The sequence below is a fragment of the Adiantum capillus-veneris genome, chromosome 19, assembly GCF_014529385.1.
Source record: "Adiantum capillus-veneris isolate H3 chromosome 19, ASM1452938v2, whole genome shotgun sequence".
NCBI classification, from domain to species: Eukaryota; Viridiplantae; Streptophyta; class Polypodiopsida; order Polypodiales; family Pteridaceae; genus Adiantum; species Adiantum capillus-veneris.
In genome coordinates, this window is record NC_140949.1 from 8,565,926 (window position 1) to 8,638,014 (window position 72,089).

The 72,089-nt window shown below is 40.8% G+C and overlaps 1 protein-coding gene and 2 pseudogenes across 1 annotated transcript; all 3 read right to left on the bottom strand.

Annotated features, from left to right (window-relative positions):
• Positions 1-24,794: 24,794 nt before the first annotated feature.
• LOC147433527 (protein EXORDIUM-like 2) lies at positions 24,795-26,727 on the bottom strand. Its single transcript, XM_086489737.1, has one exon. The coding sequence runs from the start codon at positions 26,067-26,069 to the stop codon at positions 25,098-25,100; it is 972 nt and encodes a 323-aa protein (XP_086345863.1). The 5' UTR covers positions 26,070-26,727; the 3' UTR covers positions 24,795-25,097.
• An 8,681-nt stretch (positions 26,728-35,408) lies between these two features.
• Positions 35,409-36,424, bottom strand: LOC147433528 (uncharacterized; annotated as a pseudogene).
• Positions 36,425-37,558: 1,134 nt separating this feature from the next.
• LOC147433529 (uncharacterized) lies at positions 37,559-38,223 on the bottom strand (annotated as a pseudogene).
• Positions 38,224-72,089: the final 33,866 nt, after the last annotated feature.

Consider the following 72,089-nt stretch of genomic DNA (forward strand, 5'->3'; position numbering starts at 1 on the left):
AAATTTTTAAGTTTTGCAAGAAAATTATGACTATTGTAAATAATCACGATTATTTACTTTTGCTCTATTTTTGCTTGGAAATTGTATCATCACCTCACCTATCATGCGTACACACCTATTACATGCCATAAATCAAGTATGAGCCAAAATGAGCACCTACAACTTGGAAAATTGCCAAAAAAACACAAAGAAGTCTTTGCAAGCCAAATTTTGAGTTAGGGACCACTTTTTTTTATCCAAATCACCTCATATCACATACACAGAGTCTATGCAATGCCTAGAACCTATTTGTACCAAAAAATGTTGATTTTGGTAGAAAAGTTAATAATCCGATTATTTACTTTCTAGCCAAAATGGGGGAATTTTGATATTTTTCCATCATACATCCAAAGTACATGATGTGCTAAGCCCACTAGCCAAGTTTGAAGCAATTTGAAGCTCAAAATCTCAAATTTTCATTATATCCATTGTTTTAGAGACCTAAAGCCAAAATCTGGTACCATTTTCACCCTATGCATCCAAATGAGCCCATATTTCACTAAGAGTATGTACTTGGTATATACTTCACGCCTGTGATGCCAAGTTTGCAAAATGTTGAAAAAAATACTCAACTATAAATAATCGCGATTATTTACTTTGGTTGCAAATTTTTGTGTGAACTTTACAATTTTGTTCCTTGCATGTTTTTATGCATCTATGCTTGTTCAAAAATTGATTTGAAGCAAATTGGACCAAAATTGTCAACATTTCAAACTAAAGGACACTTCAGAGAAAAATCTATCAAATCTGCTAACTTTGACACTCTATTCACTGAACAGGAGCCATGCAAGTAGCAGAGAGGGCCAAGAAAAAGCTCAACCAGAAAGAAAAGTTGCAAGAACTACCAACATACCAACTGGACCCAGATTCAGTCAAAACTGCCAAGGCAACCTATCTCTCAAAGGGACAGCTTGAGGAGCATCACACCACAGTGTTCAATGTCAGATTCAAGAGCGAGGAGGGACATCAGGTAGAGTTGCAACTCCTACCAAAAGAAGTGTATGATATCGTCGCAAATCCCGAAACCAAAGATGCCAACCGACTTCTAGGACTCAGAGATTTTTACAAACAAGAGCCATGCAGAGTGGACTTCAAAAAAGCTTACGAGCTTTTGTCCATGATCAATGAAGATGGAACTGCGCAGATTTTTGTCCCACAAGGGAACAAAGTTGAAGTGGTGATCACCAAGAACATAGTGGCAGAGGCACTCAGATTGCCCATAGAAGGAACGAAAATGAGGGCAAGGGATAGGAAGACAGCCGGAACTTTCACAAAAGAAACCGCTGCGGCCACCTTTGCGGACCTTATTCACAAGCAGGTGGAAGAGCCAGCCAGGTTATACCACCAATACTTCCATTTCCTGGCTAAGAGGCCACCAAGGTATACCACACCCAATCATGCGGTTGCCACCACCTTCATGCAAGTTCTGAAGTCAACGACCAGGCAACAGGTGGACCATGCACAATATGTCTTGACCACTTTGAAAGCAATAAAGAAAGAAGGAAAGATTAAATACCTGGGGTGCACCAGAGGTGTTGACAAGGATTGCATACCATGCCATCGGCATGGGGCCGACAACCTACCACCTGCCCCAAACCAAAACACTTGGATAGTGTCAGCTCAACCATCTTCTCGAGCTACAAGATCGGCCAAGAGATCCTACAAATCTAATGAAGAGTCTGTTGAAAGCTCCCCTGGAAGGCACAGCAGACAGTGAAATCTCGGATAATGAAGAAAAGAGAGCACGAAGGGAGGAAATGAAGAGAAAATCCATGGCAGCACACCAAGAAGAGCCTGCGCAAAAGCAAGCCCGGTTTGAAAGACAGAAACACGCATACCAACACAGTCGCCAAGCCCAACGAAAGGACCCGAAAAAGTGGGTGCCTAGTGGGCTTAATAGACTTAGAACCAAGCATCACACCAGGAAGCAGGCCGAAGAACCCACTGAAGTATTGGAACGAATGTACCAAGAAGCAGAAGCTTTAAAGCTGAAAGAAGCCGAAGAAGTGGTGAGAAAAGTGAAAGAGGCGTAAGAATAGCAACAAAGAGCAGAGGAAACCACTGCACAAGGAGAAGCACAACATGTCCAAGGTGATGTGTCTCCCCGCATCTCTTCTCTTGTTTCTGAACAACAAGATCAATGAATGCCAAGCCCACCATCATCACCCGTTAAAGACACAACAAATGAGCCAACGAAAGAAGCGGAAGCTGAACAGGAAAAAGCAGTTGAAGCTACACAAGAAGCTGAACAGCAAGAAGCAGCGGAAACAGCACAACGAGCAGATGTCTCTACTCAAGAGAAGCGAAGAGAGAAAGAGCCAGAGACAAAAAAGGCAGCCACTCCTGCACCAGAAGAGGACTCCGCAAAAGTTGAGCACACAAGAGAACAAGAGGCCGAGGAAACACCCTCTACCTCAACACAGCAAGATAAGGTTGTTATACAACTCTCTACCTCAAAAGGAAAAGATCAGCTGACACAAGGGCAACAACAGAAACGAGAGGCCATGACACAGTCAGAGGTAAAAGAATCTGCAGAAACATAAAGGCAATTAACACAAAGTGAAGACTGGAAATGGAATGATGAATTCATCCTGCAAGTGAACAAATATGCTAAGCAAATGCAAGAGATGATGGAAAGGCTTCGCTCAGCAGCACTTGGCCGTAGCACAAGGGACAAAGAGTTAGAGATGGTGATCAAAGAACTCCAAGGGGAGTTAGAAAACAGGCTTAATGTCATCACCAATCTCTAGAGGTGAGTGCCGGAGTTAAAAGAGGAAGCTGAACAACATCAGCTCGCAAGAGACAAGCAACAGAAAGAAATGGAAGAATTGGGTGAGCTGCTTACCAAACTGTCAGATGCATGCATCTCTATATTACTTAGAACAAAGAATCAATGATCAGGCAATATTCTTGCAGCAAATACGAGAAAATCCAACCGTCGCCTCGATCGAGGGAACAGATGAGGTCTACAAGGCGTTATAAAAGAAAAATAAAGACCTCGAGTTGGAGCTGAAATTAGAGCAGTCTCAACGCAGAGACCTGGCCTTGATGCGGGTCTAAAGAGAAGACGAGCTGCTAAAGGAGATAGTTGAACTCAAACAAGTCGACCAGTCTACTGAGAGCGGGAAGGATAGAAACGCAAGAAGAGGTAGGCATTTTGGAGCCAACTCAGATATAAATCCCCTCAGCATCATTTGTTGACATTGAGACACAGGTCATAGTAGAGCTGAGTGGCAAGGAAGAATTTCAGGTACCCATCACAAAAGAAGACACAGTGCCCATGGTCCAGCTCTCAAATGTTGAAGAAGATGCACTGAAAGAAAAAGTTACACAAGAGGTAGATGAGCAGTGGAAGGCATCAATGGATTGGGAGCTAAGAGTACTTCATTCTGTCAATGTCACACAACTCACTCCCAATCAAATAAATTCGCAATGGCACCAACAATCCCTGCCCTACCCTCTGATTAAAGTTGAGTTGCTACAAGTAAAAGAAAGACTTTACACAGACATGCAAGTCGAGGTTGAGCTGGCTGAACAAGAACCCAAGGTACTTGATTCTGTTCACGAGAGCACCTGCGACCCTGCAAAAGGATCCCACTTTCTATCTTGTACCAAGAGTAAAGACCTGGATAGCACATGAGGCACTACTAAAGAAGTGGCCAACTTGACTGAATTACCCCAGATTGCCTGGTCCAAAAAGGGACCAGCGACGACTGAAGAATACATGGTGAAAACCCTAAAGGGAGCCATGTCATTCTTTAGAATTTTAGCATATTTGTCATGTGCTATGCTATACAAAATCTGTCGAATTCTGCTCACCTGCATCGAAGTCTTCAATGAGCCAGAGCAAGCAGGCACCCCTTGGATGTTATTCCTTGAGGGAAACAAAGGTTTATGCTATGATCTCAGTGGCCAACCTTCCGAAGAAGTCCTCTATGGCTTCTATGCCAGATGTATGTTTCCACCTTCTCACAATATGCTGGTATTCGATGAAGCATTCTACACGAGATTTTCACTTGGTGGCCGAATGAAGATATTTGCACCAGTGATCAACAATCTGACCTCAAGGTCTGTAGGCTACTCAACACTGGAGCTAAAAAACAGAGTAACTATGCAGTTCTTGCAAGTTCCAGATAAGGAACAAAAAATCAAATATCAAAAGGCTCTAACAGCACTTAAAGACCGCCTCACCAGCCGCCAGACTACTTCAGCCCATAAATTTGTGTCAAGGGACGACACAGGCGAGAAGGGGTGAATGTTACCAGCAAGCTAACGCAGATACCACGGATATCATTTTTCAGAGTTCTCATTGTAAAAGAAATTAAAATTTTGATAAATCGGGAATATTGCAACTCCTATTTTCTCGGATAAACCTTGTAATTGATGAGCCGGGACTACAAGCTTCCAGATTGTATCAACTTGTTATTACCCATCTTGGTAGAACTCCCAGATTATTAGTTTTGACCACCAAAAACCTTGGCTAAGGTATAAAAGGCAATTTTTGTAAGTTCTTATTAAGTTTTGGATAATGAAATACACAGCGTGAGCTAACGACGCTCACTCCTCTCCTTCTAGTGCTTACTACTCCCTCCCCCGTTGTCCCATTGCAGTTGCATTTGTTGCATTGCAATCGCAGGTAAGAGCTCTACGCATTGACGTAAACACATAACGGTATTTTGTAGCTTTTGGCATCGCCGACCCGCGGCCTAATTTCATCATAACTAGGAATTTACACTTTTAAATTAAAAACTAAGCATAGACGGGATATTGGGGCATCATTGCTAAGCATTTAGATGCATTTTGGGTCGAAAACAATTAGGTCAAAAATCCATTGTTGTAAATAATCTCGATTTTGGCACTTGACCTAAAGTGGGATTTGAGACCATAAGCATGTGTGCTTAGGTCTTATAAACATGTCCTAGAAGTTTCATTATGTTTGGATGTCATTTGATGCTGCAACGGATGGATTTGTTTGCCGATGAGCAATTGGTTTTTAGTGATTTCTATCACTTGAGTGTAGCTTGAGTTAGATGCGAGTTGTTAGTTGTTTTTCGAGAGATTCATAACCTCTTGTAGCCTCTATGCACTAGTCGAGTCAACTTCATCCCATGGATTGACAATTTAATCGTGGTTCTCGCTAATACTGCAGTAAGATAGGATAGTGAGGTTAGACACGCATCCCATAGTTGTAGCCCATAGCCAGCCAATTAAGAATTGAGACCTTTCTCTCCATCCGCCACCACCATTGCATGCTTTTTCATTGCACCTCATCAGCTTACAATTGGCAATTTAAAAATCGAGATGTATTTTCATACCATAACTCATTAATGGTTCCAATATTAGTGCACCTACACCTGCTCTTACTTCACAAGTGAGATTTGAGAGAGAGAGAGAGAGAGTACTAACAAGCACGTATGTTTTATGTGTATAGGCTACAAGTTGTAGGTATACGTAAGGTATTAAAATGTATGTTTTATGTGTATAGGCTACAAGTTGTAGGTGCAGGTAAGGTATTAAAATGTAGGTGATAGTCTCTCTCTCTCTCTCTCTCTCTCTCTCTCTCTCTCTCTCTCATGGAAATGGCCTATGAACTTTGAGTAGCGGAATTAAGAGGATTAAAGTGAGCATTTTTGTAAGATTACTTTGAGAACATAGAGGGTGAACTTAATTGATGGTAGCAACATAAACATAGTACTTAATTAACTTGGCATGAACAGTACTTTGCAAGAGAGAGAGTATCAGAGAACATGACAATAGTTGAGGACCAGATTTACTTGGAGCCGGTCCCCCCTCCAAAAGGCGTTTGTATTATAGATTCTCCCATCAAGAGAGACTTGGTACAATATAATCTTTGTGTTCCTTGTGACCTTGGTGATGCTATGAAGATGGAAATCTTCATGCATCACGAGCATAACATAAACTTTGCAAAAAACATTAACTATCACAAGCCTCAGTCCCAAGGCCTCAAACAATTACAAAGGTGGAGAGAGCTAGCGGGGAATGAGGATAGGGAAGAGGAAGAAGAATCATCCATAGGAGAAATAAATAGCTCCTCACTTATCATCACTCTTATTGCTTAGCATAGCATAGCATAATAGCATAGTAATGAAGATGAAGAAGATGGCAAGCTTAAGCATTGAAGCATGTCTCTTGGTTGTATTTGCATTCCATAGCCAAGAGTGTTGGTGTAGGCTCTCCACTTCTCAACAAGCTTGGAGAAGGAGATGGAGCTCTAGTTGGACTTTGCACTCTACACAATGAGAGAAGGTGTGTGTGTGTGTGTGTGTGTGTGTGTGTGTGTGTGTGTGTGTGTGTGTGTGTGTGTGTGTGTGTGTGTGTGTGTGTGTGTGTCGGGGGGAGATTATACCCCTTCTCATGCTCGGTCTCTCTCTCTCTCTCTCTCTCTCTCTCTCTCTCTCTCTCTCTCTCTCTCTCTCTCTCTCTCATATTATTTAATTATTTCATTTGGACAAGTGTCCTCTTTTTTCTTTTTGAGAGAAAAAACTTAATTATTTATTTTTATGCATCTAAATTCTCATTGGACCCCTTTAAAGCCTATCCTATAGGATTCAAGCACATCATGAGGGCCCAAATGGAGAAAATCTTAACATGTGTCTTTTATGCTTCTTAAGTCATTTGGTTTGAATTGAACACTTCAAGCACTTAGCCAATTAAGCATGGAAACCATTTATGCCTCTTGAGAGTTTATCTTTGAATTGAGCACTTCAAGAACCTTAGTCATTTAAGCATGAGAATCACCTCAAGCTTGGGCAAGGTTCCCACAAATACTTTAAGCACTTTAGTTAGCAAGCCAAGAAGCACCTCATGCTTGGGTTTGATTCCTACCTCAAGGTCAACCCTAGATTGCCTAAGGTCAAAGGAATTTTTACACTAATGTTTGGAGGTCTTTATTGAAGCTAATCATAAGGTATTTTAAGCTCCATTAGATGCACGTTGCTCTTTGATAGACTACCTTCTTTTGGAACCTATTGAGACGTAACCATCTCTCCTCTTGGTCCCTTGTTGAGGTAAATCTAGAAGCACTTATTGCACATTGCTCTTTGGTAGACCGTCTCCTTTTGGACCCTATTGAGATGCAACCATTTCTGCTTTTGGTCCCCTATGAGATAGATCTAGAAGCACATATCTATATACTAACTCTTGTTCCCCTTTTATCTTCCCATATTAAATGATTAGTTTAATATGAGAAAATCATTTGGTAAAGTTAGATATTATTTTTTATGACATTACCTCTCTCTTGAAATCATAGTTTCCCTCGACTATGAAGTAGAAAAGATAAAGCCGAGTCATTAGTCCATGTTTCTTAGCGGGTAGAGGATCCCTTTTTACCCTATGACATCATTCTAGAATGGATGACTAATCCATTTGGTGCTCGAGAGATTTAGTTGCCGCAAGCATGTTTGCTCTTTAGTCCATATCATACTTTCAAAGTAGAGTGACAATTTCTACTTGGTGTTTGGGAGACGTCGTCAGTACAAACATGATCCTAAGCATGCATACTTCTTAAATTTTGTGCACAAAATAAAAGAAAGAGAATGACTCTTATAAGACAAAAACATTATTAATTTAAAATGCATTTTCATTTGCTTACTCTAATGTAGCATTATAAGCATTGACGAGGTTCATATTATCCTTCAGCTAGGTTCTTTGCATCCCTCTAGCATCTTTAAAAGGATAATCCTTAAACTTAACAAGATATCATTGGATAATCTTACTGTTTCTTAGTACCTTGTCTTCGTGTCAAAGAATTGATTCAGGCTGCAACACCTCTTCTTGATCTTCGATCTCTAGTGGGTCCTCAATTATTGGTTCGTTTTGTGGCTCTCCTTTGTAAGGCTTGAGTAGGCTCTCATGGTTAGAATTGTGAATGAGCCAATGGTTGGGAAACTTTAACTAATAAGCCATCTCATTGATTGTCTTAAGAATTTTTTTTAAAAAGGACCATAGTATCTTTTTGCTAGTTTAGTATAATACTCTTGGTGGCCCAAACCGTAGAAGATTGTAAGGCATCTGTTATGCAGAAAATGACACTAAAAAAAATTCTACACAAAATGACAAAATTGCTTGTGCAGACCTAACTGTAGTGGAAACGGAGGCCGAAATGAGCCTGAATCAGAAATTTGAGCAGACCTGCGAGCACTCACCAAACCTCATTGTAATCGGAGAAAGTGAGTAGGCGTGTGTTGGAGTAGCTGGCGACTAAGCCCGGGAGGATGCAACCTACTCTGATACAAATTGTTGGAATTAGGGTTGCAAAGAAACACACACAACTTGGAGAAGACGAAGGAAGCTCAAGGCACACAGTATAGAGTGTATTACTTAGTGTGCAATGGAAAGATAGATAGCCCCAGAGTGATGGGCATATATACAATGCATGGAAAAAAAAACCTCCTAAAGAGGGAAAAAATGCCCCGGGGGTCGTAGTGTGTTCACACACATCACTACCACATGTATATGGTATCAGAGGTTGTAATATTGGTTCTAATGACAACATCTTTTTTAACATTTAAAATGAGATCTCTTGAGGTTCAACCCATATAAAAGGTACACTCTTCTTTGTTAGATGAGTAAGAGGTAAACAAACATTTGCCAAATATTTAACATATCTAGCATGCCATTTCACCTATCCATCAAACCTCCTAACTTCCTTCACATTTTTTGGAGCTTTTTCTCCCTTAATAACTTTAATCTTCTTCTCATCAATGGACATCCCGTCATGAGAAACCACATGACCTAAAAGAACTCCATTTCTGACAACAATGACACTCTTAAAAAGATTAAGGCACATTCTGAATTTTGTACACCTTTCAAAACATAACTTCAAATGCTGTAGATGAAGTTCTTTCTTTCCAAATATTGAAAATCATCCACAAAAACTCTCATGAAATCTTGCAAATAAGGTTCAATGTCTTGTATACTGTAAAATTGAATGATGGTGGTCCATTTTTGACTTCAAAATTCATAACTATAGATGCAAAAGCACCGCACTTTGTGATAAAAGCGGTTTTGCGTTGATCCTTTTTAGCCACCTAAATCTGATTGTACCCTAAAAAACCATCCAAAAAGCTATACATTTCTTTCCCTGCTACAACATCCAATATGGCATCACAAAATGGCATTGGAAAAGGATCTGTAATAGTGGCTGCATTCAAATTTTTGTAATCAACACAAACTTTGATTTTTCCATTTTTCTTAGGCACCACAATGATTGGTGACAACCATGTAACCTCAGGAATTGGTTTGATAAACCCAATAGCTAATAGCATATCAATCTCTTGCTTTACCTGTTCTGCAAAGTTTGTATTCATTCTGTACCTCTGTTGCAAAATCAGAACTGCATCCTCCTTTAGATTAATGTGATGCTGATGTAAACCAGGATCTACACCTTTCACTTCAGAATAGTCCCATGCAAAAACATCTTTGTACTCCTTCAACAACTGAAACAACTCATGCAAAAAATCCCCATCTATATCAATAGTGACCTTGACAATTTTGGGTTCCTCTTCTGTACCCAAATTGAGATCTTTTAGCTCATCTTGCTTGACCCTAGCTGATCCTCCAAATCTTTTATTGTAAATCTTTTCAATCAACTCTCTTGCTTCCTTTTCCTCTATTTGTAAGGCTTCCTTTGGATTAGGATTTGAATATCATCTGCACCAACTCTGATCCCTCTATTATTTGCCCAAGTAATAAGTCGGAATCTACCTATCCTTCCTCTTCCTCTACAGGATACCTTCAACATCAACTTCAAATACTAGTATAATGGTTGGATTTTCTTTTAAAAATGCTTCTTCTTCATCATTCTCCACTTCTTCTACCAAGTTAACTGTTTGAGCATACAATGGTCTTTCCTTAAAAGGAATATTATTTCTCCCCGACATAGGAGTTGCAATTTCCTACTTCCCTTTCTTTATGACAACTTCAATCTCACCCCAACCCTACTTGACTATAGCCAATCTGAACCAAGGCCTCCCCAACAACATATCATAGGAGGTATCACCTCTCTCCATCTTCATCACAACAAAATTCTTGCAATATAAATAGATTGTTGTCTCAATACTCTTGAAGGTTGAACTCTCCTCTGATCTACCATCTTCACCTGAAATGGTGATGGCTACAATTCTCCCAAGTTCATTTTATAATACACAGACTCGGCCAGAATGTTGACTCCAAATCCTCCATCCAATAATAGTTCATCAAACAAAGTGCTGTGAAATACCACTTTTATAATAGGAACTACAAAGTCGACATTTGCTGGATCAACTTTGTTCACTACTGGCTCAAGTATGCTATTTGTATGAATTGGACACTCCCTTGATAGCAATCTATTCAATAATTTTTCTTTGAAGATTGGAACCATACATAATAACTAATCCAAAGACATCTGCAATGGAGAATTTATTAATACTTCAACCCAATCCTTGTCATCTTTTTTTGTTAAGGGTTTCCCATAGTGCTGTTGTTGCAATTGATTCCCCTAAACATCTGAAGTACTATCATCCACATTCTGATTCTTTTGGTCCTTCTACACCTGTTTTTGAACCTAGTCTCTGATTCCTTTTTGTTCCTTCCAATCATTAGGACCTTTAGCCTTACATCTATCTCTTTGTTCTCCCCACATTGATTACAATCACAAGCCCAATCATCACAATGCTCTTGATATTGAAACTCCATATTCTCACCAAGGAACACATCTGATGTTTGTTGCTCATCAATGTCAATTATGATGACATTTTCTTGAGCTGGTGGTTGATGTTGGTGTTGTTGCTGTGGGTTAGCCTGCTGATTATCTTGGTTTTAGGGTACAACCGGCATACCTCTTTCCTCTCTATGCTTGACCCACAAAGCACAATTCATACCAACCCAATGATCCAACCCAATGATCAGGTGCTGAAAAATACACACATGGCATTATGCCTAGTGGTCTTCTCTGATTATTATCTGGTTTTCTCCAAGGTGGTCTTGGAGGTCTCTACAATGGTGGCCTCCCACTAAATGGAGCCATTTGATTTGTTTAAGCATCGTTTCTCCCTCTGCCTGCTTGTGGAGTTGATCTACTCCTATTATTAGGGTTGCACCAACACTGGGTTGTTTTATGGCCTTCCCTTTCACAAATCTGATGGTACTGCTTTTCCTTTCGAGCTACAACAGAATATCCTATTTTCTTCAATTGACTAATCAATTTTTTTTTAAAAAAAATCCTTTTTCTTCCTACCTCTCTACTTCTTTGAAGTTCTTCTGTTTTCCTTTACTGCTTTCAGCCTCACTATCAGAGGATACCTTAGAATCACTATCCTCATCAGTTTCAGACTCAACATCTGACTCTGCTTATGATTCAAAGCTATGCTTGCTCCTAGATTTTGACCTGGTCATACCAAGTCTTTTTTCAACCCTTACTGCAGTTGTGACCAAATTGTTGAAGCCACCCACAATGTCTATGCTAGCCACAACATTCTTCAATCCCTTCTTACACCTTTCAAAAAATAACCAGCTAACATCTCATCTGTGGGTCTCTCATTACCCTGTAATCTCTCCACCAAAATTTTGAATTTCTTAGCATAATCTTCCACCAACGTACTTCCCTGTCTATTGTCCTTGATTTTCTTTAGAATATCAGTCAAAGTTTTCTCTTTTTTGAATCTCTAAAAGAATGCTACTATGAGTGCATCATAAGTTGCAAAATGTTCAATTCCATATTGGCTAAACCAACTCATTGTACTCTCCAGTGTTGATGCAAATTGTTGCAATTTTATATCATCACCATATACTGCTTGATGTCCACTAGCTTGCCACTTGGTCTCAAATTGAGCCACATGAAAATATGCATCTTCACCTGACTTGCCTCTAAATTTTGATGACATAGGGTGCTTGAGCCATAGGAGGAGGCTAAGGTACTCTCCTAGGTCTTTGCCTGGTAGATACCTGTAGTGGGTCAAAGTGGAGTCTTCTTCTACTTCTTGCAGATGCTGCTGACAAGAGTAGAGCCTCGAAACACCTGCCTTCCTGTTGATGCTTGTGAATGCTCCCTTACCTGATTCCCTGGTTGCCCTTCAGAGACATCTACTTATACTTCTTTCTCTATTGTATCTTCATAATGGAAGGGATCAATATTCCCTGCTTGGGTCTGAGCCCTTGTGTAATAGACCCCTTCTTGGTCGCTCTGACATACATCATCAGTTAATGAAACAAAGTACATGCAACAATGCTGACACTGAGAGAATTTCAACCAAACCCTAACAAAGCTATAAACACAGCAGGCTAACCAAATGTGTTGCCCGGTTCATCAACACAAGAATCTCTCTCAACAAACATACTCTCAAACAGAGAATCAAACTTCACTCCATAATCAGACTCATCAGAAAACACAGTTAAACAACTTCAGACATAGCAAAATCAAAGCCAAGAGAAGAAGATCAGACACATCAAAAAACTCCATTGATCAAAGCTTGAATACATCTAGTGTGTTTGTTACCCACGACTTATATTATAAAAGAGAGTTACAACTGTCTAACTGAATGTTCTTGGCATATACATCCGACTCAGCAAAATCCGACCTAGCAATATTTTGACTAAAGCTAATTCCGACTAGCATGACATAATCCGATTGAGCACTATTTTGACGATTCTATTACCCTTTCAACATGAACCCAATGTGCACAAAATTGTGTGTATGTAAACTATGTGTCTACAAGACAGTGAGAGAGTGGCATTGTGTGCTCGACAGCGAGAGATAAAATGAATAGTATCTATCAGTGTACAACGATGGCAGACTCTTGTAGCTATGATGTGCCAAAGACAAGAGATAAGAAGGGGAATAGTCTAGAGAAGAAATAGCGTATGGGTTTGAAAATAGAAGAGGCAACACTTAAATTTAGTACATTATTATGAAAGGATTTGAGTACATTGTCCATATTTTTCAGCACTCATCCTCCTCAATAGCCACTCTATTGTGTAGCTCAATATCTATTGGCATGCTATAAAATACCGCCTCATAAACTTCTAATGACATTCTATATAGATTATTGCAACTATCCACTTCTTCCATGGGAAGTTTTATGGCTCTCACAAGATGTGAGTACGAAAGAGCAGGTGGCTTTTGCTAGAGGAGGGTGTACGTTCTTCCATCAACTACTCCAAATCACATCCCCATTACAAAATAGGACTCCCTATCAATGGTATTTCCCCATCCATCTTGCATGTGCCTTTTAGTCCTCTGCTTCAACTCAATGCACTTGAGAATGTAAAACTATGCACCTTTATCTTTTTTTTTGGTTCTACATTGACTGCAAAGTTGTCTCCAAATATGAGAGCATCACTCAAAGCATCACGATGGCATGCGTACAAATGCTCATCACGACATCCTCTTCATCATCACTACCTAATGCATCAATGGGGGCAATAATGTGATACATTCATCTTCCAACATAAGCCTTGTTTGTGCATCTTTTCCAAGCCCTCTACAAGCACCAAGTGTAGAAGCATGCCAACCACTTAAACCTAATTGGTTGGGCATTGCAAGAATTGTATCCATTAACACTATGAATGGAGTAAGATTGTGGAATAGCTTCGCAATTCCACCTGATGTTACGGTCTACCTACCCTTCTTCAAACTACCAAAAAATGCGGACTTCTCCATTTGAATATGAGTACTTGAGCCTTAGAAAGGCCATGACATCTCTTGCACATTTCATAGGTACACTATCTGTCTTGAGTTTCTCCTGTGTCAACGCTCTCTTAATAACAACACCTGCCCCATCATGTTCTCCCTTGCCATGACTGAACAAAAGAAGTTCCATAGCATTTCAATACATGCAAGAATTTTGTATCATGCAACAAAGTAAAATGGTCGCTTGGCCTTGAATTGAGACGTTTCTCTGTCTGAACGCACCCAATGATACTTTGGTGTCAACCCTTGTTCTTTCAGCCATTTGTGATGCAGTAGTAAGCAATGTTGAACAAACAATGTATCATGATTTTTGTCTGTAGATATATGGAAATCAACAACCTTTTTTATTGCACCGTTCACCTTGAAGTGGTTTACATAAACTAGAATTGTGACTTGGAAGGAGTGCCAATGCATTGAATGGATTTTATTTTTCTCTTTAAAAGTGTAATTCTTGGTAAAATTAATGATGGAAACAACACTGTTGGTCAAAAATTGTTGAAGAGACTCCTTAAACTATCCAGCTTGCCATTTGCAAATGAAATTGTGTTTAATGAAATTTTGAAGGTGCATATGAAACATATGGAGAAGCTCAATGCAAGGCAGATTCTTATAGAGAAGATCTTTTCTTTTCATTTTTCTCCCTTTTTGATTGTTGCAAGTAACATAAATAACATATGTCACTTTTTTGACATCTTCAAAAACTTTGATGGACACTTGAAAATCCTGCTCGGCAAGCTCTATTGGACACCGGGAAAATTTGTTGTGCTGCAATCAACAAAGTTTCCCATTAAACAATTGAAAAGTTGCTTCATTGGGCTTGGGGCACAAAACAGACTCACATAAAGTTGTAGTACTCTTGTATGTATGGTAAGAAGCATTGTAAGAATTAATGTCTAAATAATGAGCATATATTGAGCATGTGCAATTACAAGCAACCTGATGTAGGCCAAAACACTTATGTTGCATGCGATTTATTGCTTCCCTTAAATAGGTCATTTGAACATGCACAATGCAGCAACATGTAACTCTTTCCTTCAACTTAAGCACAAAATGTGGCTTCAGATACTCAAAGCACCATTGTTGAATTTGACCATCTAGATATGCAACCTTGAACCTTTCAAACAACTCCACCTAAAAAACAACGGAATGCTTAAATGCTAGTGAGGTGCTACCCATGATACAAACCAATCAAATTGGACGAAAAGTGTTGTACAATTATAGTACTAAGAACTAATTTTGCAATTATACAAATCTTGGAACAATGTTAGGAAGAAGTTGAGCCCTGCTATATACCATTAAGTAGTGTATGAAAGCACTACAAACAACAGTAGATCATCACCATAGTGGTGTGAAAGCCAAAAATAAATACTAATAGGAGCTTGCCTACATAATTGGGAAGCAAAATAGTATTGCTGAAAAGTGGTACACTTCCAACAAGTACTAAAACAGTAACAGTTATCTTATAAATTGTATTTAAGAGAGAGGGTAATCTTCTAAACTTGTGTATGTCCGACAAATGAGTAAGATATTGATGTAAGTGTTTCTTCCCACACACTTACAACAAACATCTTTTTTGCACGAAGAGACCCTTGTTTCACTAGTCCAAAACTCATAAACAATGTCTTCCACTTCATGGATAAGGGCGCTCCTACGTTGTTGTCTTTGTTATGTTTCTAATGGCAATGAGCTATCCTCTTCTTCCAACCTCAAGCGATATCTGGTTGAGTGGAAACTCCTCCTATGGACTCTCAAAACTCTAGAAGCTTTTGCAATTTTTAGCTCCTTCGATTCAGTAGAGTCGTATTTGTTCACTAGAATCAGCATAGCTAATCGTTTAAAATAAATAAATCATATGAGGATCTTGGTTGCTTCACAAATGTTAGGGTGTTTTGAATATTTGAGACAAGTGCTTCTTAAACAACTTGCACCTCTCTTGATTCTGTAACGTCCTTCAAAGACACATCGCCCTTGTCTATTAATATCATTGTGAATTCTTTTTCCCATATCAGTGTCTTGTGTAGTGCCTTATTCCTTCAAGATGTAAGAATATGTTATTGCAATAGGAAAAATTCTCTTAGTTCACATCTATTATTGGGCATATCCAAAGATCAATGCACTCTAAGAGATGACATCACGGACATGCAGCTGATCAATCACTCTTTGTGCTTTTTGAAATAGCCACATTTGGCATACATGTTGACCAAGGTAGCGCTAAGCACCACATTTTCATATGGAGAGACACCCTCACTTTGCGTCTGCTCAAAATAGTCGAGAGCTTCATGGCCTTGCCCCTACTAGGCATAGCCAAAAATTAGTGCACTCAAGAGACAAAATCTTGCACATGCAGCTCCTCAAGCATCTTTGGTATACATGTCGACCAAGGCATTGCCAAGCATAATGTTTTTCTCAACAGCCCCTGATTAACAATATCAACATTGTGAATTATTTTTCCCATATCAGAATCTTGCATAGTGTCACGTGCTTTTAAGACAAAATAACAGAAGGATTCATCTGAAGAGGTGTCCTCACTTTGCATCCGCTAAAAATAGCCTAGAGTCCACTCCTTGCCCTTGTTCAACATATTCTACAATTATTGTATTCGAAGATTCAATATTCTAGACATGAAGCTCCTCAAGAATTCTTTTGCCCATATCAACATCTTGCATAGTGTCACGTTCTTTTAAGACAAAAGCATAGAAGGCTTCATTTGAAGAGGTGTCCTCACTTTGCATCCGCTAAAAATAGCCTAGAGTCCACTTCTTGCCCGTGTTCAACATATTCTACAATCAATGTATTCGAAGATTCAATATTCTAGACATGAAGCTCCTCAAGTACTTTTTGTGCTTTCTAGATTGCACCACACTTGGCATACATGTTGACCAAGGTAGTGCTAAGCACTATGTTTTTTTCCAATATCCCCTAACTATTAATATCATTGTGAATTATTTTGCCCATATCAGCATCAAGATGCAAGTATAGGTGATTGCATTGGAGATTTGCACTTGGGTTTGCATTTCGTGAAAAAAGCCCAAATCTTCATGGCCCTACCACTATGATAGGTAACCAAAGTTGCACTTGGTTTGCATTTCGTGAAAACAACTCAAATCTTCATGGCCCTACCCCTATGATAGGTAACCAAAGTTGCACTAATTTGCATTTCCTGACCAATCTATATGTAGGATACGTAAAAGTACCCTTGTGCATTGCAAACCCTTGCTTTGCATGTCCCATTAGTCGTTGCATGGACTCACACTTTTGCAATAGACAATAATCCCGTGTCTCTTTAGGTATATCACAACAAAATCACTCAATTTTTAACCAAAGTTTGCCTATGATAAGTGTAATGGTAGCATCTAGTCCTAGTGTCGCTAGAACTACCTCAATTGATGGTCCCATTTTTTATGGTGTAATTCTAAGTTGAGCCACCAATTCAGTCAAAATGAAGTTGGCCTTGGCTCCTCCATCAAAGAAGAAGAAGGCTTCTTGGTATTGTACTTTGCACCACGCTCTATAGAGCATCATACTTTCATCCATTTGATCAGGTCGATCCCCACAAAGTCTGCTACCAGTCCTGCTTCTATTTTTCCTTTCTTTGCATGCTCCTCCGCTATTTTTGAACTCTCTAGCTTGTCCTCTAATTGTTCTTTAGGTGTTTTTTTTGGGTGTTTGGAAAATACATGTCCTTGTTCCCCACAACCATAACATTTACCCTCTTTGAACTTTTGAAGTATTCGGCACGTTGCTCCACTAAAAATCAAGGGCATGAAGTATCTTTTTTTGTTGCTTTCTCTTCCTTTTGTTATTGTTGTTCATTTTTGTCTGGTCCAAACTGTGACCAATCTATCTATAGGATATGTATGGGTACCCTTGTGCATTGCAAACCCTGGCTTTGCATGTCCCATTAGTCGTTGCATGGACTCACACTTTTGCAATAGACAATAATCCCATGTCTCTTTAGGTATATCACAACAAAATCACTCAATTTGCAACCAAAGTTGCCTATGATAGGTAACCAAAGTTGCACTTGGTTTTCATTTCGTGAAAATAGCGTAAATCTTCATGGCCCCACCCCTTTGGAAGATATTTGGAAATCAATGTACTCCAAGAGAGGACATCCCGGATAGACAGATCCTTAAGCACTTTTTGTGATTTTTGAAGTACATCCAAGGCATGTTTCATTTGGAGAGACACCCACACTTTGCATCCTTTGAAAAAAACCAAGAGCTTTGTGGACTTGCCCCTATTGAGCATAACCAAAAATCATTGAATTCCAACTGACAACATGTAATAAACTTGGACACTCCAAGCCTAGAATCTACCACAACACACATGAGAAAACTGAAAGAACTGAAAAAAACTGAGAGAGAGATAATACGGCATGGCAAAGTTCCGCGCCCAGAGAGACTGGCCCCAAAGATTGGTGCCCCTTTTGGTATAACTTTATTATTAATGCTTCACAAAGTACAATGTCCAAGGGTCCTCTTCTTAGTAGTGCTTGTTGCAAACTAGTTTGCATGAGACTGAGGCCTTGACAATGAAGTTATAGGCCATGGGGCTTCCAAAAGTAGTACATACATGAAAAGATTGAAGTCTAAAAGCGTCTTGGTTCCAAAATCTAGGGCTGGGTAAAAGCATGTATTGGTGGTACCACTTTTTGCACTTTTTGATGGTACCCTTTAAAAAAGTGGGAACTGGTAATTTTTTTGCAAAAAAGTTCAAACTTTGTCGGACTTTATAGTTTAAGTTCTACATGAAAAAATATATCCATTGATATGTAACATGCTAGTTTATTTTGCATGTAGCACATGAAGATGGGACTTGTAGTGCTACCAGAGGAGTGTCCAAGACACCACATTTTGGTACCACCAATAAATGCTTTGGCCCCTGGCTAGAGCTGCCAGCTCAAATTGAAAAAATCTGTATGGCCTACCATGTCAGTAGCATAACTCATGAGTGTTCATATGGATACCACATCATCAACCTTTTTAAATAATTTTTTGTTCTTGTTTTATTTTTAATCTGCTTGTGTCCCTTAGACCCCATCGGATAGGGTCCATAAGTTGGCAGGAACTGAAACTTTTAAAAGTACGCCACTTCGCAAGACTTGAAAGTTGGTAGAACTTCTTGTACATCTTTCCCTAGAGATTTGACCCCTCTCTATCTAGAGTCCTTTAGGTCATGCCACATCATCAGTTTTCACATACCTCCCTCTTGAAAGAATTGTAATTGCCCTCGATTATGCCTGCAAAAACACACATAGTTGAAAAACACTAGCTCAATAGACATTGACTCTAAGTACCAATGCACTAGATGACACATATCCAAAAATTGTACAAAGACGACAGTCACTGAACATTCACATCACTATCCCGCTGAGATCTTAGATGAGAATCATGATCAATACAATGTATTTAGCAATCACATCATCCAGATTGCACCAATCTCTAGCGGATGTCTTGATTCACTAAATCTTGTGACTATCATCATATCCACATCACCTCTCAAGTGAACACGACCAAAATCCTACAGCCATTTTGTCTTTCGAACATTCACTCAAACACTATACACATGAGAGAGAACATATAAAATATTCATTTTAGGAATTCCCATTTGAAAGTACTTCTTTTCATAAAGTCATAAATAGAATATTATCAGCCTCTTAGTATTCCTAAAATCACAAAATAAATCAATGACTTTATTTCATCTAGGTAATCTGCGACAAAGAAGTGGGGTAACTCCCCTCTTGTGCAGTCTGCACCACACCAGATTCAACTTGTTAATCATTGATAACTTTTGAAATAGTCAGTGCTAAACCAAAAGTTTCAAGGTAAAGCTCTAAAATTTGAGGAGTGTCTAATATGTCCTCCTCCATCTATTTTGCATCCAAGGTTGAATAGTTCCTAGTAGACTATAGAAGAACCGTTCCACACCTTTCAAGGCGATTTCTATGTTATTATGGCATGAAAAAGGTGGACAATGGCACTCTGTCAAAACCTTACCCCGGAACGTTTGTATAACACACCAACATATTTTTCCGCATCAAATAGTCTTCCTTAAGGGAATAGCCTACAACCACTTCCCCACTTTGTAATCGATCAAAGATTTCTACAAAATCTAGATTTGTGGCATATTGATCTACCATATTTTGAAGCTGTGGTGATGAATTACTGAAATAGCCAAAATGAATGGCTTGCAAGACAATGCATCTGCCATCACATTTTTTTATCCCTAAAAATGGACAGTCTAAAAATAGAATTGTGAAAAAATGTTTGCCCATTGCATCTGCTTGTTTGATAGATATTTTTGAGAGAAGAAATATCACAAACTCTGATGATCAATGAACACTGTGAAATCAGCTTTGAGTAAAAAGTGTTGCCACTAAGTAAGAGAATCGATGACCGCCAAAAGCTCTTTCTCATAAATGTGTGCAACCCGTTCTGGCTTAGAAAACATTTTTCTCTTGTAAACTATAACCTATCCCTCCTGCATTAAGACTTCTCCCATACCGCGTTCACAGGCATCCCAATATAAAAAGGTTTTTGCAAGTCTAACAAAACCAACATTGGAGTAGTTGTCAACACTAGACCAGTTTGTGAGATCGAAAGGCATTACCAAATACTCGTACAATTTGGAGGATGTCTTGAAGGCGGTCTTGTATACATCTCTAGGAGCGATCTAGATTTAATGATAGCCACTTTTCAGGTCAATTCTACTGGAACATGCCGAACCCTATAGCATGTCCAATATATCATCAATCATGGGTATTGGAAACCTATTCTTGATGGTGATTTTGTTGAGAGCCTTGTAGTTAGTGCACATTCTCCAAGATCCATCTTTCTTTAAAACCAACAATACTGGAAAGTTGTAAGGTGATGTACTAGGTTGATTGAGACCCTTCTCTAACAATTCTTTCACTTGGTTCATAATTTTCTCATTTTGGGCTTTGCGAACTCTGTAAGGTGGTCAGCTCGGTGGCATAGTATCGGGAATCAAATCAATGGTGTGAGCTTTAGGACGCTGAGGAGGTAACTCTCATGGTAATTCTTCAGAGAAATAATCAGCTTGAGCTTGCATAAGTCTTGTCGTTCTTTTGAGGTCGGACTAGTTTGACATTTTCTTGTCATCTATCTCATGTAAGAAGATCGAGTAAACAAATAAACTAGATTGCATTAATTTGGAAATGGACAAAGTCAATACAAGTGGGACAAACTTGCCCTTTAATTATATATCAAGAACTATATCTCTACCCTTTTCATTCTGGCAAAGTTGCCTTTCTTGGCCTATAGTCAACCACCACATTGTTCTTATGGAACTAAAGGATTCCCAAAAGGATGTCACACCCCTACAAGGGCATGATGTAAAAATCCTCTTGCCCCACTACCCTTAACAATGCAACCAAAGTTTGACTATGATAGGTGTAATGGCTTGAAAGTGGTTTTCTTGTGATCACATTAGTTCGTATTCCTATATGAGCCATGAAGAAGTGAAAACTTGCTTGAATTGTAGCCACTTCGTTGGTGCCTCTCTTCGTAGAAGCAAAGTAGTGGCTGCTTGACTTTGTTTTTGTCGCTGCTTCTTGGTCTTCATGAGTCTATTGACTCGTTGTTTAGCTGCTTCTACGTGGTGTAGTCGTCTTCTTCAAGTTGACTTTAGAGGTGAACAGATCGTGGTACGCCATCACGAATACATCTCATCAAGTGGCTGCTTGACCAAACATCTTTTGGGCACAAGTCGTTGTTGATGTTGCATCTCCATTCTTTCATCAAGTTGTTGTTGATGTTGCATCTCCATTCTTTCGTACTCGATCGATGGAGATGGGCCGTACTCTTCCAAATCTTCCGAAGGTGGACGATGTCCATTGGAATATTCATTATTCTCGCTTTAACTAGAGTGGTCGGGTACCATAATTTCCTCCTAGCAGGATTTGTCAATTGAATCTATGTGTGCTGTGAATAAAGGGATTTGATTTTTCGTAGAAGAAGAATCAACTGAGCTCTAATACCATTGTAAGAAAATTGGACAGTCCAAGCCGAGAATATACCACAACACGTGTGAGAAAACTGAAAGAACTGAACAAAACTGAAAGAGTGATGAGATGGCATGGTGAATTTCTGTCTCCAGAGAGATTGGTACTCCTTTCGATATTTCTTTATAATTAATGCTTCACAAAGTACAATGTCCGAGGGTCCTCTTCTCAACAACACTCCCAAGGTAATCTACCTGAGACTGAGGCCCTGGCAATGAATTTACAAGCCCTGCGACTTCCAAAAGCAACATACATGAAAAGCTTCAAGTCTAAAATCATCTTGGCCCCAAAAGCTAGTGCTAGAGATGCCAACACAACTCGTGAAAATTCATTCGGCCTACCACATTAGCAATGTGATTCGTGGGTCTATATAGTTGTCATGTCATCAACCTTTTTATGCAATTTTTGGATTCTACTTTATTGTTTATCTCCTTGTGTCCCTTAGTCCCCATTGGATAGGGTCTGATAAGTTAGTAGGAACTGAACTTTTTAAAAATAGGCCACTCGACAAGACTTTAAAGTCGGTAGAACTTATTTTGCATCTTTCCCTAGGAATTTATCCCTCTCTGTTTGGAGTCCGTACTTTAGGTCATGCCGCAGCATCACTTTATGACATGACATACCATGCAAGCATCTCCTCAAGCATCTTTGGCATACTTGTCGACCAAGGCTTTGCCAAGCATAATGTTTTGTCTCAAGAGCCCTTGATTAAAATTATCATTGTGAATTATTTTGCACATATCATTGTCTTGCATAGTGCCACATGCCTTCAAGACGAAAGCCTAGGTGGCTTCATTTGGAGAGATGTCCTCACTTTGTATCCGCTCAAAATAGCCTAGAGCCTCCTCACCCTGCCCTTGCTCGGTATATCCCAGTGCATTCTAAGCATTGACATTCTGTACATAAAGCTTCTCAAGCACTTTTTGTGCTTCTTGAAATGAAGTGCACTTGGAAAACATGTCAACCAAGGCAGTGCCAATCACTACATGTTTTTCCAATAGCCCCTGACTATTAATATCATTGTGAATTGTTTTTCCCATATGAGCGTCTTGTGTAGTGCCACACACCTTCAAGATGCAAGCATAGGTGATTGCAACTAGAGAGGTTCCCTTGTTTTGCATTTGCTAAAAATAGTCCAAAGCTTCTTGGCCCTGGCCTTGTTGGGCATATCTCGAAATCAATGCAGTCCAAGAGACGACATCATGGGTTGGAAGCTCAAGCACTTTTTATGCTTTTTGAAGTAGACCACATTTGGCATACATGTCAACCAAGGTAGTGTCAAGCACCATGTTTTATTTCATCAGCCCTTAACTTACAATATCATCGTGAATTCTTTAAATTCCTCGTATTAGCATCTTGAGTGGTGCCCACTGCCACACGCCTTCAAGATGCAAAACCTAAGCCTGATTTGTATCTAGAGAGATTCCCTCGCTTTGCATCTATTGAAAATAGCCTAGAGATTTCTAACCTTGTCCTTATTTTGCATATCTTGCAATCAATGAAGTCCAAGAGACAAGCTCCTCAAAGCACTTTCTGTGCTTTTTGAAGTACAGTACATTTTTCATACATGTCAACCAAGGCATTGCTAAGCACGATGTTTTGTTTCAATAGCCTCTGGCTAACAATATCATTGTGAGTTTCTTTAACCATATCAGTGTCTTGCATAGTGACACATGCCTTCAGGATTCAAGCATAGATAATGCATTTGGAGAGATGCTCTCACTATGCATCATGTGAAAATGACCTAGAGCTCCCTATCCCTCTTGGGCATACCTCGCTATCAAAACACTCCAAGAGAGGACATCCCACATAGGCAGCTCCTCAAACACTTTTTGTGCTTTCTAGAGTAGATGACATTTGGGATACATGTTTACCAAGGCATTTCCAAGCATGATGTTTTCTTTCAACAACCCTTGACTAACAATATGATCGTGAATTGTTTTGCACATATCGTTGACGTCTTGCGTAGTGCCACATACTTTCAAGATGAAAGTGTAGGTGATTTTGAGTAGGCGTAGTGGTGTATGCTAACAATGAAACTTCAAGCCATATGGTCGCGTGTTTTATAATAGTTACAGAAGATAATTTTTTGATTGCACTCTTTTTCGCTCGATATATATTTCAATCAAAAAATAATTTGATCGAACTCTATTTTATACGGATATATAACGTATAAAAATGTATTATACGTATGTTTTTCAATATACAAGCGTATAAATGCAACTTAGCGCCTTGCCCTTGTTTTGCCATCAATGAAGTCCAAGAGACAATGTCCTGGCCAGTAGCTCCTCAACACCTTCTATGATTTTTAAAGTGCACCACATTTGGCACACATGCCAACCAAGGCATTGCCAATCACGATCTTTTCTTTCAACAAATCCTAACTAAGAATATCATCGTGAATTCTTTTGCCCAGCCACATGCCTTCGAAATTCAAGCATAGGTAATAGCATCTGGAGAGATGCCCTCACTTTGCATCCTCTAGAAAGATGGATTACTACTTAGAAATGTTTTGTTTTGTTGGCAAGATGAGAAGGTAGCTAGCAATGCACTCCCTCTTTGCCTCTTTGTATCCCTTGCTCGTTGTTGCTCTCGCTCCTTCGCTCACTCACATCACCATGCCGTCACCTCCCTGCTCTTGCCTCCCTGCTCTTTGGGAGGAAGAGTCACACACTTGTGTTTAAAGAGTACCCCACTAGGGTAACAAAACAGAGCTCCAAAGGCGAAACGGGCAGGGGGGGTATTTAGCGACATAACAACCAGCAAGGCTCGACCTCGCGATCAGACGGTGGAGATCTAGAGTTAGCTCCGCTAACCACGCAAGAATTGCTGCGTTCTTGCCTCATAACTGGAGCCAATATGTGTTAATGCTTGGGGCTGGATGGGTCCCTGAAGAGAGACCCGTCTTTTAACTGGGGCTTGTACCCTAGTTTAAACACGCCGTGTAGAAATAATGACACAACAAGTACGAAGAAGAAGTAGGATGTTATAGGTTGGTCTGTCTCGATCTGCATTATGAGAACAGTGATGCAACAATGTTCTTATTAAGAACCTCTCTCTCTCTCTCTCTCTCTCTCACACACACACACACGCACATACACACACACACACACACACACACCCCGATACAAGTGAAACTTGCCTAGTGAAAGTCATACAAGAATGTTGGCTCAGGGGAAACGCTCGATAAAGGGAGCAATCTGCTTGATGTTATTGAGTTTGTGGACAAAAGAACTGTGACTTGCAGTGTTGCACAACGGAGAGAGAGAGAGAGAGAGAGAGAAGGGGGGGGGGGGGGGGGGCAGGGGGTGCTTAAGCTAGCATTCTGAACAGGTATAGGAGTTATTAAAGAGGTTTGCAGATTCGAAGTAGCGGGTGCCAGAGGCAGGGGAGGAGGAAGCGACGGGAGTTGGCGCCGCGAGCGTTGAAGGAGGAGCCGGTGGAATCGGAGAGAAGCGTCCCGGGAGCACCCGGATAGGCGTTAGGGCCAAAGATTCCGGCGCAGGCGGTGGCAGCCTCCAGCGGCACGCTGGGGTTGCCCTCGTAGTAGGCGTTTCCGTGAGGGTTGGTGGCGGCGCCCGCCAGAATGCTGGCAATGTTCATCACCACACCGTCCATTCCCACGTCGTTGGGCGCCTTCAGGGCCGTCTCCGTGGCACTGCTGTAGTCCATGAACTGCGGCAGCGCGAAGGGCCAGGCGCACTGCCCCGGGCACTGGCTTGCCGAGTTGCCCACCCACATAAAGGCCACCGCCTTCTTCTTTATCTTTACGATGCCGTGAGTTGCGCACTGGCTCTCGCAGAAGTCCTCCACCATCACGTTCTCCGACGTGATGAGCACGTAGATGGCGTTGGGGTCGTCGCTCGCAAAGCTGTTTGCCGCTCGCGCAGCCATCGTTTCCAAATCCGCCCCTTTCAGCTGCTTCCCCATGCTATACTTGCGATCAGACATTTGCCCTGCTAGCTTCACGGTCGATGACACTGCGTTGCCCCGCTTATCCTTGTACAGGCTCATGGTGCCCCACCACGAGCTCACGCTCGGCGCCGTCGCATCAGCGTCTGCGCCTCCCCCAGAGGCCTTCTTGAGGGACGCAAAGAAATCTAGCACCACTCGTCTCTGAGGCTTCGAGAAATGACCGTACCAACAGATGTACACATCTAGAATGGGCTTGGTGGACAGAATGGGACCACCATGGTAGGTAAGATTTGGGCCTGCATTTTTCACAAGCACAGCTAAAGAGAGCGAAGGTGCCAGCAGCACAGCATGCAGCAGCGCGAGACATGAGATTCTAGGTATGATTAGGAGAGGCAGCTGCATATTAATTATGCTCTAATTATGCAGGCTGCTAATTACCTCGATCCTTGAAGGGTCAGCGGAGTAGCAAGACTATCGTCAGAGCCAGCTATTATGACTAGCTGCTGCTCTGATCCCTAAAGGATTTCTTTGATCCCAGAGAGAGAGAGAGAGAGAGAGAGAGAGAGAGAGAGAGATCAGAGCTTCTAACTTGAGCTCAAGAGCTGCCTGCTAGCTGGCTGTGGAGGTGGAGGAATACAGCAAAGGAAGCTTCAAATTAACTCTTCAGCCTGGAAAGGAATAGTAGCGTAGCTAGATATCAGTGCAGCTTGCATGCATGCCCAAGAACTCCATGGGAGCTTTATTTACATATACGTCGCGAAGACCCTTCACTTTGGCGAAAAGCAGCGGATCAAGAACCTGTCTTTATGGCTTTTTTAGGTGAGAAGCCATGAGCTGGAGGGGAAGGCATGCATGCAGCTGCATGATGTGCCCTGCAAACAGCGATCTCCACATCATCAGCGCGCAGGCTGCGCCTTCTTTTGTGTGTGTGTGTGTGTGTGTGTGTGTGTGTGTGTGTGTGTGTGAGAGAGAGAGAGAGAGAGAGAGGCGTGCAGAGGAGTCATGTAAGAAAGCCATGTCTCTAGGCTAGGCCTGATATTGAGCATTGAGCACTCGAAAATCACAACAGTCGCCTTCTAATCTGGCTGTGCACATGTAAACTTTCTTAAGTTGAATTTCAAGCTTACCGCAAGCAAGGTGCGGTATGACTAAGGCTGGGTTCACGCTGTGGCGGCGGAAGAAAGCTGGGGGAGCCTGCCCCAATGAAAAAGCGACAACTCTGTTCACATAGGGCGGAGGCAGTGGGGAAAACGTGGTCCACGTAAGCACTTAGTTTCTTCCTACCCCCCATTCCATACTCTCTCTCTCTCTCTCTCTCATGTGCGCAAGGGACTTCTTCACATATAGGGATGAGTAAGCGGGCCTCGGATTGCACATCTCTATTGTTGTGCTTCTTCTTGCAGTGGATTGAGCCCGGGGAGGGAAGCTATACTTCATGTTATTGTGTGTGTGGGCTGTAGGGGATAGGTGTCTTGCCTGGTTTTGTCGTGTCTATTGTGGACGCCGCCAAAGGGGTGAGGGTGTGCGAATGTCAAGAGGTGACAGGCATCACAGGTGGATGGAGACACGAGCAGGTATGGCAGGCAAAAAGAGCAGCTCTGCACCCGAGGGGGAGCTCCAAGTTTGCATGGACTTTTTTTTGGTGTTTGGAGAGGTAGGGAATCATGGAGTATTTTAGAAGTGGTTCAACTTTTTTTTTTAATGTGCCAGTATAGTGTATCCACATATACATAGAAGATTGTGAAACACATTTTTTATGCTATAACTAGACTATGACCAAACGGGTGAGACTCTCGTCATCGGCGGCGGCGGTGCAGCGAAAAGAAAAGAATATGGTGCCATTAGGTGAAAATAAAAGGGAACAAAGTGTTGATAATTGATTCCGTCCATCTCAAAGTGTAAATGTTTTGTAGGATGGGAAAATGCTCTATTAAGCAGATATTGCAATAAAATTTATTGAAAACATCAAACATATCTCTCTTCTATACCAATACTATTAGCTGAAATCTTCGAAAGATTCCATTTGTATCAAGCTCTACTCTTATAATTATGCATCAATAGAGGGACAAAATCGGATGATCAAACTCATCACATTCCCCTTGCCAACGGAGTCAACGCATTGAGCCACTTGCACCAATTACGCAAGTTGCTATAGTCATTGCAATGAATTACATAAAAAACACACCATTTCCTCACTCCTTCTCTCAAGTCCTCCACCCGCTTGTCTGACCGACCTGCCACCTATGCTCCACCTCTTTCCCTCGTGTTGGATTCCGCCATTTGTCCTACATATTTGTTGCGCCATCTACCCTTCCTTCCCTATCACGTCCACCCACTATCTGACGGCTCTTCCACTTTCGTACTTCTTCACCACATCCACATCTCCCACAATTCGGCTAAAAAAATCGATCCAAAATCATTAGCACAATCATACTTGACATATTGCTTACTTAAAATTAAAAGACATTCTTAATGGCTTAAAAAAATTAAAAGGTAAAAAACTCAAAGATTTTAAAATTTTCAAAAAATCCTAAGTTTAGTGTAATATTGGTGAGATTATTACAGTAAACCTACATAAAAGAGTCCTATTAATATGATTTACAAATAAGAAAATAAATAAATTCACGACCTTACATAGACAAAAAAAAACTCTACTTAGATAGAGTAGTGTAGTGCAAAGAAATTATAGAGAGAATAAAATACTAAAAGAAAGATAAACGAGAAGAAAAGCACTCCACCACTTCTTTTATATGCTTTTATATGGACAAGGAAAAGTCTTTTGACTTTCCATTTCATGGTGCTTTTTGTTCCTATAGTTACGCTTCACTTATGCATTTGTAATGTTTTGAAAGGATTCTTATTTTTTTTGTGAAGGCCTTTCGATTTCTTTCTCATTCAACTTTTCACGATTTCATCTTGAAGTAATAATAAGATGAAAAAAAGTGATAAAATCACGAGGCTTGCCATAGAAATTTGTCTTGCTAATAGAAAAATGGAAAGCGAAGATTAATCGAGAAAGAGAGATAGGTGGTAATCCATTGAATCTAGCATAGTTGCTTTGGGAGACAAACATTTTAGAGATGAAGTAATTGCCATACACGCATGTTGAGCCTCAAGATTGAGCAGGGGAAAAAACTATGTTGACCAAATGGTTGTAGGTTACAAAAATTGTGTTTGATACATATGGTGAGATGAGTTGATATACATCAAAGTAGGTGTTTGGATGGTATGAATGTAGATTTCCTTTGCTTCGATGGTTTGGTGGGGCAGGAAGTGGGAAGGGAGGGGAGGTCTCCCCTTCAATGATGTTTGGTTTATTTATTTTGGGATCATCATATATGTGATTGAATGATCTGACCAAAAGCAAAATCTTGTGCCACAAATGTAGTGAGGTTGTTGGCTTCTCACCCAAATATGGTCTAGCATTGAATTATAGATGGTTGTTGTATCTTTGATTTGCTGCCGATAGTTCTCCGAATGAAGTAGAGATTCCAACTGTTGATATTGGGTGTTTGTGGTGCTGATGTCGATGTTCAAGTCCCCTAGTATGATGCTCATGTTTTTTTTATTGTTTTCTTGTATCAAGTGTTGGAGTTCTAAAATAAGTGTCTTTATTGGTGTGTTTGGTGATTTGTATACATTCATGACATAGATATGAGTTAAAGTTTGATTTTTGAAAGAGAAAGTTGCATGGATTATTTCAAGTCCTGCTCTTGAGGCAGTTTTTTGAGATATGGATTGAATGCTTGGATGGTGGAATATAGATACACCATAACCATTATAATGTTGAATATGCTCAAAGTTTGGTGTCAGGGGGTTCGTACTTTTTTTTTGTTTCGTTTCTTGAAAGCACAAGATACTGGATGACATGAAGTTTGGGTCGCCCTTGATGTGGTCAATGTGTTTGTTGATTGAGACGATGTTTAATGATGCAACAATATGGTGTGTTTGTGCAAGTGCAACCAGGGGCTCGTTCAAGTAGGACCACCTAGCATCTATCCGGAGGCGTTTGATTTCTTTCAGGACTATGGGGTCAGTTTTGATGTGGCTCTTGAGAATGGGACTAAGAATATGTAGATTTGCAGGTTCTTTGATACGTGATAGAGCTGTGTAGACCAGGCCATGAGATTGGATCCCAGTAGGGTCAAATGCGACTGTTGTCATTGTCAAGCCTTGGGATCTATGGATTGTGCATGTGTTTGCTGCTTGTATTGGGAGTTTTCTTGAGACTAGATTGAGTGGGTTCTTTCCTACTTGAAAGTCTTTCATGACTTGAAGTATTGGTGTCCATTGTTTGTTTATGTTTTCATGGTAATGATATGCATTTTGGGATCGTTGTCTTCTCCCAATTGAGGTATCGAAGAACTCCACCCAAGCTATCAATGCTTGTGCTCTATTGTTTGTTGTTTGGAAGATTCCATCTGCACCATTGACCAAACCATCAAGCACATTGATATTGCTAGCACAAAGTTTGCCTATCGTTTCTGGCTTTAGTTCAAGGATGGAGGATAATCCAGCAGTTACTTGAGGGTTGTTTGGAATGACTAGGTTCTTTGAGCATGTTTTGTGGAATTTGTCATGAGCCTTGATGATGTATGGTGTCTCTTGCAATTTCTTAAAGACCGTTTGGTTGTGCTTGGACTTTAGTTTATTTGTGAAGAAAAGATGAGGTGTTGTAAAAATGTCAAAGTTGTTGTTTGCAAATGTGTCATTGATAAATGCCAAGTCTCTTTGTGTTTTCTCTGCAACACGTATCCTATTTAAAACCTCTATAAACAGTTCATTTGATTGGCGCATTGGTGTTGTTAGCTCAGCGCATGTTAATTGTGTGTTCCAGCTCGATGGTGTGAGGATGTCAAGTGTATTGCTTGTGTCACTGAATATCCAACGATCGTCGCGGACAGGGCTTGCTTGGCAAATATCGCCACAAAAGATAACGTCTAGGCCACCGAAGGGTTCATTGTGTTTGTGCTTTATATATCGGAGTCTTGTGTCAATAATACGCAACAGCCTGTTGCCTATTAAGGAAGCCTCGTCAAGAACAACTAGTTTGAGGTTTGTGTTTGCTGGGATAGGTCATTGAGGGTGTCGATGGAAAGAGGGACCATCTCAGTCAGCATCAATGGAAGTTGCAACGCAGTGTGTATTGTTGTGCCACCAAGGTTGAATGCTGCTTTGCCTGTATATGCCATCAACAATGCTGTTGGAAGCTCAATATTTCCTTCTATCAAAGGTGCATAGTGTCGAACTAGGCCTTGGACGATTGCAAGCAAAGTATAGGTTTTCCCTGTTTCGACGCCTCCTATTTCAAAAAGGTGGATTTTGTCATTTGGGTATACTCTCTTTCGTGTCATGATATCATTGTAAAGATGTCTTTGGTCTATATTCAAACTCATGACAATTGAGTGATATTCTTCATTTGGCATTCCAAGGAATCTGGATGATGTTGGTAGTTGAGTGGTATGATGCCTTGTGGTTGGTAGGTCGAGATCAAGCTCATAAGTGAATTGTTCTTGTTGAGTTTCTTGTGAGGAGATTGAGCATGATGTTGGTGATTCTTGATGGTTGATTTCTAGTTTTGTGAAAGGATCCATGTTTTGTGCAATTATAGCAATATTAGACTCATATCTCTCTCTCCAAGTTGATGTCAAAATATCGAACGTGCATTCATCGCTTGTGAACGGTAGAAACAACAGACATAGTTGGTGGTAATGTCTCTTGATGTCAATCTCCTTGTTGAAGCTTGTATATGTGATGATTCGAGGCTTCTTGCCCTTGTGGTGTGTCCCTTGTGCGATAGTGTAGTTGCTTGCATACTCTGCCAAACAAAGATTTCGTATGCTAGCTGGTCTTTTTTTATACTTTGTTACGAGATCATCAAAGAATATATCCGTGTCATCAGGATGAAGTGTTTGCAAGGAAGTCTTCCTCTTTAACAATAGTGTTCTTTGGGTTTGGTAGTCTGCATTGATGAAGATAAATTGCCTGGTTGTGCTATGCAATGGAAGAGATAGTGAAATGTACGTTGCTTGTTGAGCTGTGATTTCTTGAGCATTGATCAAGGCACCTCCAATTTTCTTAAGATGCTCCAATGTGGGAAGACTCTCTTTCTTGCATTTGTCAAGGATTTTGTTGATTGCTTTGCTTGTGGTCAAATCTGTTTTTGTCATATATGATGTGCAGTATGCAGCAGCTCCATGAGAGTTGAAAATAAATTGAATATCAAGATTGCCATCCCATAATGTGCACATTGTTTTGTTGAGATTGTTTGTGTATATATCTTTTGGTTGTCTTTTGAGAAAAAGTGTTGGTTCTGAGAGCGAAACCGAGAGTGTCTCAAGGTACATGTCTTCATCCATGCTTAAAGAGGATAACCCATCATCAAAACTCATTTCAGGGCAGTGTGGCAGAGCTGCAAGTTGGATTTTGAGTTGTGTATTATTCGTAAGAAGCATGGATTTCCTTTCTTCACTTGATCGTACTGGGTGCAAGATAGTTGTTTGCCGTGCAGGCGGTTTTGGAAATCCGAAACGGCAATGCTTCTTTCTTTTTTTGCAAGTTCTTCGATGGGAATGGATTTGTACTTTTTGTAGGTCAACACCTAATTCATCTTTGTTACTTGAGATGTATTTATCAACAAAAGCAATCACTTCTTTGTCATTAGAAATCCCAAGCTTTGGAGAATTGTCAATCCAAATTAATCCATGATCATGCTGGATTCCCCTATGCTGAAATTCTGTGACAAAGAAAAAATCCATGATTTGGCCAAGTATTTTTGAATTTTGTTTCAACTCTTTCTTAAGTGCATTGAGTCCATGAACATAGTATCAAGCTGTGGTGATAGGATTTGCACGAACCAACGCACGGATATAGTGTGCACTAGATTGGAAATTAGATTCATTGATTTGTGGATTAAGCGCAGCAAGACATTCGTGCAATGGCTTCCATCTTTGCTCTGCACATGATAGAGTGACAAAAAAGGTAGGCTATCCTATTTGTCGAACCATGGCAAAGACATTACGCTTGAGTTTGGCCTTGTAATCTGATGATGTTCGCAAAGATTCAAAGTCATGATGTCCTAGTTGGGATGATAGTATTTGCTCAATGTTAGTGTTGTTCTGAACATCTTTTGCGCATAGTTGCATGCCTTGTAATTTCCCTTGCGTAGATGCACCCATATAGAACCAAGCACCTTGCCGATGATAATCTTCATCACTTTGAAGAATAAATTTTCAATATCTAACGCAAAGCATCTATCCTTGTTTTTGAGCTCCCATTGTGCCACCTTCAAGAAATTTTTTTTCGCAAGGTTTGCATAGGTTCTTTTTTTTCCAAAGAACAAAGCTGAAAATGATAATTCCTTGCAATCGGCATCATCGAATAGGCTCAAAGGGAAAAATCCTTCACACGGAGTGACGCTATGGACATGTGCACTGTGATCGATGACTTGCTGTGAAGAATAGATACCATGGACAAGGTGTCTGAATGTTCATTCACTAACTCATCAACCTCATCTTCTTCATGCAACACTACATCTCGACTCATGTGAAAAGTAGAAACCCAAGTTTCATTAATGGAGGCTTTGTGCTCTATGTATAAAGGGGTGCCAATCAAATCTTTCAATTCTTGGAGCACATAAAAGGGACATACACCACCACTAAGGTATGCATGGGCATACTCAAGTTTACGCTTAATCTCCACAAGGATTGTAGCGTGCTCATTACTAAAACGCGGCAAGATTGCTTGAATTCTTGTCAGGTCTGCCATGACATTAATGACACTGCCTTGCAGCCCAAACTGACCCTCATAATTGAGTTCTCGTATTTGAGTGAAAGGAATGCGAAGTGATACAAGGCGTTTCTCGATTGCATTTAACAATGCAATGCTTCCAATACTTTCATTGAGGAGAGAATGTGGATATATGCAAAAGAGCGGCTTCCTTTGAGATTTCAACCTTTGCTTATAGGAGAAACAAACTCTTTTGTCTACAGCAGAGCTAAATGTTTGCAATCCCATCAAGGTTTGGAGAAAAGATGCTTCGAGCACACTCAAACAATGCAAACTCTTTTTGAACAAAAGACTACCATAACTTAAACATCCATATGCAAGAGTGTCTTGAATTTCCACTAGATATTTTTGTTTCCTAGATCTTTTATTAGATTGAAGCACAACATTGTCTTCATGCAGCATTTTTGGTATTGAGTAAACTTTATTTTGAATTTGTTTCAGTGTAAGAAGAACAAGATTGTGTTCAAAATTGAGAAGCTATATGCAATGCTGTCTCATTTGGAAAAGTCTTCACAACATCCACCAATCTAGTGGCAATATCTTTAGGCCAAGAGCAACGCTTACGTTTCTTGATGGAAGCCGATTGTGGAAAAACAAACAATCCACCTTGACAAATAAAGACCAACAAGCCATGAGAAGAGGAAGAAGATGCAACACAAGGATTAGCATTGAAAGAATGTTGATGACTTTGTTCTTGAAACACATGAACAATAAATTGAAACTCCAAGACATGGCAAGCTAGATTGATCAAACTGATTGAAAGCAAAGGAGAATTTGTTCTTGTTCCCATACGTTGGCAAACCAGAGATTCAAGAGTTTTGTTGTCAACATTACAAGCCACACGCTCATCATTCCACAATTTCAGCCACACACTTGTGATCTCAAAGTCGTGAGAACGAAATTTTGCAACAATATGCTTGGACAAAATATTCTCTAGTGAATTGATAGAGATATCTACACCACATACAAACAACAATGCCCTTAAAACATCTTGATTACAAGGAGATGTCGTCCAAAAAGTTGAGTCGATTGAACATTTGATGCCATTTATACAAAAAACAGCTTTATTGTCAAGAGATAATCCCGCCATAATGCCTAGATACAAAGGGATATTCAACATAATATAACCTTCCTAGAGGAGTGCAAGGCACATTAGCATAGACATCATCTTCCTATTCAGATTTAAATCTTGTTACATACCCATGTGCATCAATTGAGAAATGCCCAACTCTTTTCATTCCCACCAAGGAAGCTTTCAAACTCACTAGATCAGTTTCATACAAATGCAAAAAGAAGAGGGTAGGCGAAGGACTTGGTCAACAATCTTCCCGTGCAAGGTGACGGAAATACCTTTACCGTCACAAGGAACCAGCTTTGCGTGAAGAGCTGGAACTTTCCAAATTTCAACAACTTTGTTACAAGCAAAACAATGAGTATTAAAGCTTTGACGATTGACTTGGGCACATTTGCAAACTCCACATAAATACTCCAATCCAACGCTAGTGACGTTAACAACCTCAAGAGAACCGAACACCTGAAATTAACATAAAGAAATCACACGATGTATAATCAACACAACGAACCTACCAAGGAGAACTCACCATTTTTTCGAATCCCATATTGGCAATCTGCTTATCACAGATATCTTTGAAAAGCAACTTCAATTGAGAGGGAAATGGCATCAGGATAGTGTAGCCACGACAGACAATGTGTTAGAGGATTGTTTAAAGACATTTATGTTGTGGGCCACACAATCATAAAATCCATTCTCTTTGACTTCATTGGATATGTTATAAAAGTCAGCCTTTCGAGAAGGTACAAACAAAAGCTGCAGCAATAACAAACAGTCAAAACACTATCAAGAAGACTTAGAGCTGTGTATAGAAGCTTACCGTTGCTCTATCAACATCATCAAGGCCATCAACAACAATAAGTCTAGTGCCACTACTGCCATCACTTTTTGCCATGTTCTCCACCTTGATAACAGTAGAAGCTACAATAGGCACACCATCTTCAATTGAAGAAGTCCATGATGAGACAAGATCTTTAATCTTGTGCTCTGGAAAGAGAGTTAGCACAAAGTCGAATGAAGGAGCCTTCACAATAGATGTAGTTGCATCAGCATAGAGAGCAAGTTGGCAAGTGCCTCCATCACTAGCATTCTTTTTCCTCACAATAGGGCCCTCAATACGTATAAAATCACCCACCACAAATGTGTTGACAAACTGTTCAATATAATTTTCTGCCACAACAAAAGTGATAGTATGATGTGCAACCTTGTCCACAAGATCAGCCTTCAAAAATCTGATGTAATTTGATTTTTGGATTTTGTATGTGCCATACTTTGCAAGCACCTTGCCAACGAAGACAAAATGGAAGTTAATAGCATCAGCAAGATCAGATATAAGAAGCTCTCAGGCGTAGATTGACTCAATGCCAATTGAGATTCAAAAGAATCAACAATAGGTCTTGGCTCTTCTTTAATAGATGCTAAGCCCAACGAACGACTCACACCGACAGAGGGAGTGGCAATCCCAAAAGAGCTAAGCGGTGTTCGCCCTACATCACATGGCACACGATACTATTATTATCAATTACACATTGATAAGCCAGAGAAATTGGAAACAAAGCTAACCTCTCACAGTGGCCATTCCTCTTGCAATACTAAGAGCTTTTTGAACAGATTTTGGAGATTTGTTTAACTTGGCTTTGGGACTAAGCTTTTTAAATGATGAGTTTGGAGAACCCACTAAACTACTTGACGATCCAAGGCCCCCACTTTCAGACACAACTTCATCCAAGTTTTCAGTTCTAGGAGCTGCGATTAAAGTTTCAAAGTAGTCATTGCTTGAATTTGTAGTGAAAGCATCTATAATCAAGAGCAAGTTCAAAACAATTTCCAAGATAAGCAAGACAATAAGACTCTTAAGCACCAAAAGAGGAAACGAAATGCAGAGGTATATTACCATCCATATTCGAATCCATAGCGCCTTGGTATAGAGAGTGATGCTATGCTTTGATAATAGATGTGGCTGTAAAGTTTAAAAGACTATACTATAGAGGAAGTAAAACTCTCAATAAGAGTGATCTCATAATAGGAGGCTTGTAAAACGTGATGGTTCTTCAAAATACCTTTAGCTTTTATATACCAACAGCTCAAAGATTGAAACTTGATGGATAATCTTGAGTACTTCAAGAACGATAGTTTGAAAGTTCGACTCAAAGGTTGGCAGTAAATGCAGATTTTTACATTTTTTACCATCTATCATTATATAATATTGGGTCATGACCTATATACTCCATAAAGAGAGAGAGAGAGAGAGAGAGAGAGAGAGAGAGAGAGAGAGAGAGAGAGAGGGCTGCTCTTTTAGTTAACTCTACCTCGACTTTTGCAATAACAATAAAAGCTACAAATAACTCAACTATTACTAGAGAGAGGAGAGAAGAGAAGACAAGTGCATCCTAAATAAATTCAACTATTATTAGAGAGAGGAGAGAGGAGAAGAGAAGTGCAAGGCTGCAAATGAAATGAGAACTACAACTAAAGTAAATTAAGACATCTAAAGAAGAGAAACTAATATGTTAGAACTTTATAAAAATTTGAAGTAAATGATTCTAAATCGTCACATCAAAACGGATTTATTTTCATTCTTACTTTATAATATTAATAATGAACTTTGAGACAATCAAATTTAATATTGAAAGTTGAATAATTTTTTTAAATTAAAAAAATAACCGCATAGCCATAAATTTTCAATGTCAAATCCCCAAAACCTAACCGCATGCTCAACTAGTCCAAATTATCCATCAATAGGATTAAATCATGGACCAAGATTGCATCATAGAATGTGGAGCCAATAGTTTTTAATTAAGAGCACCTCGACACAACACCATTTTTTTTTTTTGTAGCAAACCAAAGCATAAAGTCTATCAACAACAATCGGACAAACTTTGAGAAATAATTAACGTCAAAAACATTGCGCAATTTCAAACTTAATCGACACCATAAAAGTTACATCTATGATAGTCTTCAAAAAATTTTGCCCGTAACAAAGTGTGCTTGACCTCGACATACAGTAAGCCACCCAAACCATCCAGTCCCATCAATGGCTCCGTACCACCCTGCAAAAAATAGCAAACTGTTAAACAAAATAGCCAACGGATACAAAGCAACAAATCAAATAAAAAAAAGTCTCTTTGCAACATACCGTAAATCAACACAAAATGCTGGCGACGAGGCACATGTGACACCAAACCGCCATAGACCGGCAAGCGGGATGACACAATAGAGTAGCGCAACACACCGCAGCAAAGCTGCACAGTAGAATGCCCCGATCCACCATAGACCGACGGAGAAGACGGCAATGCAGCACGACAACACCGAAAACAGCAGCAAAAGAATAGATCGACGTCCAAGATCCATCATAGGTCGACGAAGGAGACGTCCTAACAGAGCAGCAGAACCTCGATGCACAGAGTACCACGGCACACAACAGAACGGCCCAATCCACCACAGATCGACGGAGAGGACGACAATGCAACACGACATAACAGGAAACAGCAGTAGCACCACAGATCGGCATCCAAGATCCATCATAGATCGGCGAAGGCGACGTCCTAACAGAGCAGCAAGACTCGAATGCATATAGTAGCACGACACCACATCTTTAAGGCCCACTTCAAATCAGCGAAGGGGAGAAGAAAACAGAGCGGCACAACCCCGAGATATAGAGCAACACAACACCAAGGCATGACCCCAATCCACCATAGACCAGTGAACCAAGAACATGAGGCACCCGCAGAGAAGCACAATAGAGCACAAGCGTAGCCCAAATCCACCATAGATCGATGAGCAGGATGGCAAAACACAGCAACGCAAGACTGCGGAGAGGCAAGGCACTGAATCACTCCCAACAGCGCCATAGACCAGCGAGAGGAACCGCATCACACAAGCCACCATGTTCTCAACAACCCCATGCAAGAAGAAAAACAACACTATAGGAGCGGAGCAAGACAGTAGAGCAAGAGCGCGGCCTAGAACCGCCACAGGCCGGCGAGTAGTGCGACATGCCGCCATGGCGTCATGAACGAACCAGGACAGCACTACGGGAGCGGATCAGGACAACAGAGCAGGAGCATGGCACTGGGACAACAGAGCAGGAGCACGGCCAGCGCCATAGGCTGGCGCGAACAGGACGACAGAGAGGAGCAAGACAAGAGCACGCAGAGGCACCCCATGCACAGCGCGCACCCACGACCAAGAACCGCCATAGGCCAGCGCCCTTGAGCCTTGCCTACCCTACTAAGGGTTCATGAACCCTAACCCTAAGGAGACCTCCCTCCACGTAGCTCAAGGAGGCTCCACTCCAAAAGAGGGAAGAAATGTAATGCATGCACTCGTTATAAGCCCCTCCCACCAACCCCACTTTAAGCCTTCCAGCTTGCAGCTTGCACCCAACGTTCACCACTAAAAAAACGGAATCCAATGCACCTATCCTCTCAAGAGCCACTCAAAACTATATACGGTATTTTTTATTTTCACACTTATTTATAAAACACATGTGACATTTTTCCCTAAGAAAAAAGGCAAACCACCACTATGGCCTTAGCCCTTTGGGCAGGCCAAAAAGGTTTTTCCTTTCTGTGAGATGGGGGAGACCTACTTCTCACTTCTTCATCTTATTCAATAGTCATGAATATTTCATCTCTCCACACGAGGATATTTATTTCATTATCTCGTTTAGAGTCTTTTTGCAAAAGCATAGCATGACTACAGGTCTCGATCACAAGCGATCTACATTGCTATTTCTTGCCCTAAGCTACACGAGCGACTGCCGTGTGTGATGCACTATGTGCTAAATAAATTGAAAAAAAAACTCATGAGACATCCCCCCTCGCCCTTTACCCCCTCGCAACGTCCAGCACAGCTGTGCATTTTTTTGCCTTTGTCAATTGTGCATTTCGACGCGAATTTTCAAGCCTCCTTGCCACTTGCGATAGGATTTTGAAAGATTTCGCTTATTAAGTCATTTTCTCAAAAGGGTACGACATACTCTCTTCTAGAGTTATGAGTTGACAACTAAAACATGTCACAAATTAAGTTACAAACCTCGATGTGTATAGAATGAGTTGTGACATGAGTCATGGGATCTTAGATTTTCATGCAAGCAGTGCCATACTTCACAAATGAAATGAAGATTTGTAACTATATAAGGTGTTATCATATACATCAAATTTTCCTTAACCTTGAAACATATGTGCCAATATTTTGTATTTATATAGGGTAGAATCCCCAATTTAAGGACACTAAAAATGTCAGGCAAAAATCTCAGGCTGTGGCGCGAGATTTGAGTGTAGAATGGTAGAGCAATGAGCATGTAGCTCAAGAGGTTGTCTAGCTGGAAAAGAAGTGTTAATTGTTTTCGATGAATGTACATAGTCTGTTTAAATCAACTATAATACTAGCATGAGAATACTCATAAAACAGAGGATATACAAGAAGCCTTAAACATTTGAATATAACTGAGTAGAAATTTGAGAGATTAGTAACATGGCAAATTTGCTAACGCATTTCGACTTCTAAGAGTCTCATCATGGCTGACCATGTTAGCATGCCATCTCTCTTGGGGAGTTTATATATAGGAACATAGAAAGCTCTTTAAAAAGGGAGGAAAATTGGTTGGGTATTTGTAAAAAGGGAGGGAAAAGTGGGTGGTTGCCTTTAATGTATATGACTAGGCTTGAGTCTATGAACTTTAGAGAGTACCTACTATCATATCCTTGTGGGACTTGTACTCTACCATAATTGTGAAAAGCTAAATGAAGCCGGCTAATGAGAGAAAGGGCAAATAAATAAGTGAAAGTTTTAATTTGCAAGAGGATAGACAAGGCTACCTTTGAAAAATTTCAAGGAACTTCAAGTATAGAGGCCACAACAACGATGGCTAATAACATAGGGCATTAAGTGTAGAGCAAGAGGCATTGTCTTGCTAGTGGGTAGGCATGAATACAACAATTGGTGGGTGATGATTGGAGGATTAGATAGACACATGTAAAAAGTGAATTCAACCTTGATATGGGAATCAACTTTGGGGAAGGAAAGGGTGGGAGAAAGGAGGGTAGTCACAAGGATAGTGAAATGGAGCTATTTATTGGTTTGGTCAAACAAGAAGGTAAGTTGCCTGAAAAAGTATGAGGTGCAAGTATGCAGTAGGAGAAGGGGCATCACTAACACAAAGTGGCGAGGGACCCAATTTAAGGACACTAAAAATGTCGGGAAAAAATCTCAACCTGTGGCGCGAGATTTTGAGTTTACAATGGTAGAGAAATGAGCATGTAGCTCAAGAGGTTGTCTAGCTGGAAAAGAAGCGCTGATAGTTTTTTATGAATGTACAGCGATTGCAACAGGCATTAGTGCCTTGCCTCGCAAAAAAAAAAATGAGGCGCGGGTTGTAAGCCATCCCCCACGCCAAAAGAAGTGCAAATCAACGATGGCGTGCAAACTCGTGAGGTGACCAACTACGCTGAGACACATCAATCGATGTAAGCCAAGAACCCATTCATTGTTTTACACCTACTAGTACGCCTGTAGTTCATTTTATTAGGGGTAGGATGGGTCTTATTCAGGACCTATCCGCTTATTGAGGCATTTACCCTAGAGCAACAACATGTTCTTTATATTTAGGATTTGAATGCTTGATTTTGCATCTAGATTGAGATTGAGAAATGATATTGAAAATCCTGATGAAATGGTTGTATTAACGCTCGACCACCTACAATAGATCATTGGCCACCTCAAAGCCTGCTCCCCTACGAAAGATGATGCCAGATTGACTCTCCTTGGGAGCATCAAAAGATTGATATCCCTCTCTGAAGCCAACCTCTTAGAGAAAGCATTCACCGAGGATGAGTGCTCCCTTACGTTGCATGCTCCGGGCAAAGAAAGATTACCTGGTTGGAATGGGTTGACTTTTGTGTTCTTCATGGAATTTTGGGATGATCTTAAGTCTCCCATCGTGGGACTAGAATAGAGGCTTTTGAAAAGGAACGGATCAATTGGATTTTGATTTTAGCCTCAATGGGTGCTTTTGATTTTAGTCTTACTGGGTTAGAAAGATTTCTGATCAACAGAGCCCTTGAACGGCTCACTAGGTGGTATTTGTCGAACTGTGAATCCAAGCTGGAGTGGAAAGCTTGGCAGTCTGTGAACAAACATTTCCTAAAACCCCAAACAAAGGATGTGTATCTCACCCTTATGGAATCAGAGGATTGGTTCTCCCCACTCAATAAACAATGGGGCAAAAATTGGCCAGGGTCAAGGTGGGAGACGATCGTCAAGAACATAAGGTTCCCTCATTGTCCGCATGGGATGAAGGTCTTCTTATGGAAGGTGATATGGGGAGACATGCCAACTAGATTGAAGGCCCTTGATAGGAAAATTTGTCCAGATAGATGCTTGCAATGTAAAATGGCTTGTGAAAACCTCTCTCACTTGTTTAAGGAGTGTTCGACAATCTGTGCAAGATTTGTAAATGGGTCCAAAAGACCTGTAGATTCTTCAAGAACGATCTCTTCTTGGGAGAGAAGATGTTCAAGATCCATACACTACTTCTTGCTACACAAATTGTGAGGTATTTCTACTTTAAACACACATGTGGAAGACAAGGAACTGTTGGATCTTTTAGAACTCCCTGGAAGTAGCTAAGTTCGTGGAGATATCCCAAGAAAGCAGGGTAATGATCATTGCCATTAGAAAGCAAAGGGACTCAAAGGAGTGAAACAGGACCCTGGGGGCCGTAATAACGGACGTGCAAAGGTGAAAGTGTGGGCTTCTTTATCGTCATGGGGTAGCTCCCCCATCAGCCAATGTATCTATGATCCGTTGAAGTGGTCATGGATTGTCATGAGCATGGGAATATGTAATTTTTTGGATCTATGAATATAATCCACTCACCATTGTGAGTTTTGCAAACACAAAACAAATGTGTGCACTTAGAAAGAATATACATGCATATATTCAAAAATAATTGAAGAATGTGAAATTTGGAACCATCATTGTATAGTTTGTGGAGAGAGAGAGTTTGTTGGGGGGGGGGGGGGGGGGGGGGGGGGGGGGGAGAGAGAGAGAGAGAGAGAGAGAGAGAGAGAGAGAGAGACGCTTAATAAGGACTCTCATTGTATTAACAAAGCCCATTTCACATCCTTGAAATTCATCATCTTAGTAGTGTGCATGCATCATATTCTTCATTATCCCCTTGCCCATCAAGCCATAGTTAGAAGAAGGGAAAGGGAGAAGAGGGGGCATATTGTGACAATTTTCAGAATCGTTCCATGTGGGCCATGCAAGCTTTTTGAACCCACACTATGACTCTGTAGAAGTCCCACAGTACTCTTTTATCTGCTCCCTCTGTAATATGTTCTACCACATTAAAAGGATTCAACATCCCCTATTTTTCTCCATTTTTAGATCACAACGGGATTAAAATGACTATGCACAGGTCAAGAACACCAAGATGTGGAAAAGCTCCTTGTTTTCTTAACAGTAATTTGATACCAAAAAGAACACTTTAGTGTTCTTTTTTCACAAGTTTAAATAATCCCGGGTACATAAAATCTAGAAAGCATCTCAAGTAACGATTTTGAGAACTTATAAAATGTTATCCAAAGTACTCATAAAAATTAAAATCCATGACCTTTCCTACACAACTTTAATAGTAACTATACTCGTGAAACTTGTACTCTAGTCTAAGAAAAAAATGAGCAGGTGCATGGTGGCTATTTATATATGTATTTGAGATTTTTGTAATTGTCAATGTAAAACCAAAATCTTTGTGACTAGAACTAAATATGGAAAGTTGTGTGGGTCAAATATGCAACATTTATGAATTCAATTAATGATCATATAAAACATTTACTTCATCTAAACTTGCAATGTCTTATGCTGCATATATATACTAGATCTATGACTCCATTGCTTAAGGTCATACTATTTGATGGTTATGCAAACCACATGTAGTGATTTATGACATATCCCAAAAACTATGCATATTGTAATTTTTGTTTTTTATTCATCAAATATTAGCCTTAAAAATAAAGTTCATCTTTGGGGTTCTCCATTCATATCACCTATTTGTAAACAAATAGCTCACATAGACATAGTAAAATCTGGACTCATAACTAGGCTATGAAGCTCTATTTCTTGCTATAATAATTTTTTCCTATCCATACAACTTGAAATCTATGCAAAATCTTATTTTGATAAGAAGTTATATTTAATTTAACCTAATTTAACCTACTCACTCAATTGAGTGAATTTGCAAGAAAAAAAACAATTTAGGGAAATTTTGTTAAAATTGTACTAGATTTTTAGGATTTTTCCATCTTAAAACTTATCAACATAATCCTAATTTGGTATTAATTAAAAATAAAATAAAATTTAGTTATGTTCTGCACCTCATAACTGACCTAAGGTATGACGTGACTTATCAAAAGATTTTCTAGCTTCATCAAATAGTTATGACAAGTTGTGGAAAATGTAAGACACTTTATTGTTTTAGGACACTTGAGTATCCGATTACAAAGTGGTGTTAAATGAAACCTACAAAAGCATAGCAATTGTTAGCAAAATGAGAGAGAGAGAGAGAGAGAGAGAGAGAGAGAGAGTCATAAAATATAATATCTAGCTTTACCAAATGATTTTCTCATATTAAACTGATCATTTATTATGGGAAGATAAAAGAGGAACAAGAGTTAGGATATAGATATGTGCTTCTAGACCTATCCTCAACAGGGCACCAAAAGGAGAAATGGTTGCATTTCAAGAGGGGTCCAAAAGGAGACGATCTACCAAAGAGAAATGTGCAATAAGTGCTTCTAGATTTACCTCAACAAGGGACCAAGAGGAGAGATGGTTACATCTCAATAGGGGTCCAAAAGGAGGTAGTCTATCAAAGAGCAATGTGCATCTAATGGAGCTTAAAAGAGCTTAGGGTTAGCTTCATTAAAGACCTCCAAAAGTTAGTGTTAAAAAGTCCTTTGACCTTAGGCAAGCTAGGGCTGATTACAAGATTTTTTTCTAAAGATTAAAAAGGTTATATCCATCTCATAAAAAAAGAAAAAAGGGTTGCTGCTAGCATAGAAGAGCCTTAGTCTTTAAGGAAAATGATTGGGTCTTGCTAAAGTTTCTCAAGGCTTGTCTAAGGCATACTACGCGCAAGACTCCTATGGGCCACCAAGAGTATTCCAAAGGATGGTTTAGTTGGGGCCACAACTAGGTTGCAGCTTGTGCATAGTGATGTTTGTGGGCCCATGCAAACTCCGTCCTTGGGCAATTACCTGTACTTCGTGACTTTCATTGATGATTACTCCAGGCATGCATACGTATTTCCACTTAAAGCAAAGTCCGAAGTTTTTATGTTCTTCAAATAATTTCTAGATATGGCTGAAAATGTATCGAAATGTACTATGGGCACCCTCTGTTTCCGATCGGGGGGGGGGGAGTCTATGTCTCATGAATTTCATGCATTTCTGGCTAGTCGTGGGATAAAACACCAATGCACAGTGCCTTATACACCTCAACAAAATGGTGTTGCTGAGAGAAAAAATAGGTCACTTATGGAAATGGCACGATGTATGGTCAATAGTCAAGCTTTTCCGCATTCCTTTTGGCTTAAGGCCATCATGTGTGCCACTTATGTACTAAACATGTGTCCTACGAAAGCTTTGCAGTCTATTACTCCATATGAAGCATGGCATGATAAAAAGTTTTCTATTGAGCACATGCATGTTTTTGGCTGTTTGACATATGCTTTGGTGCCACAAACACATCGCAAAAAATTGGATGATAAGGCTGTCAAATGTATTTTTGTTGGTTATAGTGCTGAAAGCAAAGGTTACAAGTTGTATCATCCGCAAACAAAGCGTATTCTGGTTTCACGAGATGTAATGTTTGTGGAAGATTCTATTCAACCCTTGTTATCATGTACCAGAGACATCAATGTAAGCTCACAGGACATTTATGACACTTTGTTGCCTCTTTTCAGTGGTGGAAGTTCGAATGTAAATTCCAATGAGGCAAATGTACAGCCTATGGGGGTTTCCAAAAATGTTAGAGATCAGCCTATTACTGATGCAGATGTACATGATGTACTTGATGAGGAAAGGGTTAAAAATGAGAAGGCTAGGGGTATGCCAAAATGGTTGGTGCATACATTGTGTGACAGTAAATTGGATGCACCTTTGTCTAGTCGTACTTGTTTAGGCTCTCGCCATGCATCTTATGCATCAGATTGTTATGCTTTGGTTGTGTCTAGCTTACATGATGTTGAGGAGCCTCTGTCTTTGATGAAGCACAAAATTCAAAAATTTGGATGGCTGCCATCATGCAATCAGAATATGATGCACTTATTGAAAATGACACATGGACTTTATGTGATTTGCCTCCTGGCAAAAAGTCCATTGGTACAAAGTGGGTTTACAAGTTGAAACGCAAGCCGGATGGTGAGATCGATCGCCATAAGGCTCGACTTGTTGCAAAGGCTTATGCACAGCAAAAAGGCATAGATTATGAAGAGACTTTTTCTCCCACTCATTGTATGACTATTGTGTATTTTCTATGTGCATTGGAAGCTCATTTTGGTTGGGATGTACATCAATCAGACATTGTTACTGCTTTCTTGAATGGTGACATATTTGAGGAAGTTTATGTAACGCAACCTCGTGGTTTTGTCAAGAAAGGACAAGAGGACAAAGTGTGCAAATGTAACAAGGCTTTGTATGGGTTGCAGCAATCTCCTCGTGCTTGGTATGAGAAAGCTGACACTCATTTGGTCAAACAAGGCTTTCGTAACAGTCCAACAAAAAGCACATTGTATGTAAAGCTTGAGGGTGATGTTCTTCTCATTGTGGTTCTTTATGTAGATGATTTGTTGATCACTAGACCAGATGAGAGACATATTACTGAATTTAAGGCTGATTTGAATGTTACTTTCAAGATGAAAGATTTGGGGTTGTTGCATCACTATTTGGGCATACAGTTTAACTAGTGTGATGGTGGTATTTCCTTGTGTCAAAAAAGTTACATAGAGACATTGCTATGTAAGTTTGGACTTGAGGATTGCAAACCTATTGCCACTCCCATGGAAACAGGTTTGAAATTGAGTCTTCATGATACTAGTGATCCTGTAGATGTCACTCTTTACCAAAATGCTATTGGATGCCTCGTTTATGTATGCAATACACGGCCGGATATTCAGTTTGCAGTCTCAGAGGTTAGTAGATTTATGCATAGCCCAGGGTCTAAGCATTGGCAGGCTATCAAGAGGATTTTCCGATACCTTATTGGCACTTTACATCTTGGCTTTTTTTATCCCAAGTGGGGATCATTGCCGCCAGAATTACGTGCTTTTTTGGACTCAGATTGGGCCAGTTGTTTTGACACGCGAGTGTCCACAAGTGGTTTTGGTTTCATGCTTGGCAGTTCATGTATATCCTGGTTGAGCAAGAAGAAACCTACTGTGGCCACTTCGAGTTGTGAGGCTGAGTACAGGGCAGTCTTCACAGCTACGGTTGAGTGTGTATGGCTCGGACGCCTTATGGCCGATTTGGGTGTTCGACAGGACACTGCCAACACTATCTACACTGACAGTCAGAGCGCATTGGCAGTTGCAAGGAACCCAGTTTTTCATGCTCACACAAAGCACATTGAGGTGCATTACCACTATGTCAGGGAGAGGCTCTGAGCAAGAGAGATCAGTTTCACTTATGTGCCAACACAGGACAACCTTGCAGATATTTTCACAAAGGCATTGTCTCATGAGAAGATTGAAGCTTTCCGCAAAGCTTTGGGCTTACTCCCCTTTGTGGACTGATCGTGTCCTCAGGGCATGGCACTTCCCTTTACTCATGTGCCATCTCTCGTTCACCACATCACTCCAGGGGGGATTTGTTACCATATACATGTGGTAGTGATGTGTGTGAACACACTAGGACCGTGGGGCATTTTTTCCCTCTTTAGAAGGTTTTTTCCCCGTGCATTGTATATACGCCCATCACTCTAGGGCTATCTATCTTTCCATTGCACACTAAATAATACACTCTCTACTGTGTGCCTTGAGCTTCCTTTGTCTTCTCCAAGCTGTGTGTGTTTCTCTGCAACCCTAATTCCAACAACCTCCAAATTCGTCATTACCTTTCCATGTATTTGTTGATGAATCGGATATGGCTATTGGTGTTGTTCTCATGCAGGAAAGAGTTAGGGGATGGTTTAGACCTGTCTACAATGCTAGTAGGGTGTTAACATTAGTTGAAAGGAATTATGATGTGACAAAAAGAGAAGCTCTTGGCATGGTATATGCTTTAACCAAATTTGGACATTATTTGCTTAGCAACACAGTTATTTTTCGTGTGGATCATCAGACATTGCTTTACTTGATTAAAAAGACATTGTTGACTGGAAGATTAGCTAGATGAATGTGCAAGAAGCTCATTCAAGAACAACAGGAGGACATTTTTCCGGTGATATAGCAAGTAAGAAAGTGTTGTAAGCTGGATTGTGGCAGCCCACTATATTGAAGGATGCCCATGAGCATGCTAGAAGATGTGTGATTTGTCAAAGGGCAGGCCAACCAAATTCTGGGGATAGAATGTCTGATCATCCTATACTACCTCTAGAACCTTTTCAGAAGTGGGCAATGGACTTTGTTGGACCTGCCAAGCCCACTACTAGTAAAGGATGTAAGTACATTCTGGTGGCTATAGATTATTGTACCAAGTGGGTTGAAGTTGTTTCTCTTCAAAACAATAAAGCTCAAAGTGTAGCCAAATTTTCTTTATCATAACATCATGCCTAGGTTTGGATGTCTTGTGGAGTTGGTGAGTGAGAGAGGAAGCCATTTTCTAAATAAGGTGGTTGATGAATTAACAAAAACTCACATGGGTGCATGGGAGTGTTCTTCTTGGACCGCGTTACACAACGGTGGCCACAGACATGGACGCATGGCCAGGTTTCACTTGGACTTGGCTATATAAGGGTGGCTACACATGGGCGTTTAGAGGCTCCCTTACATCTATATAAGGAGGCCTTCTCCATGATAATTTTTCGCACTACACACAAGAGGTGTGCACAGTAGACACACATGCACATCCTTGTTGAAGGATTGTTAGCCCCTTGTATTTTCCTACTTGCTTTAGTTGTCTAAATCGCCATCTGTTAGAAGCTGGACACACCCCACGGAAACTAACTACTTGGAAGATTATCATTTTTTGTAATTATTCATTTATTGAGGAAACCTAATTTTTCACCTTGTAAATATTGGGGCTTACAGAAGTTTCCAGATTGTATTCCAGTTTTGATAGTTAGATTGAGTAGATGGTTGATTTGGAACTTTAGGGTTTCAGAATTGTAAGGTATATATACCACTTTTTGACCTTAATGAAAAACCTTTTGTCATTTTTAAAAACAAGTTTTGAAGTTTGTGAGTGAGCGTACTGTACGAGAGAGAGTGTGACCTTCATCTTGACGCTACGTGTGCACCGGTGGTCAGAATCGAGTGCGGAGAAGTGCAGCGTGTTGCCCCCAACAAGAGCTACGCGCCGATACCTACATTACGTGCGTACGGTCTAGTTTTGCGAGCTCCTTCTACGAGCTTCATCTGGTGATTTGGTGAGCATAAGTTGTCCAATTTTGCATTGCAGCATATCCATGCGTTCACATTGAGTAGAACTACACATTAGGCACTTTAGATTTCGGAAACGAAGACCTACAAATTTCGGCCAGACATCCTATGTGATATTGCACCGGGTGTTTTGGGTTGGGGTTTTGGTTCATAGACCTTAGGGAGAGCGACCTATTGGTGATAGTAGGGTCTCCTTCAAGTTCTATGTTGTTTCGAGAATGTTTAATGGGTGTTCGGCTCTAAACAGCGTTGTAGGAAGTTTCCTCTTATGCACTCTTGAAGACTGTGACTTAGACAATTGGTAGAGACCTCTGTAGGAATTAGTTAGGAGTCGGTCGAGTGTAGGTTGACACCTTATGCTTGCTTCCATGCGCCTGCGGGTCGAGCTTTGTCCTTAGCTCACATTATATGTTAGGTGAGTTCTCGCTGTGCTGACGTCCGTCACGACGTATCCGTCCAACATTGGCGCCGTTGCCGGGGACGAAAACCTTAGGTAGGTGACCGAGACTAGTCCTTGAGGATAGGGATTTTTGGCTTGCCAAGAGTCTCATTTTACATTTAGATAGGATCAGAGAGTGGAGGACTCTCTAGGTCTTAGAGGGAGTCTAGGGAGCGTGTGTCTGGCCTAGATCCTTCGACTTAGGTAGAATTAGGTAGACCAAGATAGTTTTAGATATTAGTTGTGTTCTTGAGTAGGAGTTGGAGTGGTAGAAGCGGTGAGAGGAGAGCTTGAGAGTCCAGAGAGGCCAAAAAGCAACCAAAACACCATTATCACCAATTCACATGATGAGTAGGAGTAGAGTAAGTAGGACATCATGATTCAGGATCTAGAGCACTTCATGTATGTATACTTGCTTGGTAAATTCATCACAAGTTTATAAAAGATGCAAAAGTGTGTTTGAAAGCCTAAGTGAAGTCCAAAAGTTACTGTGAGTGTTTCTGATAGAGCTGCAGAGCATCAGGAGCATTTCTGTCAGAAAAAAAAAAATTCAAGCCAGGAGACATCCTACGCGTAGGATGTCTACAGGCTAATCTGGTAGGAATTTTGGGACTTTGAGTTGACCAGTGTGTTCAAAAGGTGGGGTTTACCCTATTTTCAACTGGAAAGTGGAAATTTGACCATATCTTGACAGGATAAGGCCAGGTAGACTAAAATTGCCAGACATCCTACCCAAATTGTGCCAAAGCATTATTTTAAGGCCAAAACCATAAGATGGCTGCATGAGCATGTCTTGCATGATATATTGAGTGACTCAGAGGGGTTTCATCTCGTTTGGGTGAGAAAATTGGGTTTAAAGCAGACTTCAGCACTTTTGAATGAAAAAGGCAAGAACAGCTAAAATCGGGGACTTTTGAAATCCAAATCCAAATCTAAGCATACCACTGGGTTGCTGACATCAAGGGGAAGCTGTGGGTCAAGTCTGGGGTCAAATAGGCCAAAAAGACATCCTACGCGTAGGATGTCTTTTGTGTGATTTTGCACTCCAAACCAAATTTTGAGCATACCAAAGTGATCAGAAACTCAAGGGGAGCCTCTGTTTTGAATTTGAAGCCAGTCTTATGAAAAAGACATCCTACGTGTAAGATGTCTAAAGCAAGAAATTGAAGCCAAATACTGACAATGGGCATAGCAAGGTGTTGTATAGCCTGAGGCAAGCCTCCAGGTCAATTTTGGTCCAAATTGGAGTTGGTTAGACTGATCAAGATCAACAACAGGCTGTCGGAACAGATTTCTGACTCATTGACCGGCTTATAGGTGTCCAAATCAAAGAGTAAAAACAGCTGTAGACTCAGCACATCAAGGGGAATCCATAGTGCAAAAATCCAGGCAAAACAAAGCAGGAGACATCCTACGCGCAGAATGTCTATTGGGGCCTACTGAAGAGAAAATTTGACTGGGCTTAGACAGTGAGATTCCATTTGGCTCAAGGGTTCCAGAACTTCTTTCAGAAGTGAATTTGGACCTTGTTTGTTCATTTGATGGAGCAAAGGCTGAATTCTGACTTTTTTCACGTAAATTGACCAACATCCGAGGGAAGTACAGTTCCAGAATAGCAGACCTAATCCAGAACATCAGCAGTGTATAAAATATAGTAGTGGTTGAGATTAACTCTCCAATTATACCAATCATTACTAAGATAACCTCTAACAGATAAATGCTTTGATTCGATTGCCGAAATTAAACGCTTGTGTACAGGTATATTCAGCAACAAAGCAAGAAGTTGTGCAGAGACTGATCCTTTGCCAGGTGAGTGGTTGGATTTGTGATTAATTGCATTGATAAGTTTGATGAATTTAAGATCAGGAAGATACATTTTTAGAGACCAGAAGGTGGCAGGTGACCAAGGTAGCTTAGTGTCCCCACTGAGGAGAGTATAACTCATGCAAGGCTAGATCCACTAGCACTGATTATTGAGGAAGGTAGTGATACTGACACCTCGTCAGACAAATCTTTCTTCATGATGGGTAGTCAACAACCAGGAGGTTTCACCCATGACGGACCAATGCCAGGAGGAAGCACCTCCCTAAATCCTTTGAATGATTCCAAGCTCATTGCGATCTTCTTAGAGGGAACAAACTCGAGGGGAGCCCTAGTCTATTCTGACTATCTAGGATGCAAGTGCATTTGTATCGAAGAGAGGCCAGCACGGAGATTGGAGATAATTCGAGTGTATGATGATGGAGATAGATTCCGAGACGAAAAGGGAAACCACTATCTAATAGTCGGTAACCCTGAAGAGTACAACAGATATGGAGATAGTGTGGCGAAAGGAAAAATGGTTTTAGAAGCTCAAGAACCGCCACCAAACATTGATCGGCCCGGAGCTATTTTTATGTATGATAAGAAAACAACCAGGGTTCCAACTTATAATGAGAACGTGGGAATCTACAAGCATGAGAGTGAGGGTATAGTCTCTTACTTTCGCAGCAAAGAACCATCATTAGGAGACATATGAACCCTCTAGGGGCCCTTTGGGATTAAGGTTAATCAGAGGCCAGCCAATAGGAAGAGGGTGGTGGACACACTCTACAACTAGGAAAAGCTAGGTGTGTCATAGTTTGTCCCCTCTTTCCCTTGGTTTGCCTAGGTCAAAACAACCTTTTAGAGGAGAATACCATGCTCTTAGAAGCCTTTAAAACCTGGAAAAGGGGGCGTGACAGTGAGGTGACAGTTGGAAAAGTGAAGATGACATGATGGTACAATGTAATTTGAATTGGGGAGGGGGGAAGGGGGAGGGGGGCTTCAATCTCAACCATTAGATCCTTTTTTCATCCAATGGATATCATCAAAAGGCGCCTTTCAACCTCCACCCTTCATCTTGAGTGAGATCTAGTGGCTAGGATGGGCTCCCCTCTCTTCAAAATGCGCCTTTTCACCTCCTCCCTTGATCTTGATTGAGATCCAAACGCCGAGATTGAGTCCCCACTTCAAATGGCACCTTTCAACCTCCACCCTTAATCTTGTGCAAGATCCAATGGTCAAGATTTCACACCCACATCATATGGACCCTTGCTCTTTTACCCATTAAACAACTTGCACCTTCTCCTCCAATTAACCAATGGTCCATCTTCCAAGGCCTATTAAATATGGGCCAAAGACCCCACTAGTCAGTGTCTTTTGAAAATTGACATATTCTATCTCAAAACCACTAAGAGGTTTTTTGTGTCCCCTTAACCCCCTACCAATTAGAAACTTAATCCCAAACCTTACAAGGCCCCAAAGAAGTCCAATATTTTCCTAATGTACGTAAATGAATTAAGCAAAGACAAGGTTCTTTACTTATTTCGCTTACTTCGCTTATGAGAGTGAGGGTATAGTCGCTTACTTTCGCAGCAAAGAACCATACGTAAACAAATTAAGCAAAGACAAAGTTCTTTACTTATTCTCTTATGAAACTGCTATGGGAAAGGGTATAATTTTTGTTGATATATACGAGCGAGAATACCAACGTATTCTCCTAGAGGAGGTAGAAAGGGCAACAGGTCCAGGAGCATCAACATACACCCCTGAGGAAGTGCCAAGAGCCACCTACACCCCAAGCAAGTCGACAAATCCCTTTTCTGAAGAGTATGACGCTACCTCACATTCCACATGACCGCAGGCATTCAACAACCAAAACCAACCAGCAAACCAGCCATCATTGCAGGCATGGCTTCGACAGAGTGCAACATTGGAACAAGACCGAAACCGAGATGGTTATCAAGCCGCAAGAGGGCTAAGGGATTTGCAAGAACCACCACTCTATTCAAGGTATCAAGGAGAGAGTAATCCAAAGACTCAAGGGTCAACAGAGCCTGGAGGGCCACCCTTAGAACGAGTTCGAAGAGATGAACCATCTATGGCGAGAACTATTAGAAATTATGGCTTAGGAGCACCACTGGGAGAGGAACTAGCCTACTACAGAAGACCTGAGGAGGTATATCAAACAGGATGTGGAGATCCAATGATGAGGTTTGTAGACCATCGTAGAATTAGACCTTCTCAAGTGCAAAAATGGGTAAACAAGAAATACACAAGAAACAGAGACCCAAGAGATCATGTAGCAGCCTTTGTGCGTGTAATTAGAGTCGTAGAGGTGTTAGACTTCCCTACCCAATTTGCAGGGTTTGGACTAACCCTAGAGGATGACGCTGCCACTTGGTTTGACTCTGTAGAGCGTAGAGACTTTGAGTCTATGGAGGAAGTGTTTGACGAATTTATCGAGGAATTCTCACAAAGGGGGATAGCTCATAATATTTTCTCACAAATCCATAAATTCAAACAGAAAGATGGAGAATCTGTACGAAAGGTAGTCCTAATACTAAAAACATATATTAAGTTCTGTCCTGTGGAAGAACTGCCAACTCAGTCCAGACTTATGCTTATATTTATCCAAGGACTAAGGAATGCGGATCTCCAAAAAAACTTACATATGAAGAGGAGCACGACGTTGAATGAATTGACCAAGGAGGCTCTTTACCTTGTGGACAATTGTGCGGTCTACAAAGAGGGGGAGTTCAAGGTCCTTGACAACGATTCATCTTCACAACATGCCTATGCATGCATATTATGAAGATCCCAATGGATATGCGGAAAACCCTGTCTATTATCCACCGAAAGAACCCTCGACACCAGAACCATGGAGCATGATAGGAAGTACAGGACCACCAATAGTTGCACAGGCAGCAGGAGAAGGAAGATATAGCTTAGATGAATGAACATTGTTATTCATAGCCAACGGAGGCATGGGCAGACAGAGACATGCATACCAACAAAGAGGCGCTCAAGGAGCACCTCAACAACCCAAGGGACCCTGCTACAAGTGTGGTGGAGACCATTGGCTAAGAGACTGTCCTCATGATGAAATCATTAGAGTCAATGCACCAAATGTGGAGTTACTCATTTGATTCTTGATTGCCCTAAAAATCCGATCAAAGAAGCAAAAACCACCTTGAACATGCTAGAAACAGTACCTTCCAGTGGAGGGTCGGAAAATGAAACAAACATCCCTATTCAGGCGGTAACACGAGCCCAAGCTCAAAGAATGACGAACGAACCCATCGTTGAAGAGCCAAAAACCAATGCCCAAAGTTCAGAAACAAAAAATCAGAGAAGCACTTGGAAAGCTAGAAAGGCACGTATGAAAGCCAGGAAAGAACGAGAGCAAACTGCTCTATCCGAGGAGTTGAAACATACAAAGGATAGATTAGAGCGGTTAGAGGATCTAGCTAGCTTAAGCTCACACACCACTGCAACCATAGCACCCAAGGAAATAGCAGAGCCCAAAAGTGCAGGATAAGGAGGATCTGTACTAGCAGACAAGGTAAATGAGCAGTTGGATGTGCTTCTAAAGGCTTATGAAGCCAAACTCAAAAAGAACCAAACCCAGGAGCAAAGGTGGATGACTTATCCATATGCGGAAATAGAAAAACAGAGGTTGGAAATGTGCAAAAGGATGATTGAAATAGCTCAATCATTGATGGAAGACCCGCTGGGTAAACCTGCAAATTGGCATGAGGCACCAGCTCCAACCCCTATCCAACCAACTTTAGAGGAACAAGTAGAAACAAAGGAAAGACTCGCTAATGCCTATGAGTCTAGAGGAGAGCCTATCATAGTGCCAAATACAACAGATGAGGCAAGTGACGGGTTCCAGCCTAAAACATTGACAGAAATGGGTAAGGACTATAACGGTCTAGACGATCTTTGGAAGCAAATCCGTGAGGCCAACGAGGCTAATAGGATGAGTAACCACATGAATAGCACGAGAAAAGAAAAGAATGTAAGCTTACCTCCTATTGAAGAATTTGAGGCAAGGTCACAAATGAACTTTGAGATACACTCACAAGGGGGAGACCAAGGATCAATTAGTTCGGGGCACAGCCAACCAGACTCGCTGAAAACTTTACCCTCTTACCTAGGAGAGTATGAAGCCAAGTCTGAAGTGAGAGCAATCCCATCTCAAAGACTTTCTTCTAACAAAGTAATGGATTCACAAGGGTTGATTGAGGTATTGTCCACCCCGGTGGCATGCACAATCACATTAGCAGAACTCCTCAGGTTACGGCCAAACATGTGGACCACAATAGGTAAATGCCTAGAAAAATTTGGAGTGAGAGATCCCACCTTGAGGCTACAGGAAGGGATCAGAGAGTTGGACAGGCCTCAACTAAACACTAGGCCGATACCATTAAACAAGGTTGGAGAGTATTGCGAGGGAGAAGATGGAAACAGCACGCTACTAGTAGAATTCCAAGGAGTAGTTTCCAAAGCTATTCTTGACAGTGGAGCGGGAGTTGCTATCGCCACCAAGGAAATCTGGAAAAAGTGGGGAAAACCAGCTTTAAGACCTACCAGAATGAAATTGCAATTGGCAGACGGGTTCATGGAGAAGCCTCTAGGACTCTTAGAAAAAGTGATTGTCACTTCGTGTGGGATCGAGCATGAGCATACATTTACGATAGTCGATTTCGACCAAAAGAATAATTATGAGATCATCTTGGGATGACCATTCATGCGATAATTGAAAATGGTCCAAGATTGGGGTTATGACCACATACACCTCAGACATGGCGAGACAACAACTAAAATACACCTGAAAGACCATAGTTACAAAGATGTGAACCAAACACCTGTGGAAGAGTTTGATTCAACTACAGTAGTAGGATCGGAACTCCCAGCATGGTTAGGGCAATAAAAAGAGCTATGGATGTGTGGAGCTTCACATTGTGGAATCTTAAGAAGAGAGGAATGCGTCTTAGAAAGAGCGATAGAGGACAAGGAGTATATTCTGGAACCTTTCCCTGAAGATGCCTTAGAACCTCTAGAATGGGAACACATACTATCAACATTGGATGTATGTACCATTACAGATAGTCCAACAACAAAATTATGCGATGAGGATGGCTATGATGTGTTACCCTACTACATGGTAAGCATTATATCAGGAGAAGATGAGACGATAGAACCACCAGGACAAGAAGAGTTTTATAACTCCTCTGAACATCTGAAAGAAAATAATGATGCAGATAATGAGTGTTCAAACACCTCAAGTGAGCGTGGAAGGGAAACCGAGAATATCAAGTTTTATGATTTTGCTAATCAGCACCCTAGATGCCAGGAACGCTATAGGAGGAAACGAGCAGGAAACAAAGCAAGAAAGAACCCGATGCCCAGGATAAAAGGTAAAACTCACTATTTGATGCTTGTAAAAGTAGAGGATTGTGTAAAAGATCAAATATCAGGAAGATTCTCAAAAGATCGAAGGGAAAGAATGCAAGAGGAAATAAAACATGAAAGAAAAGCTAAAACAAAAACAAAATCACAAAAAACTCAAAAATCAAAAAGAGAAACAACAAAAGACCAAGAATGGACCAAGTTGGAGCGTAAACAGAAATACCAAGAACTGAAATGGTCTTTACGTGAGATATGGACTACTGAAGAAGATAGTGATGGTAAAGGGGAGTGAGAGAAAGGAAACATGAACGTACCATCACACTATCGGAAATTTACCATACAGGACAGAAAAATCATCATGACGCCACCTGTTAGGGAAAGAACCAACCAAGAATCTTACGATGGGCCAGAAAATGCAAAAAGAATAGACCTCATGGAACCAAGTGAAAAGCCTCAGCTGGTCTATATAGCAAACGATTTGGAGCCTGAAGAAGAAGAACGGCTAATACAACTTCTCAAGAAATATAAAGATGTGTTTGCATGGTCCTATAAAGACATCAAAGGAGTTGATCCATCAATATGCCAACATACAATTCCTTTGAAGTCGGATGCAAAACCTAGCAAACAACGTCCTTATACATATAATGACACATTTGCTAAACAAATCAAAGAGGAGATTGATAAGCTGATGGAAGCTAAATTCATCTATGAAATTGAATATACAGATTGGGTGTCACCCATTGTGGTAGTTCCCAAAAAGAACGAAAAACTACAAGTGTGTGTAAACCTCAAAAAGGTAAATGCAGCCACCATAAGGGATAATTATCCCTTGCCAATCACAGAACATGTACTTGAGCGGGTGGCCGGAAAACGGGCTTTTTCCTTTCTGGACGGGTTTTCAGGATACAACCAACTGGCAATTTCAAGGGAAGATCAACACAACACAGCGTTTGCCACAGAATGGGGAATTTATGCGTATCGAGTTATGTTGTTTGGCTTAACTAATGCCCCAGCTACCTTCCAAAGGTTAATGATGCACGTGTTCAAAGAATACCTGAGAATATTCTTACAAATATACATGGATGATCTTTGTGTACACTCTCTTCTACGAGAGGAACATATTGACCATTTGCAAAAGGTATTTGAAAAATGCAGGACATATCGAATATGTCTTAACCCGCAAAAGTGTATGTTTATGGTTAAGCAAGGCCGCATCTTAGGACACATTGTCTCAAGAAATGGCATAACCACTGACGTAGACAAAGTCAAAGTCATCGTAGACCTACCCAGGCCTACTAATGCAAAACAAGTGCAATCCTTCATGGGACACTGCAGATATTATCGAAGATTCATATACATATATGTGGTCATCACACAACCTCTGTATCGTTTGCTAGTCAATTTCGATTGGACCGAGGAGTGTGAAACTTCATTCCAAAAGCTGAAGGAAAACCTTATATCAGCACCCGTACTTAAAGCACCGGATTGGGAAAAGATATTCCATGTTCACATTGATGCTTCTGCATATGCAATCGGAAGTATCGTGGCTCAACCTGGAGACGAACAATGGATTTTCCAATTTGTTATGCAAGCCGACAGCTAAACAGTGCGGAAAAGAACTACACAACCACCGAACGAAAAGGGTTAGGAATGATTTATGCTGTAAAGAAATTCCGGCATTATTTGCTCGCAAACAAATTTGTGTTCTTTACAGATCATCAAGCTCTTTTGTATCTGGTAAATAAACCATGCAGTACAGGGAGAATTGTACGCTGGTTTATTATATTTCTAGATTTTGATTTCACAATGGTGGTCAAAAAGGGTAAAACCCATCTACGAGCGGATCATCTTTCAAGGATACACAACGGGGAAGCTCCTAAAGGAGTAGATGATGACATACCAGATGCTTATCTTTTCAATGTTGAAATGATACCCAAATGGTCACAGGAAATTGTTAGTATTCTTTCCTTTGGAAGTAGGTTTGATAATACGGAGTACAGATCCAAACAACAAACAATTTGACAAACAAAAAACTTCTAGTTTTGATAGCAAGACGGCTGTATCATCTAGGATCGGACCATATCCTACGATTATGTATAAATCCGGAAGAAATCTGGTGCTACCTTGAAGAAGCACATATCTAGGATTGTGCATTTCATTGTTCAATAGTGAAAACACACCAGAGACTGAAACAGTTAGGGATTTATTGGCCAACTATGTATGTGGACACACATTCTTATGTTACCAATTGTATTATATGTAGTGTCAAACGACCAGTGAATTACGCAACATTGTTTCAGATAAACATTGCACCTGCATGGAGTCAATATATCATTGATTTCTTAACCACCAGGACGTTTCCTGAGAACATAACAAGAGCACGGAAAAAAGCTATAGAGCTGAAAGCCCGTGACTTTCAGTTAATTGGGAACCAACTCTATAAGCGAGGAAAGGACAATCAACTTAGAATATGTGCAAGTGAAAGCGAATACCTGTTGATTCCAGAACAGCACATAGCGGAATAAGTGGAGGCCATTTTTCGGGCGATAAGACGGCAAAAATTGTTTTAACCGCAGGTATATGGTGGCCTACATTGCACATGGATGCTGAAGAGTTTGTAAAGCGTTGTGACGCATGTCAGCGCACCAAGGTGCCGATAAAGAGAGATGAGATGCCACTATGGCCAATGATGGGAGCAAGAGCATTTGCAAAATGGGGCATTGATTTTGTGGGACCTATCTCACCACCTGCATATCGAACCCATACCCAATATATCATTGTGGCTACGGACTATCTCACAAAATAGGTCGAAGCCAAGGCAACGCGAAAAGCAGATGCACACACCACTGCACAATTTTTGTATGAGAATGTTTTTGTACGATACGGTTTACCAATAGAAATTTTCAGTGATCGTGGGACACATTTTCTTAATGAAGTCATTGAATATCTGCTAGAGGAATTCATGGTCATACATAGGAAATCTGCTCCATACCATCCACAGGCCAATGGACAAGCTGAGGCCACAAATAAAACACTATGCATGGTTCTCACTAAAATAGTGTCAGAGTCAAGAACATATTGGGATCAGCAGCTACACTTAACACTATGGGCATACAGGGTAGCTTACAAAACATCAATAGGAACAACACCGTACAACATGGTGTTTGGCCTAAATGCTATACTACCCATAGAGTTTTTAATTCCAACTCTACGAGTAGTGAAACACTTAGAATGGACAGGCCATGAGCTCTCTTCAAGAATAGATGATCTTGAAAAGCTAGATGAACTCCGCTTGAGAGCTGTAGCTTCAATCTATGCTAAAAAGAGAAGACAAAAAGAGTTTTTTGACAAGCATGTGCGCACCAAGGAGTTCAAAACAGGTGATTATGTACTTGTTTATACTTTGAAGCAACATGCCAAGAAACTTAAAAGGCGAGGGATGGGAACCCTTGTGATTCGTGATCTATCACAAAGCGGAGCTGTCAAGCTTGCTACATTAGCAAGTGAAGAAATGCCAAAATGGATTAGTGGATGTCGACTAAGGAAATATCATTTACCACTAACACAGGAGATGCTCCAACAAATCCATCAAGGAAAAAAACGGATGAAGGAAAAACAGAGAGTACGAGAGGAAGCTCAAGCAGAAGCACAAGAACGCATTGCAAAAAGAAGACTTCTGCGACAACAACAAAAAAGTGGAGCACCATTACAAATCAATGCCATTCGAATAACGCAGTTGGATGAAGACACAGTGGAGCCAATAATTGCAGTCCAAGTGGGTAACAATCAAGTTGAATCGACGGCATTGCTTGATTCTGGAGCTCAAGCAAATTTGATCTCTTACGGATTATACCAACAGCTCAAATCCACAGGTCAACTTCATCCCACTCCTCAAGTGCTGGAAAGTAGTACATCACACCCATTGAAAACATTGGGATGGACTATATTGCATGTACAAATACATCAATATATTTACCCACACAAATTCTATGTGGTGGAGGATGAAAGCACACAACACCCAATGATGTTGGGACAACCTTGGCAAAAAGAGTACAATGTGCACATCGATTGGAATGCGAATGTAGTCAAAATTCAGCATACACAAGAACAACAGGTAATAGCCTTTGCTCAGCAATATCGGAATAATCAGCTGCAAGCAATGCAATCACTGGCAAAAAAACCAAAAGCAAGAATGCCACCAAAGAACAACATGCTACCCAAGGCCACCAAACAGGTAAAATCCAACCATGCTAACTACATACATACGAAGTCACTGACCGCAGTGCAAAGATCTAGATTACCAAAACAAGGGAAACAAGTATGGATGCAGAACGATAGAAATGACATGGCAGACAAACAACAATGCAATGAAAGAATTCAACCGAAGCAGATAGTTCAACCAAAAAACAAGGGCATAAAACAGATATGGATTCGAAAGAAAGTGCTCAGCAATAACCCAAATGTTACTCGCATTTGGATACCGAAACAAAAGGAAAAGGAACTCCCTTCAGTACAAGCAACAACGGAAGGCAGACAGCTGCATTTGAAAAAGAACAACCGACTTAAGTGGATGCCGATGCGCAACAAAACAGTGGCAACCAAGGAAGTAGAGAAACACCTACAAAAACCGGCAAAAACAAGCTACCAATGGACAGCAAAAAAATACGGTCCACGGCCAAGCCAATCCTCTCCATAGAAACGACTAAGGTTATATCAACAGTAGCGGCAAAGCGACTGCCTTTTGAAAAAAGAACAATTAAACGGAGAGCAGCAAAGTTACAGCTGTTACTTGCAAAGAAAACAGGAAACCTCGACGACGAATGCCAATAAGCATATGGCTTATTCCCTTCTCTTGCACAACATTAATTTTTCCATGCATTGACCGAGTATGCAAAAATTAGGGCCACATTAATCGGCCAAGCATTAGCACAAATTTTTCAACCTATGCACGGCACATACTCCGAGGCGATACCTTGTCGTCCGGGAGGACTCCGACTAGGAGGAGGAGAGGCATTCTCAAATGCGGAACCAATAGCAGAAAGAGCAAAAAAGGGCATGATTCTCGACTATTTTAAGGGTTGTTGTTTGATTGCGAAATTTTCTGGACTAACCCAAGTATATATGCCCTTATACAGCATGTATCTATAGGTGTATGGGGCAAAACACCAAATCAAGCCCCGAGGTGTGTGTATATAAGTAGAAATAGCCAATTTTCGGACAAAATATTGGTAAAACGGAGAAATCCGGCCATAAAAATTGCATGTGAGTGTATATAATGTTTTGCAGTGATGTTTATGATTTATTATGATTTTTGGGAATTTTCTGGGTTTGATTTGCTATTCTTTTAATTTTGCTGATTTTCGGCAAAAAAACTTCAAAAATACAAAAAGCAGGTGAAAAACGGTCGTAATGAAAAACAAAAAATATGGGGATGATCAGTGACTATAGGACAACCTATGGTACAATGGGGGTGCAATTATGAGTCCGGAGCGAAAAGCGTGTTTTGGCCAGACTTTGACCGAAATGCCAAATTTCCGATAAACAGAGCAAATGGAGTCCAAATCAAGAAATTTTTGAGCCTAAACCGCATCTCGCAAGAAGATGGGAGCACATGTCAAATTTCATGAAAAGTGGTTCGGGGACCTCCATTATAAGAAATTTTCACATCATCTTTAGCTCATTTTCACTATTGACCTTTTGGAGAGAGCTTCTGCCACCTAGAGCGAACGGACCTTCCAGCAGCTTCTACGACGCGCACGACTACCCAACGGGCTTCAGACATGAGAGGTAGGCTCACCACCTTGAGCTTTTCGCACATGTTTGTCGTTTTGTCACGAAAACTAGCGTAGGGTGCACACACAAAGCGGGCGGTAGAGACATACAAGTAGAGGCGGCGACCTAATGGCTAACCCAAAAGCAACTAGACTTCATCGGCAGCTTACCCTAGCATAGGAGACCAGTCTTGGATGTCCAAAGGCAGTAGAAAACCATCGAAAAAAACCCTAATTCCTAAAATCCTACAAGAGGCCACCAAATGGAAAATCGACGAAAAGGCGCCAAATGCTACCAAAATTCATGGGTAGGAGCATCTCTACATGCTCGACAAGTCTATGTGACCCACATGACCAAAAAGTGACCCGAAGCAACACTAAACTTCAGAAACGGCATCAGACACACAAAGCGTCAAATTACTCTCGCGGCCAAACCGTGTGCCCATTTGCCACCAAACTTCATGAGCGGCTTTCCTAGACCATCAACAACCAAGTCCTATGGTGGTAGACCACCACAAATCATCGAAGATATGTAAACGCAACCACGGGTGCTTCTAGAGCGACAAATTGCCAAATGAAGCTCCGGTAAAGCCAAAGTCGACAAAAACTATACGGCAAGGATCCCCAAGGGATCGGGAAGCTATGGAGACCAACATCAAGAAATTTCATCGCCAAAAAGCACTCCAAAAGTCCGAAAACGGCTCGGAGGCTCTGAAGTCCACACAGGGAGTTATTCTCTATCCATTTGACTTTTTTGTTGAAATTAGGCTTAAAAGGGACTCAGGGGGACCAAGGGCAGGCACTAGTGGCACATTCCATGAAAAAATCATCAGGAGACATCGTACGCATAGGAGGTCTCAAGGGCATTTCTGGGCACAGATCCCAACATTTTTCATCACACACATTTTATGAATGACCTTTGCATGCTATCCAACAAGTTTCATCATATTTGGACCAACATTGACCTCATATGCATGAAAAAAAACGCAAAGTTAGGGCATAGAGGCAATAATGGGCCATAGACCTACCAAATCTTGTCCACATGAAACTTGCACAACACATTCACAAGCACATCACCAACCAATCTATGTGGTCAGAAGCAAAAATTGGTGAAGTAGACATTCTACGCGTAGGATGTCTATTTGACATTTTTGGCCTACAGAGGATGTTTTTCCATTCCAGATCCAATTAGATCATCATCAAGAGCTCATATACCAATTTTGAAGCCATTCTAATCATTTTTGACCCCCAACACCTTCAAGCTACACTTTTTGAGCCCAAAAACACTACACAGGCTCTTGCAAGCATCAATCCTTGTCCAAATCCAAATCCAAGAGCATAGCCATGTTCCAAAGGCCAAGGACTACCCACAGAACAAACCCCATGCCATTTTGATGAAATAGACATCCTACGCGTAGGATGTCTCCAACATATTTTAGACCTTCTGTGCAAAGAGTGACATCATGGTCGCCAATACCATGGTGCAATGAGCCCATATATCAATTTTCAACCCATTTGGACATCACTTGCTACCTGTTATGGACTTTCTACCCAATTTGTGACCTAAAGCCTGAATTAGCCCAAAAAATCCACTTTTTGATGTCCAAATCCATATCCAAGCACATAGCCATGTTCCATAATCCATGCACTACCAGCATGTCAAGTATCAACCAATTCTAATGAAAAACACATCCTACGCGTAAGATGTCTAAATGGAAAATTTTGGCCAAAATTGCACTGTGAGCACATACACAGTTTCATAAGTTCCTTTTAAGATTTATTTTCAATTTTCAAGTCATTTGGATAGATAAAACTCAGTTTCTCAGCTAATATGGAAAAAACGCTAACTTCGGACTACTGAGTGCAATAGGATCTATGGCAGCCGCGAAGTCACCGGCAAAGAAGAAAAGAATGACCATTAAGGATTACCTAGAAGAAGTGGAGCCCTTCGTCATACCAGAAGGAACACTAAAGCCCACCACCACATGGATCCAAGAAGATATGTTAGAGTCCAACGACCTAAAGATCTACCAAGGAGTGTTCAAAGACACTAAAGGGAATGTGATCGAGCTACCAATGCTACCGCGAGAACTCAATGAGTTTGTAAGAAGCAAGATGGCCGGGTACTTGGAGAAGATTGATCTCCACAACTATTTTGAAGCAGTGTCGGTAGGGGTTGACATAAAGAGAATCTGGGAGTTTGTGACAACAATAAAGGAAGATGGAGTGGCCAGAGTAACCGATTTGTAAGGCAGGCCAGAAACAGAAATAGTCACATCAGAGCAGAAAGAGCCCTTAAAGGCGATTTGAGTGAACTCTGGAAGCCGTCTCTACAAGCAATGTCGGGATCATCCCGAAGGGTGCAAAGGGATAGATTCGAAGATTACATTAAAAATTTTGAGATTCTTGATGCAGCATCAGAAAATATCCCGCATGTCCTTTTACAGAAGAGGAAGTGGAGCAGGTACGACAGAAACTGCTAGACAAGCACGAAAGCCAAGAGAGAGAAAGGAAAACAAAGGCAGACCGAGATTTAAAGAAAAAGCCTACATCTCTACCGGCCAGCCCACCACCCTCACCACCTCCCTCCCCACCTCCTCACAGCCCTCCACAAGAAGATAAAGAGGAGGAAGACAAACACAAAGGCCAGGAAGATCCCAAGAGAGAACAAAACCAGGAAAGGGAAGAGGTTAAACCCAAGACTGAGGAGACAAAGCCAAATGAGTCATATAACACATTTTTAGACCTGCTAGCTGCAGGATACACAAAAGAAGAGGCTGCCACGGTCGCATAAGACTTGGCAAGCACAGGGCCCAAAGAACAAATGCAAAGCATCAGGTTAGTAGAACTAAAGGAGATGGCCACAGATACAGTGGACCTACACCCACTCCAACGATTGGGATGTGGTGATGACAAAGTTAACTGGGTTAAGAGCGCAGTCCATGGCCTCAGAAAGTGAGATGGCAGCTCTCAAGGCCACTAAAGTAAAGATAAAGCTGGAAGTAGACTCTCTACAAGGACAAAGTTAAAGGCAGAAAGAGAGTGAAGCGGAGCTACAGGCCAGTCTAGCAAGGGCATTGCAAAGATTCCAGGAAATGGAAAAAGAAAATCAGGCAGCAGCCCAAAGAATGCAAGGAGTTGAAGAGGAATGTAAGCAACTCAGCAAATCATTGATAGATGCCGAGAGGGAAAGGGATAACCTGACCCTACAACTGGCTGAGGAATCCAAAGAAGTGGAAGCAATGCGAAACGCCAAAGAAAAGGCGGAGATAGATCAAGAAGCCAGGCAGGATGAGGTCCAGCTTAAAGTGAAAGACCAAACCATCCAGAGGCTGCGGGCATCTCCTGCCAGAGTCGGAGCCACTAGCTCGACTCACATCACTACGGAAAGCCAAATATATGAAGAACAGATGCAAGAACTTTAGAATTAGCTGACTCTAGAGAAAAAGCAATGATTGATGATGGCAGAAGGGTCAATTGTTATGCAAACACGAATGGAAGAAGACCAACAAGCCCTGCAGGAAGAATTAGAAAGTATCAAAAGAAAGCTCGAGGAGAAGGTATAAATTTAGAAAATGTGGCAGATCCGGTGGACACACCTATGCAAGATGAAATCCTAGAAGGATCCTCTCAAGAGCCACAAGATCTGACACAGAAGGAGGAAGAAAAGCTGCGTAAGGCAATAGAGGTGGAAATCAGAGAGACAACAAAGGAAGTCTTGGAGTGGGAGCAGAGGGTTTTCAAGTCCATGACCATCCAGAAGATTGACGCCAGCAACCTCAGGCGCTAATGGCTTCAACCCTCTCTCCCATATCCTTTCCTGAAATATGAAGCTTCCACCATCAATAAGAGGATTAGAGAAGAGCCGACCGTGCCACTCTACAACGCAGATATCTCCCAACCAGAAGGGGTCAGGCTAATAGTTGACTCTCAGCCCAAATGGAGGAAGGCTTGGCTCACAAAGTACCCACAATACCTAATCCATTTGGTAGAGGCACCGAAAAACATCAGAGACAACCTCAGCTTTTGTCCTCTACCAAGGATCAGAACGTGGAAGGCCCAGGAGATATTACAAAGGAGCCAACCCACTTGTCTGAATTATCCTAAGCTGTCGGGCTTGAAGGCAGGTGAGAGAATAAGGAACCAATACATGGTGAAAACCCTAACGGGCGCCATCAAATTGTTCACTGGCTCACCTGACCTTATGTGCATCATGATGAAGAAAATCTGCAAAACTCTTCTAGCAATATTTGAGACATTCAAGCCGGGCCAGGTGACAGACAGTATCTTCTTCTTCCAAGATACTTACAGATGTGCCTATGATCTGTCTGGTCAGCCTTCCAAGGAGGTGATACATGCGTTGTATCAAAGGATAATGTTTCTACCATCCTATCACCTCTAGGCCTTTGAAGAAGCGTTCTACACCGACTTCTTCACAATAAACACTGATATTTTTCGGCCCAACAATGATGAATCTACATGCAAGATACGAATCACCGATCAAAATGCGTGAAACCATACGATGAAGAAGCAGCTCAGCGGCCATGTCGGGGACGACATGAGCAAGGAGGGGGGAGTGTTAGAAGCTGGACACACCCCACGGAAACTAACTACTCGGAAGATTATCATTTTTTGTAATTATTCATTTATTGAAGAAACCTGATTTTTCACCTTGTAAATATTGGGGCTTACAGAAGTTTCCAGATTGTATCCCAGTTTTGATAGTTAGATTGAGTAGATGGTTGATTTGCAACTTTAGGGTTTGAGAATTGTAAGGTATATATACCACTTTTTGACCTTAATGAAAAACCTTTTGTCATTTTTAAAAACAAGTTTTGAAGTCTGTGAGTGAGCGTACTGTACGAGAGAGAGTGTGAGCTTCATCTTGATGCTACGTGTGCATCGGTGGTCGAAATCAAGTGCAGAGAAGTGCAACGTGTTGCCCCCGATGAGAGCTACACGTCAATACCTACATTGTGCGCGTACGGTCCGATTTTGCGAGTTCCTTCTACAAGCTTCATCTGTTGATTTGCTGAGCATACATTGTCCGATTTTGCATTGCAGCATATCCACGCGTTCACATTGAGTAGAACTACACATTAAGCACTTTCAGTAGAACTGCACATTAGGCACTTTGAGTAGAACTACACATTAGGCACTTTATATTTCGGAAACGAAGACCTGCAAATTTTGGCCATACATCCTACGTGATCTTGCACCGGGTGTTTTGGGTTGGGGTTTTGGTTCATAGACCTTAGGGAGAGCGACCTATTGGTGATAGTAGGGTCTCCTTCAAGTTCTATGTTGTTTTGAGATTGTTTAATGGGTGTTCGGCTCTAGACAGCGTTGTAGGAAGTTTCCTCTTATGCACTCTTGAAGATTGTGACTTAGACAATTGGTAGAGACCTCTGTAGGAATTAGTTAGGAGTCGGTTGAGTGTAGGTTGACACCTTATGCTTGCTTCCACGCACCTGTGGGTCGATCTTCGTCCTTAGCTGACATTATATGTTAGGTGAGTTCTCGCTGTGCTGACGTCCGTCGCAGCGTATCCATCCAACACCATCTAAGCTCTATCTTGAGAGCACATGGGTGGATGACTCCATCACTTTGTAATAGTGTGCTAATCTAAACTTTTTGATTTGACACTCTCTACTTTGCATCGTATCTCTCTCTACTCTCCTTACTACTATATTCTTATTGTATTTTGCATTTTTTACGTGGTATCAGGTGCTCGTAAGAAATTACGTGAAGTACTTGTATTATTTTGCAAAAATCAATCATGTGGACATCTTCAAGTGTTGCTACTGGTGCTACTCTGCTATGCATTGATCCACTAGCCTTCACCAAAGCAAAGCTTGATGGTACCAACTACACTTTGTGGAAATTCAAAATTTCCACAATTTTGGATTTCTACAAGTTGTTGGATACAGTCTTGGGACCAAATGGTGCCGACCTGGAGCCCATTTCAACAATTGATCCAATAAATCCAAGTGTTGTAATTCCCCCAAATGCTACTCTTTTGCATGCTTGAAAAAGAAGGAATGCAGATGCATTGTGCTCCATCATCATGTGTGTAAGTGATTTTGTTCTCACTTTGGTTCAACATACCACTAAAGCACATGAAGCTTGGAGCATATTGGCTCGCCAATATGAGGTGCACAATCACACCAAAATTTAAAATCTAGAAAATTCAATTTGCTGTTGCTGAGAAACTTGCTAATGGAAAGAAGGTGGAGGCCTTTATCAAGGAGATCAAGGATCTCCAAGATCAATCAACTGTCATTGGTGTGGCTATTTCTCTAAAAGATTTAGCTCATTTTTGCATTCATACACTTTCAGTAAGATATGATGGTCTTGTTATGACACTCAACACTCAAGTTTGTACAACCCCTCTTATGTTTTAAGAAGTGAGTGCAATGATGCTTGAAGAGGAGCTATGACTCAGAACTAGGGATAGGGGAGGTGATGCTGCTTTCACAGCCAACACAAAAAGAAAACAAGAAGCCAAAGAAGAAGAAACTTTTATGTAGTTGTTTTTATTGTGACAAGAAGGGTCATGTTGTTAAAGACTGTCGAAAGAGGAAAGCAGATGAGAAGAGTGTCACCATGAAAGCTTCTTGGAAGGAGAGAGAAACCACCAACTATGTTGAGTCAAACCTTGAACTATGGGCCTTCATAGAAGAGGTGTGCTCATCAGCACAAACTTCGCTTGTTGATGGTTCTTGGATTCTAAATAGTGGTGCATCCCAACATATGACTAGTAAGAAAGATTATTATAGCTCTTGGAAGCCTCTACAAAAACCCATTAGTGTAGTTGTTGAGACTAATGCAAAATGTCCAGTCGAAGGGTCTGGGAAAATTTCTTTTTTAGCATCCACTTGATAAACTAAAGAATTCTCTGATGTGTTGTACGTACCTCAAATCAAGAAGAATTTTCTCTCCATTGCTATGATCATTGTTCGTGGTCTTGAAGTCCGCTTCAAGAAAAGTGGAGCAAAAATCTTGGATTCTGACGGTAACACCATGGGAAAGGGCGTAAGATGCAAAAAACTCTAGGATCTTTTTGCACTTACGATCAAACAACTCAATTATGGCATGAGAGATTTGGTCACTTAAGCATTGTTGTGCTAAAAGAAATGCAGAAGCCTAGGATGGTAGCACACATGGCTCAAATTTCAGATATGAATGAAGTATGTGAAGCTTGCATGATGGGCAAGAAATAAAGACAAGCATTTCAACAAAGAGAGTAGAAATCAAGTTTAGTCTCCTCTTGAGTTGGTGCATGCGGATCTTTGTGGTAAAATATCTACGTGCACTTTGGGTGAATCTTTCTATTTTTTGATGTTAGTCGATGACTATAGTAGAAAGATGTAAGTGTATTTCATTTGTGAGACGTCTAAATCTTTTGAAAAGTTTAAAATGTGGAAAAAAACTTGTAGGAAATGAAACATGAAAGAAGGTGAAGAAGCTTCACACAGATAAAGGAGGAGAAGTAATCTCAAATGAATTCAATAACTACTGCAATGAGCATGGCATAAAACATCACCTTACTACAACTTACACACCACGACAGAATGGAGTTGTGGAGCATCGCAATTGGATGGTGGTAGAAATGGCAAGGTGCATGCTCAAAGCCAAGGATATGCCAGATTCCTTTTGGGCCAAAGTAGTAAGTAAATTAGTGTACATTCTCAGTCAAAGCTACACAAAGGCTCTAAAGGGAAAATGCCTCAAGAAGCCAATTTTGGTAAGAAACCTTTAGTCTTTCATTTTACAACATTTGGGTGTTTTTGTTATGCACATTTCTTGATTCACAAAGAGCAAAGTTAGAAGCCAAAAGCAAGAAGTGCATATTTCTCGGTGAAGAGTATAAAGGCATATATAGTCTATGATCCAAAGGCAAAGAAAATACTCACCACTCAAGATATGGTATTTGAAGAAGGGCCACATTTGGTGGAGAAACCAAGTTCGTCCACTTTCTGATCAATTGAAGAAATGACTCACCATGTGCTAGAACAAAGTCAGGTAGAAATTTAGGAGGAGGAGTGATGATGGAAACTCAAACAAATATAACCAACCTCTTCCAGCATCATAGGAAAATCCATTACCAAAATGGGATTGACAACTCTTTGACGCTCGAAACCCTCAAGTTCAAAATCCTCATGAAAAGGAGTGGGTTTGCCATGGTCAAAGAGAATGGGAGAGCAAAGAAGAGCTTCCAAACACATCGTCAACATGGATCTTATGACCAAAATTGTGGGCTTTGTGAAGGATCGAGCCTCCGTTGATGAGGCCATGGATAATCCAAAATGGAAGGAAGCAATGCAGTGAGAGTACAACATCATCACAAAGAATGACACTTGTGAAATAGTGGATCAACCTCCAAAGAAGAAAGTCATCGGCACCAAATGGGTTTACAAAGTGATGCATAAGGCTGATGGCTCATTGCAGAAGTAAAAAGAAAGGTTAGTAGCACTACGTTTTTCACAAGTCAAAGGGTTTATATCAATGACACCTTCACTCCCACAACTCAAATAACCACTATTCGTCTTGTACTTGCTCTTGTTGCTATCTATTTATGGGTTTTTTACCAAATGGATGTTGTATCTACATTTTTTAATGGACTTCTCAAGGAGGAGGTGTATATAGAGCAACCAAAAAGGTTTGAGTTGCCTCATTCAAAACAGAAGGTTTATAGATTGAAGAATGCTTTATACGGCCTAAAAACGTCACCAAGAGCATGGTATGTCAGAATCGCTAAGTTTTTCAAAAAACTTGGCTTTAGAAGTAGTGCTTTTGAAGAAAATTTGTATGTTCTTAGAGAGAATGGAAAGCAAGTCATTATTATCTTGTATGTAGATGACTTGATAATCACAGGTGATCACAAAGAGCTCATCAAACAAACTTGCAAGAGTTTGAGCTTCAAATTCAAAATGACAGACTTGGGTCTATTGCATTATTATTTGGGGATTGAGGTTTGGCAATCCACAAAAGGCATCTTCATCTCTCAACAAAAGTATGAAATAGAGATCCTTAAAGGTTTTGGCATGATAGATTGCAAGCCTATGAGCACTCCAATGGAGGTAAATAAAAAAATCTCCATGGAAGATTCTTCTCCCTTTGTCGCCATCAAGAAGTACCATTAGGCGAAAGTTTGAGGTCTTGAGAGAGAAAATAAATTTCATTTTTGAAAAAATGACCAAGGAATTTTAAAACCCAAACTTAGGGGGGGAAATTTATATTTTTACTAGGCACACAAGATGTCACTTTTTGGGGGCCCACATGTGGTGTCGTTTTCAAATCTCTTGGAAATTTGTCCCTTTTCCAAAAATTCTCCCTCCCAATGCACCGTTTTTCTCTTTGGTCCAAATTTAAAATTTTCCTCTGTTCATTCCACCCTTTCTCGACACCTTTCTCTACATCATATCCAACGCTCATCTTCCCCACATCATCTCCATGAATCCTGCTAAAAGAGGTATATATCATCTCCATGTCGTGTTGGAAGATGAATATTCCCCTCTCCAAGAAAAGA

What these genes read in the sequence shown, in the direction of transcription:
- LOC147433527 (XM_086489737.1), bottom strand. Translation starts at nt 26,069, where the DNA reads ATGCAGCTGCCTCTCCTAATCATACCTAGAATCTCATGTCTCGCGCTG.